At 40.2% G+C, this 72,089-nt stretch overlaps 3 protein-coding genes and 1 long non-coding RNA gene across 4 annotated transcripts; 2 read left to right on the top strand and 2 right to left on the bottom strand.

Annotated features, from left to right (window-relative positions):
- Positions 1-8,101: 8,101 nt before the first annotated feature.
- Positions 8,102-13,640, top strand: LOC146636085 (uncharacterized). Its single transcript, XM_085350699.1, has 9 exons — positions 8,102-8,190; positions 9,280-9,509; positions 9,938-10,302; positions 10,716-10,811; positions 10,897-11,000; positions 11,141-11,249; positions 11,411-11,555; positions 11,636-11,662; positions 13,096-13,640. Exons 1-9 carry the CDS (start codon positions 8,102-8,104, stop codon positions 13,638-13,640), a joined length of 1,710 nt encoding a protein of 569 aa, XP_085206825.1.
- A 4,102-nt stretch (positions 13,641-17,742) lies between these two features.
- Positions 17,743-23,057, bottom strand: LOC146636084 (uncharacterized). The gene is made up of 2 exons (XM_085350262.1): positions 21,740-23,057; positions 17,743-17,774 (listed from the first exon to the last, which is right to left on the bottom strand). The coding sequence occupies exons 1-2, from the start codon at positions 23,055-23,057 to the stop codon at positions 17,743-17,745; spliced, it is 1,350 nt and encodes a 449-aa protein (XP_085206388.1).
- Positions 23,058-28,652: 5,595 nt separating this feature from the next.
- On the top strand, positions 28,653-30,356 carry LOC146636083 (uncharacterized). The gene is made up of 3 exons (XR_014905476.1): positions 28,653-28,708; positions 29,399-29,588; positions 30,010-30,356. It is a non-coding gene; the product is annotated as an uncharacterized LOC146636083 (long non-coding RNA).
- Positions 30,357-44,540: 14,184 nt separating this feature from the next.
- Positions 44,541-66,209, bottom strand: LOC146636082 (scavenger receptor cysteine-rich domain-containing protein DMBT1-like). The gene is made up of 14 exons (XM_085350261.1): positions 66,041-66,209; positions 65,607-65,729; positions 57,469-57,489; positions 56,581-56,883; positions 56,131-56,442; positions 55,696-56,007; positions 55,246-55,551; positions 50,789-51,103; positions 50,354-50,665; positions 48,947-49,079; positions 47,990-48,225; positions 47,745-47,899; positions 46,810-47,024; positions 44,541-44,655 (listed from the first exon to the last, which is right to left on the bottom strand). The coding sequence occupies exons 1-14, from the start codon at positions 66,207-66,209 to the stop codon at positions 44,541-44,543; spliced, it is 3,027 nt and encodes a 1,008-aa protein (XP_085206387.1).
- Between the last annotated feature and the right edge of the window lie 5,880 nt (positions 66,210-72,089).

The following is a 72,089-nucleotide window of genomic DNA, read 5'->3' as shown; positions in this document are numbered from 1 at the left end:
TCACAGCAGGAAGTGGACAGTGCAAAAGTTATGACGCAAAAATTAGAATACAATAAGAATAAATACAGTACACAGCTGTACAGAATAGAATAAAATAATATACTATATACAGTAGAATAAAATAGAATAAAAATATACAATAAGATAAAAATAGAATACGAATGCTATATACAACTGAGTAAAAATACGATGCCAGAAAGGATTATTGCACTTAGTGTTATTGCACATGTGTGGATGTGTGTGTTTGTTCAGTTAAAGTCTTTGTTGTGGAGTCTGACAGCAGTGGGGAGGAAAGACCTGCGAAATCTCTCCGTCCCACACCGTGGGTGCCGCAGTCTCCCACTGGCCATGTATTAATCAGCCCTTAACACACAGAGAAAATGACCAGTAAACAATAGACAACATAACATGTACTGGCTGGTCCATTTCCCATAACTTTAACTGAAACCAGCTAACAGTTTCCTTTCACCTTACTGATGGAACAACACGGTTACAGAGATTAATGCAGGAGGCTAACATGACTTAGCTAGCGCACAAATGTTATTAGCATTACCCACAGATAACGTGAAACAACTCCCTTATTCGTTACTGGCGGCTTCCATTGTAATAACTGGCCTGCGTTACTTTTGTGAAGGATTATTTTGCCAGTTACCTGTTTGGCTGAGCCGCCACTGCCATCTACTGGCGAAACTAAATATCGCCCTAACATCACATCAGGTGGGAGCAAATGAGCTTTTCACTCTGTGTTATGATGCAAACTATTGTCACAACAAATAGCAAAAAAAGATGATGGGGGGTGGGCACGAACACATAAGGAACACATCTGAGACTTGTTCTTAATGCTCAAAATACTCAGGGCGCCACAATTTCGGTAGCTGACTCTCAATTAGCATGCACTTGCCCATCTCGAAAAGAGTACGCCACCCCCTCTCGGCTGTACCGTTCTGATGGGGTGAGTACGGGGCTGATATCTCATGCTTAATGCCATTTTTCCTTAACAGGGTTTGGAAATCTCTGCATGTGAACTCTGTCCCATTGTCTGATCTAATGCATTTTACATTGCCATATGGTGCAACAGCCGCTAGAAATTTCTCTGTTGCCTGCACTGTATCAGTTTTCGTCTTCAGGAAATATACAAACACTGAGTTTGAATAATTATCAGTGAATGACTGGACATATTTGTACCCATCAATAGATTCAGTGGCTATCGGACCTGCTAAATCTGTGTGTACCATTTGTAAAGGAGCCTTTGCTCTTGTATCCGGATCTCTGTTTCGGGTTTGTGCAAACTTTCCCTGGATACACACTTCACATTCCTTTTCAGGTCTATCGGTTCTCCCCTTAATCTGCATACCGTTAACCACACCTTGCAATCTTACTACATCTTCATAGTTACAATGACCTAATATCTCATGCCATGCCTGTATGTTGTGACAGGTGTTACACTTATCATTACCCTCAACTTCAGTCTGCAAATAGTACAACTTGCCATACACATGAATGTTAAAGTTAGTACCGTCTTTGTGGGTCAACATGTCCTGCCCTTGTTTAAAGGTGACTGTTGCTCCTAATGCAATAGCTGACTTTACAGAGAATATGTTCTGGGGGTATGATGGAATAAACAGCGCATCTTTCAGCGTTGCTTTGCGTCGCTGGCCTGTACTGTCAATCAGGAACACCTCTGCGTCCCCCCTCTGTTGGGCGACGCCTCTGCACTGGGTACCGTCTGCCAGTTCTACGCTGTGTGACTCCGGTCTGAACGCGTCGTCGAAGCTCTTGAACTTGGCGATGCTGTTAATGATGTGTGAGGTAGCCCCAGTGTCCACCAACAGGCCTTTCTCCTCAATGCTGTACGCTGACTGCTGGACTTTGATGTCTACGCCCTTAATCCTGAAGGCATAATCTGGCGTTTCTGCTTTGGATCCGTTGCCGCTCTCATCTGCGACCTTCCGCGCGCCATCTTGTTTGTCTTTATGTCTACATGTGGTATCACTGTGTGTGCTGCTTTTGCAATGACTGCACCACGTCCTCCATCTGCACACTTTTGCTCGGTGGCCTTTTAGTCCACACTTGAAACACACAATGTCCACATCGCTCTTGTATCTGCATTGTGCGCTGGATCTCGTGTGCTCACGCCCGGTGCTTCCTCCTGTTTTCATTACGTTGTCGCTACACCCCGAAGCGCTTGACTTTTCAGTGTCTTCGAAACTCCGTAGCTTTGTTTTGAACTCGGCAAATGTCATATCGTCTTTATCGTGAGTAACGTGTATTGCAAATGGCTTAAAACTTTCAGGTAGTCCTTTTAAAACCATAGCAATCAATAATCCATCACCTAAAGTCTCACCCGCATTGCGCAGTGCTGTAATGGCGGCCTCTGCTCTAATGACATAGTCTGTGACAGTCTCTTCCCTCTTTTTCTGAAGTGATGGTGTACAGGTTGATGATTCGGGGCTTCCCCTTCTCAGCGTAGTAGTCCCTTAATATTTCTAATGCTCTTCTCCCATTATCAGGGGCATCTCTCATAATCAGTGAGAGGCTTTTATCGTCCAAAAATTGGATTAACTCGGCGTAAGCGTCAGCGTTCTTCTTACCGTCTGCTGCTACTTCAGCCTCACTGTTCGGTTCCTTCAGAACAGTGTCTTTTAATCCCAACAAGTGCAAATATCCAAGCACCTTAGTTTCCCAAAGTTCATATCTGGTCTCATCTCCGTCAAACATGAGTCGAGGCAGCCTGCTTGCTCCTCGTTGATCCATGTTGCTATTTAGCCGTTAGCCCGCTATCCGTTGTGGCTCCGGATCTTCATGAGAAAAAACTCTTCTTCGAGTCGGCCCTGGGCCCATAAACTGTTGAGTATTGCAGCATCGACAGCGATCAACTCGAAGGAAAATGACGACGGAGGCAAAAATGTCCTTAATATTTTGGGAACTTTATTCCTCATCAACACGCGGCAAAACTTTTCTCATGGGTGCCATTTTCGTTGTGGTCTACTTTTTTTTTTTTTTAGGGGCGTGATGACGCAGCATCCGTGCTCTTACAATGAAACAGTGCCTCCTTGTGGTGGCAACTAAAATACTGTCTCTGTTAAACCACAGTAACCATAATGCAGTTAAACACTGTACAACATGAGTACACACAATGAATATCTTAATAACGAGTGTTGTGATATTTTGATACCATGGTAGCATTTACAGGATATTGTTTTATTGTGATATTATACAGAAAAGAGTTACTCAATAAGGCCCATTTAATAGTTGTTTTTCTCTTTCTCTCTGACCCAAGAATTGATGTGTAAGACTCACAGGCTGGTACCCCAAGGTCGAAAACACCACAGAGACGAGACCACTTCCTTACTCCCATCCTCCCTTTTTCTTTATCTCTTAGAAAAAGGCTCGTTAAAGGCCAGGTGGTTTGTTTCAGAATTCACTAATGAAAGAACTCTGTATTCTATGTCTAGGAGTGTATTTTGCTGGGATGATCATAAATTGTAGCTGAACTGATAAACTACACACAGGATACTTCTTTGCTCACAAGGCAGGAAGACGTTTCCTTATTTGGTCTGTACCGGAACTTGCTGACACACGAACCTTTTTTTCTCTATATAAGCTGTTGTATACTTAATAAACCTTTGAGTCGATTGGGAAGGCAACCTAAAGCAGTCTCTGTTTTCTTGTTCTCCCAAGCTGCTCCCGAGCTCGTACTAACACGCTGAATGGCATACCTGAGTGTTACTTTAAATAATTAGGAATCTTAGAAGGAAAGGACAGAACTCTGCTTATCGCTCGTGCCTTGGAGGGAAAACCGGGATGGACATTTTTTTCCTTCAATTAGGAACACAGAGTTTATCACGCAACGTCAAAGGTATGTGCCTTTTTTCACGTCACGCTGTGCGCCACGTTATTGTTTACATGAGATGAATTGCAGAATGGCAGATAGAGACAAAATACTGTTACTATGACTATTTGCAGGTTTTACACACTTACACACACACGCAGTTACTGTCCCTCCATTTAGAAAGGCAGAGGTGTCACGGTGTGATTATTTTACGTGCAGTTGTTTATTTCCTGTGTAATAATATTCAACATTGCTTCGTCTCTTGCTCTTGACGAAGGCAGTCGCACTTTTCTCCTCTCCTCCTCCTCCTCCTCCTCTCCCTTAGCTTCCCTGCTTAGCCTCTTATCTCCTTGTCTAGTCTCGTGTTTTTTGTATTACTTTTCCCTGGAACACTGTATCACAGTCCTCTAAAACCTAAATGAGGAATTATGGATTTGATCAACTGGTCCCTAAATCTAATCCACATGTAAAAGGAACAGTTACATTTCTTCTAAATGCACTTTCAGCTACAGTTTATTTGCAGCTATACAAAGAGAAAAATACATGAAACCTCATCATGATACCATCATAAATAAGACCATATAAACATAGTTTTCATTTTAAGCTTTTGTGAGAGATACACATATTGACGGGGTCGGGTTATGTTAAAAAGTATAAATTGTTATACTTTGTTCATTGGTTCAAAGGTACCCCACACATCTTTTTTGTTTGCTTGTTTGTTCTGGTGTATTTTTCATTTGAACTGTTATTCTGCCAGAGTACTCATATTTACAAGATGGCATTGAACGCCCCATTGGTGTGTCAGGAAAACTTTTTTGTACATATGTTCCTTGAAAGGGATTGGAGTCGTTTCTTTTTCCACCGCAGCCAAGGGCTAGGAGTTGGAGAGAAGCTGCTGTAAGTTTTTGTCATGGATCTGCTTGTGAAATAAAGCATATGCAGTGAGAAAGCAACTCCCGGAGTCATCCCTGCCTTAAAGCTGCAACACTTTGCTGTAATGATATCTGTTTTTATTTGGCTTTCATTGGTATTTGATGAAAGATTTTTAATTTTGTGATTATGCTTAGTTGTAGCTTCATTTAAAGGAAGAAGAGGTTGTGAATTGGAGCCAACACAGGAAGAGAGATTGAAGCCATATGTGTAAGAGGAATGCGGTGACATCCGGTTTTAAACAGACAGACTGGCGCTCTCCCTCTCTTTCTCTCCTTTTATGGGAATGTCTGCATTTCTATACATACCAAGTTATCTCCTGTTTCAGCTGACAAGCGAACAGTTTCTCCTTTTAAGGAAAATTATCAGTTCCATACATGCCACTCCTACTGCTGTGGAAACTTGCTTTAAGTATAAATAAAGGACATTTTGGATGCCCTGGGCGGTCTTTCCTCTCTGTCACATCTGTCCTGCACACGTTGCTGCAGGATGGATCGGGCGATGAGGGGGGGGATCGTCCATGTGTGCACATGTAAAAGATATCTTGAGTCTGAGTTCCTTTGCCTTCTACAATTTCTCCTCACAGTATTCATTGTTAGTTTTGAACTACGAAGTTGGATTTTGGTATTGTTATATGATTATAGCTGCATTTGGTAGTAGTGTTGATTTTTTACCTTTTGTTTCTACCATTTTTCATGGATCAGTCTCCTCTCCAAAGTCCTTTTGTTTTTATCACATTTTACTTTCTGCGTTAGACGTTTCCCTTTTTAGATTTTCTCTCTTTCATTTTATTAGCTATGTGTCCTTTGTGCTTTGTCTTTAGAATTGCATCCTCCCTCATTACCTTCAATTATTTTCAACTTTTATTTTTTCCAAGGTGTTTCTACTCACCCTGATTAGAGAAAGCATTCTTTTTGTTATCCCGCCTTGTTTGTTACCAGCCTGTTTTGGAAAGGCACTATTAATGTGGAAAGGTATATACAGGTTTTAGAGCATGAAGGAATTTTTATGGAGGCTTGGATGAAGCCTGAGTGATGAGGGAGAGGCAGTGACGAAGAGGAGCTGGGTTGCACGAAGGCATCTGCAAGGGAGAATGTCAGATGTCATGTGAAAGTGAGATTTAAAGTAGGCGGAGTGAAGGCTGATTGGGCTGAAGAAAGCTGGCAGAAAGATGATTGGACTAGATCGGTGATGTCACAATTAGCTTGACAGCGTTGGAAAGTGAAAGTGACTTAAAGCTTAGATTAGTTGTCAACACCTGGGAAAGCAGACAGATGTAGACTTCAGATCTTCCTCATCGAACTTACACATAAGCTACACCAGCACGACTAGAGTAGAAGTCTGAGTTCTGAACCGACATGCATGCAGTCCAGACCCTTTACCTCCTAAAAAGGTTTGGAGCATCATGAAACAATAAATGCAACAACGAAGACCGAGGACTGTGGAGCAGCTAGAATCCTATATCATATTTATATCATATTTTCTCAGTCCCACACATTTACAGACTGTTGTTAAAGGAGGATGGGATGCTACACAGTGGTAAACACGGCCCTGTCCCTACTTTTCTGAGGCTTGTTCATGTCATCAAACTTAAAATGAGCCAATATTTGTCTTGGTATGGTACATTTTCTCAGTTTAAACATTTGCTATGTTTTGTTCTATTGTGGCGTCGTAGGTTTTATTTATTTCATTTTAGTTTTAATGTGGAAGTTTTGTGTCATTCTACAATATCACAGTTCAGACTCATTTCTAACAATTACTGTTTGTTTGTTAAGTCTTACTTCACTTTACTTTGTTCAGGAACTCTACTGCTATTTCAGTGTGCATCTTAATGTCCAGTCTGTTCTCAGAGACCATTTTCACACAGTGTTACACACAGCACACTTTTGTGTTCAACGTTTAATTGGACCAGAGAATATGAACCTCCTGTCACGCTCAAAAAATAAGGAGTGTCTGCACACCAAGCCTTGCGTGTTTGATGACCTCCATCCATGTGACAAAAAGGAATTTAGCTTCAGATTCCACAGAGTGGCTGACTAAATCTGTCAGATATTTTTAGTGACCATTGAATAGCTTTGACTGGATGATCTGATATCGTCATGCTGGTGTTGTTTCTGGAACAACATAGTAAATGTTGTTTCGGGATCAACATTGCAAGTGACCAATCACATTGTTGTGACGTTATTCTTTGGCGCGCCAAGACATTCGTGCATTTATGAAATTCCAATGTTGCAAGGACAATATCAATTCTGCTTAGCGTTTATTAAAGGGTTAGGGTCAGGGTCCATTGATCGGCGGACAGAGGCGGTTTCTCGCAGCTTAAGTACAGATTCTTGTTTTACGGCGATTTTTTCCGAAGTCGCAAAATTATGACATTCTGATTGGTCACTTGCAATTTTGATCCTGGAACAACATTTACTATGTTGATCTGGGAACAACACCAACATGACGATATCAGATCGTGCGCTTTGATTGATGTCATCTAACAGGTTGCATTGGATTTGGATAAGTTTTGAATTGTGATATTTTTACTTCTTTTAAGTACAAGTAGAGTAAAATTTGAGGAAACAAAATGTATATTCACTGCTACTATTTGTATGTCACTTTTAAAAGTTTTAATAAAGATGTTCAGTTTTTTCTGTATTACAGCTTTACTTTTAATGGTGTTTCCAAAACACAGAAGTATATCAGAGAAATGTATTGTAGCTCCACCTTTGTGCATTGGTGGAAAAGTTTCGGGTTTGACTGAAATGAAACTGAAAAACTGACAATGCATTAAAAAGATGCAACAACAGGTGACAGGTCACACAGTGGAGCACCGCTGTCAGGAGCACAGGTAGGCTGCTGGGCAGATAAGTGTGTTTAAGCGTCTTTAATTTAATATTTGTTTTTTTTTTTGTTCTTTAAAAAAAAAATATATATATATATATTATATAACAAATTATAAAAACATCCAGGTTTATTTTTCCGTTAGTAAAATATAAGTGACTTAGAGATTAAAATTCAAGCATTTGACACTAGATTGAATTTAAAAAAAAAAAAAAATCTGTGATGCATCTTAACACATGAAAACTTGGAGTTTCATTTAAGACAACATTTCCTAGGATTTTAATCATTGATTCAAGTTTCACTCATAAAACAGAACAAAGAAATATCGAGTAAATCAGCAACTTTTTAATCATCACATTAATTGCTTGTTAACTCACTTTTATTCCTGCATAAACTAAAGAATTAATAATAAATAAATAAGAATTCATTTTACAATGTGAGGTAAAGACTTTGATATTCTTGAGAAAACCTCAATAATCCAGAAATTCCCCATTTGTAAGCACTACTGCAATGGTGGGAAATAAAAGCTCCCTTTCCACAGGACAAACCTCCGGCAGAACCAGTCCTCCTGGCAAGAAGTGCCTCAACCAGTTGGAGAGGTGAGGAGAAAGTGAAAGGAAAATAGAAAGAGAGCGTAAGACAGGACAAAACACAGGCTGCAAAAGAAAAGACAAGTGAATGACATGCTGCAGTGGTATATATGTGTTTAAGAATGTGTTTAAAAGAAAAATCATTGTGCCTTGGGCCTTGCTTAGATGTTATCTAAAGTCACGTAAATTAAAATACATAACTTTAGACTGCATGTCTAGTGTTTCACAAGTTGTAGAACAGCAAGTTGTTATCATTGATCCTGATCCAGGGTATAGGGTATGTGCACAGCTATGCATGAGTTATGTGTGTAGGTGTGTAGAGAAATGAACTTGGGTTGACTCAAATAAAATATAATAATATCCATTGTCGAACTCTAAAAATAGATTATGCAGACACTGTGAGTATAGTGTGTATTAGAACTGTGATGATTCAATCAGTAACTCAACTTAATTAAAAAACAAATTCTGCATATATGCTTAATAAACATCGTGTTATAACATTATATAGCTAAATGTAGTCTAAATATGCTGTTAGCTACTTCAAGTTGATTTGGATTACTATAAAACCACAAGTTATTTTGATTGTTGCTTTTAATTTTATTTTACTAGGCATTTATTAGTTTATTACTGAAAACTGTTTGAAGCTATAATGTTACAGAAACAGAACTTTCCCTATTTAAATTCCTGTTTTCATCTGGCTCTGTGTGCAAGACTGTAACATGTAATCTGTAACACTAGAGGGTGCCTAATCACTGTCCACACATCTCCAGATTGACATCAAATACTCCATGACTACAATATAAGTGATTTAGAGATTTAAATTCAGACATTTTACAATAGCTGTAATTAAAAAAAATCCTCAAAACTCAAAATTCCCCAAGACATAAAACTTTAGTTCTAGCTCTTTTTTTTTTTTATTATATGAATTTGTATTGAATCACCCTCATGGGTGGATCACAGATTACTTATTTAATTCTTCCTCCATTAAGATTGAAAAAATAATGCACAACGAAAAATAATACACTGTAAGTCAAAATCTACTGATCACATTTTCTGGACAGTGCATGTCTTTATACCTGCTTGTTTGTACCTTATCAGTCCCCTACAGATACTCAACTCATCCAACATGGAGCAACACTTCTGTCACTGCGGCCGGTCTTTCACAACTTACCATGGCCTGAGAGTTCACCAGGGAAGGATGGGCTGCACACCAAAGGGAATGAGGATCCCTGAAAGTGGGCAATCTAGTTTCCATCCTATGCCGGCCTTTATGGGATCTCTAATCAGACGAGAGCCTTCGATGGGCATGTGTATGAGTCTGGATTATAGTGAGTCTACCAATGTGTTTGTACAGTGGTCAGTTTGTGTTGCTACAGGGTCGGGGAGTGACTATCTAACTAAAACTCACTGGTTTACAGTGATAATCTATTTTCATGTTTTAGATAATTACTTTTTTTTAGAATATTTGCCCCATATTTGTCAAACTTACATCAATTAAATCTACAGTTTCATCAAACATGATTTCTTTTTTGCCATCTCCTACGATATTTAATATGTACTATGGCTTGGTTTTTACAGTTTCTGCACTGAAAAAACAAAGACAAAAACACATAGCTGATAACTGATCACTGGAGGATTGTCTGATCCTCCAGTCAGACAACCACAGTAATATGCAGAGTTAGATGTTTAAGTTAGTTCATGACAGGAACAAGACTCTGAAGAACAACATGATAACATTGATCTTCTTTTCTTACAGGGGCTCAAGAGAGACAAGACCGAGAGAGAGAACGAGCAAGACAAGAACGAGAGAGACAAGAACGAGAGAGAGAAGAGCGAGAGAGAGAAGAGCGAGACAGACAAGAACGGGAGATACAAGAACGAGAGAGAGAAGAGCGAGAGAGAGAACGAGCAAGACAAGAACGAGAGAGACAAGAACGGGAGAGACAAGAACGAGAGAGACAAGAACGAGAGAGACAAGAACGGGAGAGACAAGAACGAGAGAGAGAACGAGCAAGACAAGAACGAGAGAGACAAGAAAGAGAGAGAGAAGAACGAGAGAGAGAACTAGAGAGGGAAAGGGAGAGAGAACGGGAGAGAGAGAAGGCTAAAAGGCGACAAAAGGTACTGCAGTTTCAACACAGTGAATATACAGTCATTCATTACCAGAGTTTCATCCTCCAAAACTGAAGCACAAGGTAGTACCTCACAGACAATCCTGTCTGATAATTCCATTAGAAAAAGCACAGAGGTGGAGTTCAAATACTCAGATTACTTGAGGTAAAGCCTGAAATAAACACATTAACAGTTAGGTAATGAACTGGCTGTTTGTCTAGCTTCACCAGGACGTTAACATTTGTGACATGGCTCAGGTAACTAATGCTTTTTTATGACAAACCTGAAAAATGTGTGACTCTAGTACTGGCAAATCCAAACTACGCAGTGACTCATAGAGCTGCTGACATGACTGCTAGTATAAGACTTATAACCTGTATAAACTTTGAGTATTTTAACATTTTCCATTGTCCCTTTTCAAGGAAAGACAAGAAAAGATGAAAGCTGATTTACGGCAGAAAATTGATTCCCGAGACCACAAGATGGCCGAGGTCAAATCATCTGAAATAAACTGCAATGTAAAGACCGCAACATTTTTAAAAAAAAAGAAAATCCTTTATTTTGATATTGCTTTGACGCCGTTACTCTCTTATGGCTATTCAGGGTAGCTTGGATGCCGAATGGCTGGAGATCAACAGTTTCTTCTCAGAGGTGATGAAAATTGCGGAGGATGCTAAAGAGAAAGCATGCCAGACTGTGGACGACAGGTTGGTCCTGTGAGGCATATAGAAGTTAGTCTGTCAGCATCGTTGAAGAACATTTTAACATCGCAAGGATTCTTTGTGCTCCTTTGGTGCATTATGTTTTAATAAAATGGATTCCCACATGCCCTCTCTGTTATCTTTAGGAGACGGAAAGTGAAAAGAGAAGCACAAGATCTCACCCACAAGCTGCAAAGAGAAATTGATGTGCTCAAAAAAGCCACTGATGACCTAGACAACAACCCAGACTTGGAGGTGAACCTCAAGGATCTGAGATCCATCTACTGGAGCATAAATTCCCTTAAAAGAGGAAAAATTTCATTTACAACATCTGTGCATTTTCAGTGTTATTTCTGATTCATTCAATTTAATCATGCCTGCTGTAAGCTAACTTTTACCTTTGCACACATGCACAGCTTTCTCCTGTAACAGGCCTGAAAGAATCTGCTAACTGGAAAACTTTATGTGACAACACTTCACTCTTCTTCGGGACACTGCGAGGTACGACTTCAGCCATGATGAAGCAAATTGGCCAGGAAATAGAAAAACTCGCATCCAAAGGTAAGTCTTTTGGTCTCTCGTGACTTGTATTAATTTAACTTTAGACATACTGCAGCTTACTCAAATGTGTGTTTCCACAGACCTCGAGAGGATTTCTACATTTGCAGGTGTGTATTTAAAAAAAAAAATTACAGCAGTATAAAAACAATGTTAACAGTGAGTAAAAACAGGGAACAGGTGTGCATGTCACAGTTTGCTGGGCAAGCCGTGCGTAAATTATTAAAGGACCCTTTAGGCAGGCAGCTCAGATGCAAGTGAGTTTGTGATACAAACAGATATGACAAGGGTGACCATGGAAACTAAGCAAAACCTAAACTTGGAAATCTAACAGAAACAAACCAGAAGTGGAGATGCAGGGAGATTCAGGGAAACGACTTGGGAAATACAAAGACGAACCAGCTACGCACACCAGAAAACACAGGAGTTATATACACAAAGAGGCAATCAGGAAATGAGAAACGGGAGGAGACACAGCTGGGGAAAATTGGAGCTGACGAGACTGAGAGATATGAAAACAGAATACAATAACCTGAGACACTGACCTTCAAAATAAAACAGGAACTCACACATATAAAGAAACACAGACTTTACACAGAGGGAAACACACAGGTAGGGATGACTAACACTAAACTGAAGAAGAACCAAACCAAAACCAATGAGCTAGAAACCACAACCAGAATATATTATAATAATAGAAAACAAAAAACACTTGGTCAAATGACCCAGGACCATGACAGTGCACCAGATTTTCAACATAAAAGCCCTGTTTTATTTTAAATTTTCCTTTTAAAGGAAAACCAATATGCTTATAAAATAATAATGACATGTTCAAAATTAGACATCAGTTTGATACAGTAAGTCAGTTTTCAGAATAAAAGCCTTTGATTTCAGTTTTAAACATGTTTTTAATTTCTAGAGTTGAATTTGTTCTTTTGCTAAAGTTAAGTAATTTCTAAGCACAATTTAGTATGCACTTCCCCAATCTGGATATTATTTTCTCATGTAATTTTCTGCGTTTGTTTAGAAAATAATGGCAAAGATCAGTTTAATATTATCCAGAATTTATTTATTATTTTTCACTTGTTATCCTGTTGATACCGAGAGCTGGTGATATAGAGAAACCATATAACACAAGTATGTTGTTTCTGAACTGGGTGGGCAACCCATCCATCTTTTTCTTAAAATTCAACAAAATGAATTTGTTGCATTTGAATAATGTGAGAATTGAAATCTAGCACAGATATTAGACAAATAACATTAAAAAACATTAACAATAAAACAAATTAAAGCCCTAGCTGGCTAAGCAACCTGCTTTATTTAGTAAGTCTTCTCTGTTACGGTGAGGTCTGGAAAGGTCAGTCTGATTGGACTCCATCAATACTTAGTGCCATATTTTGGTGTGATGGAGCCCTTTAACAAAAATGTTGATTAAAAAAAGGAATAAAGAGTGATTTTTATGTGTTGACCTATGTGTGATGTTTATAGATCTACTTACCACATGGTTCAGTTTTTTTAATTAAGTGTATTCTTTTGACTGTAGTGGACGTGAAGCTGGACCCGACTTCTGCACACTCAAGTCTTGTAATTTCTGATAATGGGAAAGAAGTGAGAAAAGGTGGAAAAACAGCAAAAGATCCTAATTCTCCCCAGAGGTCTGATATATTTGGAAGTGTCCTGGGGCTCAACAGGCTGAAATCAGGGAAATCATACTGGGAGGTGGAGGTCAGCAACAAGACTGGGTGGGATGTGGGTGTGGCCAGATGTGATGCTTACCGCAAGGGGAAATTTTTAGTGACCCCTGACAAAGGTTACTGGGTTATTGTCTTTTATGGAGACAAAAAATATGCAGCCCGGACAACACCGCCCGTGCACCTTCCATTTAAAGGGAAACCTCGGAAAGTCGGGGTGTATGTAGATTATGAAGAAGGTCTCGTGTCCTTTTATGATGTGATGTCTCAGTCTCACATCTACTCATTTACTGAGTGTTCGTTTGGTGGTGAGATCCTCCCATACTTCAGTCTCCATCTGAAACCAGATGAGAAAAACAGCGATCCTTTGATTATATCTGCTATGGAAAAGCAGTAGTAATCACATGCACTGGTTTTGGAGCAGTGAATGCATCAGTTATAGGCATTATATATATTAAAGTGGGAATTTGATTGCCTGGGTTTCCATGTTCTTTTCTTATAATGATAACATGAATCAATGAAGGTACAATAAAGGCATGGTTTTAGAGTTTTCTTTTATGCACTATATAGCAATGCTAGCAATGCAAATGTATACATATTATGGGGATGCACTCTAAATACTGTTAATTATGATTATGTGCAAAGGGATGATTTACTAAGGATTCTTCTCTTGTTATTGGTTGTGTTCATACAAACCAGTGTTTCCCAACCTTTTGGAACCACAGCACATATTTCACATTAGAAAAATCACAAGATCCACCACTATTGACACCCTGCCATATCTAGGTGTGTGTCAACATGTTAAGGTTGGCACGTTAAGCATGTTGTTTCCAGAGCTGCACCTTTCAACCAAATCCCGTATATTTTACTTGTGAGCAATTTGTTATTTCAGCCTTATATTTGTGTGTTCAGGTCAATCAAATGTTCAAATATATCTGCCAGATACAGCAGTCTTGTACACCACTGGTCCCTTGAGAGTAACTTGACGTCCTTCTGATTTGTGAAAAACACTTTAAGTTCTTGATTCTTGCAGTCTTGGCAACAAGTACTTCCCGGTGCAGAATATAATGCATTGTAATGACATCTAGATGTTGCTCTTTCACTCCGTTTACAAATCCTTTAGTGTGCCCGAGCATGGCAGCTGCTCCATCGGTGCAAACATGTATGCATTTTTGCAATTCAGCAACTTGTTAGCTTTAAGTGCTTTATTGCTCTTATTGGTGGTTTTCCTCATTAAAGCTGCCTGCGTCTCAGTCTGTACACGCTTGAAGTGATGGGTGTTTTGTCTGGAGATGGTGTTTAAGTTTGCTTGGAACCAGGCGTAGCAGAATGGGCTCAGTTGGTTCTCCAGTGTATGAGAATCCAAAGGCAAGATAATGTTAACTGTATTGTCATGATTTTACTTTTTCTTTTGCTTTCTTCCACTATTATTGCTAGGGCCATCTGGGTTGGAATTCTCTCTAGGACCCAGGCCAGATTGACGGTTTTTGTTTTCAGTTATTTAGTAATCACTATTCCCTGCAGTTTTGTCTCACTCGCAGCTCGACTTTGTACTTTTGTATTTCTTCTTCATCTTCATCTTGCTGGTGGTAAGGGCAGTACAATTAAGTGGATCTGGTGGATGAGAATGTGTTGTGTCCTGTAATGATCGTACCATATTGCACCACTAGAGGGTGGTGTCATGAAATAAGAGTAAAGTGGAGTTGGTAAAGTTTTAGAGTTAGAGTATAGTTAGACGGCTAACTGTTAACTTGTTGTGTCTTCCTGTTACCTCTACGATGTAAAGTCTGTGCTGAATTCATTAAAGAGCACTGTTCCTTTATGAGGACTGGTTTATTACCGGCCGCTACTACAGAATGTAATTGTTCTGCCTGTCACAACACGCCACTTGCTAAGAGTACCAATCAGGTGAAATTGGATAATCTTCCACGGCACACTTGATGATTTCTAATGGCATACTTATGTTCCGTGGTTGGGAAAAGCTGATTTTAACCACTACCTCAAGCATTTAGTCTACAAGATGCTTAATTCTACAGACCCTCCTTGTTACTCCACACATCTGTTGAACAATTTGTCTCACTGGGCAGTTTAGATCCTGTAGACTGTAGTCTACATGAGTCACTTTAAATAATCCATTTACAGCATATAAGCAATATGTTTTACACAGATATACACAAGAAACAAACAAACTTCTATCTAGGGAATATTTTTTAATATTTTAACTGTGTTTGTAATGATAAAAGAATGAAATATGTTTAAGATTTTAGTTTTATTTATTTTGTAATTTGAATAAATCCAAACCTTAATGAAACCAGCTGTATATTGTCTCCTTTACTCTTCCTTCAGCCCTAGGAGTGCAGGGATTTTAGAGAAGCAAGTTTGCAGCTGACATTAGTAAAAAAAAAAAATACATTTTACATTAGCTAGATTTTTAAGTGCAATAAAAGTTAATAAGCTACAGCACACTGTGGTTTAGCTATGTCTGAATTCAAAAGGCTTTAAAGGCCACCTGATTTTTCAGATTTTTTTTTTGAGCTTGACTCTTTCTTAGAATAACAGTGAGGAACCCTACAATCTGTTTCATTTCTTCATTTCACCCATGCAAGCAAAGTTTAGAAAACACTTCCTGTGAAAGTGAATTGGCCAGACACTTTTTAGCACTCACTAATGTTAAGAGAGAATTTTAGACTAGTAACATTAATGCTATATTTTTCTGTGAAGCTCTGCCTTACAGTGACATTAGCTCCACGTTCTTAGTCACTGTAGTGCTGTGAGATACAGAAGGTGCTGCTGAGCTCTGTGTTATTATAATCATTTTGCCTCAGATGTGTGCAACATCAGCATCCACTATATTGAAATTAAAATAAAAAGTTTTAGCAGGTCTGCTGTGTGTCCTGCTCATGCCTGGGTAACTGACCCCTCCAAACTCTCCTCTTTCAGCATGGCAGTTGAGCGCTCCTCTTACACATTTTCAAAGCAGAAATTGGGTTAATGACAGGGCCAGTATGATTAAAAAAGCTGACCTAAACCACATAAATCATGAAGCATAACAGTTGTTGGCACCTCAGATTTAGAGATCAGAATCCACAGTTATACTTTTTATACCAGCAGGAAGAAACTGATGTTTCAGTCGGTGGCTTTCCTCAGTGTTTCGGAGACATTTGTGATTTGACCACAGAATCAATAGATCACAAGGTTTGTTTGTTTGTTTTAACTACACCTCAGAGTGCACCGTATGCTTAGTGTTAGAAGTGGTTATGTAAGCATATCTTACATTATCAGCAAAGACTCATTACATTAATAATTATTATAAAAACTGTTATTAGTGAAGGATATGCCTGAAGGGAAACTTTGAAGTATCTCCTTAAAAATGGCAAGACAACCAGAAAACCACCAGTAACAAGAGGTGGATTTGCATTTGGAGCCTTTAGGTCATTTCTATTTACACTAGTAGTTTTTATTTAATGACCAGTGAGTGAAAGGACACTAAGATAGAGTCTTAACTCAAGGTGAGCTTTGAATGTTGACTGGAAATCCAAAAATCTGAAGACATCACAAAAGTCCACAAGAGCAACGGGAGCAGAGTGTAGACATAATATAATTGTATTGTATAAATGTAATATATTTAAACGTAAAGGCGAGGCATTTGCACACACCGAGACTAATGAGAGGAAGTGGAGGCAGCTGGTTGAGAGGCAACAGGTGGCAAAGCGAGACAAAGGAAGCAAAACTAAGGACTACCAAAATAACACAAAAAGTGACTAAGCAAAGAGACAAAGCATATAACATGCAAACATGTGCAAACTCAGTTGGAAAGAGAATACAGTCATGTGTCAGAATATAAAAGAGACCAAGAATAACTTTTGCAGGTGTTAGGCAAGAAGATGAAGCAACACCAACAAAGAAGAAGAGAGAGAGAGAATAAGATGAGGTTTAGATGTAATTTCCCTTTCCCAAATAAATATTGTTTCATTTTTTTGTATCTGAGCACACATTTACTTTGTAGTCTTACACTTACACCTACACTTCAGGTGAAAATACTGAGTTTTACTATAGAACGATTTGTGTTGCACTTACATGTAGTACTGCAAATGCTATGCAGGTAAACAACTCTACACTAAACGGAGAAATGGGATATTTGCACACACTGGAATTTGTGACATGGAATCAGTTTTGAGATGAGAAAATGAGATTTTGAGTGTTGTTGAGTGTTTTTTGTGCTTTTTTTGATAAAGTGGTTTACTCTTTTCAGTTGTGTTTTGTAGAGTTTTGAAAAACTGAACCACAGTTTCTTGAAATGTGTTTACATATTTCGTGTAAAAGGGACCAGCCAGCTGATTTGTCATTTAATGCTTGTAAATGTTTATAGTCCTCAGAAAGTTTGGATTATTTTTTACACTCTTTTTGTGCATTTTTTAATAAAGATAAACATGAATTATTATTATTCTTAGTCAGTTTGGTTAAATATGTCAGCACTGGTATGTCTACAATACTATTAGTTAGTCTCCTCGAGGTCTGGTGCAGTAGTAATCTGAGAAAAATCAAACAGGTTCAGGTTCATTTATTCATAACCTGAAATCACTCCATCTGCACTGCACTTCTTTTTGATGATGCACTTTTTTTATGCTTCCTTTTTCTTTGCCTTTGACTGTTTTGATTCCTGTTATTTGGAGAAAGATGATTGGTTATAACTAAAAGATAAAAAGAGGAAGCAAGTAAAGGATGTTGCAGTGCTTCTAACCCACCAGAGCACCAGGTGATATCAGTCCTCCACAGCAACAAGGAAAGGTAAGATGACTTTTCTGTCTCCTGGCTCGTATTTTCCTATACAGTTAATGATATTGAAATTTCATTTATCAGATGAAATTGTGTAATTTTGCAATCTTGTGTACTCACGTTTTTTCTTGATATAAGAGTCGTATTGAGATGTTAAAGGAATAACACAGATTAGTGGCACTCTGCACATGATCCTACTCTAGAGTAATATAAGAGTTACCAAACAGTAATATACAATATTGCAATGTGATGTTAAAATGTATATGATATGTTGATTTTGTTTCTGGATGCTGTTTTTTATTTTTTATTTGAATGCACAGCATATTCATTATTTTAAATGATTTGTTGAGTGTATCCTTTTTAAAATATGTTAGCTAATCAGTATTGCCTTCTCTGTCTGTGTAGGTTCGGAGTCATCCAGGTCAGTGCAGCGGAAGTACCTTCAATTAAAGGCAACTGGACTTCTTTAAGTTTCTTGAAGTCAAAGTCAAATGTATTTATAAAGCACATACCGGTATATAAAAAAACAACTGTTTACAGGTGCAATACATTTAAAATAATCAAAAAAGTTGAAAGCATAGGAGGGTTAAACTAGTGCTATCATAGCAGAAAATAATTGTAATATTAAATAAAATGCAAATATTAAGTCATGTTAAAAATAAAAACTATACTGTATTTTTTCAAATTTATTTTACAGTGCATTTTGGGAAACTTGTAACTGAAGAAGCCTCTGAGGGTGACATATCTTCCAAGTCCAAGTCCCGTTGCCTTCTTTTCAACCTCATAAGATTGTTGCCTTCTCTCCTTTTAACTGCAGATAAAATGAGATTCATTGTCTTGATCACCATCATCGTCACTGTAGCCCTTATTGATGGGGGCAGCAGCATGACCGCGGGGCCTTCATCACCGTGTCAGGACAAAAGTCCCAAAAGTCATTATGAAGAATTTGTAAGCAGACACATCCTTCAAGAGGAATTTGACAGAAATTCCATAGATGCTTGGAAAAGGTAAATTAAAAGTACATCATTCAAAAAAGTTTAGTTTTATTGTGTGCAGTAGGAAACAAACTTTAAAGTAACAGCTTACAGGCTCCAGAGGGTTACGTGCTGCTACACCACATGGTGCTGCTTTATGAGCATCTTCATGTGATGTCATTAAACTCAGCATTTTATGTGTGTGGAATTGTTTTACAAATAAGAAAACAGACAATAATATTATTATTATATTATTATCTCTATGTACTGAAATATTGATCTATTAATGCAGGTATTTGAAAAAAGAACACCTCTGGTGCAGAACTACAGTGCAATCGTTCCTCAATAAAAGTGATCTGGAGACCGTGAACAGAATCTGCAGCAAAGACGGGCGACGCTTAAGCAAGACAGATAACTATGCAGGGAACTTGTGCATCAGCAACTCAGAAATGCTGATATATGACGTCACATCCAGGAAAAGGAACAAGGATTGTAAAATTAAAATTGGTACAAGGAAAAGGGTTGTGATTGTGGCATGCGACAAGGTTGGAAACCAATGTCTCCCTGTTCATTTTCAGAAATATGAACAGCAGAGAGCAAGCAATATACCCTGCAGTCCTGCAAGGAATTTCAGTATTGTGGTAGAATAGCTTTCCACTGATTAATTTCTAAATTCAGCAACTTTGCATCGTGTTAGTGCTTTAACCCTTTATTTCCCAAGTAGTAACTTATTTGGTAATTTTGTCTGTAAAGGGGTCTTAAATCATACTATATGTGAATGCTTTTGCCATTCTTTTTTTTCCGAATAACCTCAACTTTCAATATCTGGCAGCCATTCTACATCACTGTATTGTTATGGCAATGCAACAACAGTTTACGTGGGGAAAAAAAAATTAAAAAAGGATCAGATTTCGAGTTAAGTGATATTCAACACGAACAAAATGTAACACAACATCAAGTTTAAATATGAACTGTACTAAATATAATGTATAAAAAAGTGTTTACACCTAGATCACTTCTCTCAAGCTCAAAGAATTGATGAGTTACAGTAGTACGAAGCTCACGTGATAAATTCTAGGCAGAGTTGAGTTTTCTTTCTGTGTTCAGATAGCATTAGCATTAGCATCAGCTTTTCTTTTTTTGAAACCATTCACATTTTTTCCCTAGCATAAACGATGACACAGTTACAGTCATTTAAATAGGGCTTGGAAAATGGGCCCGTCAGCTGGCTAATGGTGAATAAAGGGTTAATGAATTTTCTTTAGTTTTCTTTTGATCCATTATTGAAAAAAGAATCATAGAGAGTTTGATAACAAATGCAGCATCCAAATTTCTAGTATTTAATCTGTGTAAGAAACATCTGTTTAATGAGTATTTCTAACTAGCTGTATAATATTTGGATTTTAGAACTACTTAGTTTGTAGTTGTGTTTTTGATAGTAAGACCACTCCCACTTGTATCATTCAAAATAAAAACTGATGTTGTTTTTTTTTTTATTTGTATCCACAAAAACAGAATGGTGTAACTTTGTTCCTGTTTATTAGATAAAGTAGTGTAGCACAGCAACACAGTCTTGATTTTGGTTTGCTTAATTAAACTTAATTTACATCCATATTTGTTTATAATCACAAAACTCTGCTTTAGTGGCAATAAGTACTTGAAAAAAACATAGTTACAATCTTCTCTTGTATGTTTAAGTCATAAAAGTTATAAAGTGTTTTATGTTATTGGGCATTTATGTGGACTACTTCATGGTAAGCAAAGACTAGCTGATGTCTGCTGTGCTTCCTATTTTTCTGCATTATGCTTCAGCCACAGTGACCCAGATTTTAAATGTCACACACATATAGTACACATATAGTGTCACGGTCTGGCTGGCAGACCGTGGGGATGTGTGGGGAAGGAGGACCCAGGCGCGGTGCTCTATGTATAAACAGTGTATTTATTTACAGTGTGCAACAAAGTAACAATAAATCCCCGTGTTTTCCCAGACTCCCGTGTTGTGTCTCTCTGTGAATAGTCCGTGTCTTTGTGCTCTCCGCTCCCGTGTCAGCACCCCACGGTGCTCGCTGCTCTCGTGTCTTCCACGCTCCTCCTGCGGGAAACAATAGACGCAGCCGTCAGGACACATACAACTGCGGGCATACACGCACACTAACTTAACTGAACAGAAGACTAACGTGGAGTCTCATGCAATGATCCCGCGTCGGTGGGAGCTCCAAGACTCTCTTAAGTAGCTCCCCCGACGAGGCCTGATCAGCAGCAGGTGTGTGGCTTCGGGTGTGGCCAGTCCCCTTGCAGGGCCACACCCTCCAGGCCTGACGCCGCCTATAAACAAGTGCTCAGCCACCCACACACACATATACACAAGCACAGGGAAGGGGGAGCAACACCAAAATACACAACAATAATAATAATAATAATATAATACATAACTGCTCAGGGACCCTGGGCCACTCAGTCCCAGGACCCTGACAGTACCCCCCCTCTAAGGGTCGGCTCCCGACGACCCAAAACACAAACCAAAAACAAAACAGCACAACCAACCCAGGGCGGGCGGCGGGAGGTCCAGGACGGAGGGCCAGAACCAAAACAAGCAAAGAAAAACACCAAAGAAAACAACCCCCCCAAGGTCACAGTCCCAGAGTCCGACCGCGCATCCCGCAGCGGAGCAACAAAAAGAAAAAACGCCACAAAACAGACTCAGGTGGCCCATCAACACAACACAAGAGTTCAGGGGGCCTACCTCGAGTCCAATGGCGGCGACATCGCAGCTCCGGCGGACGGCCACGGGTCCGGCAACAGCAGAAAAACAGTTCCGGGGACCTGCCACTGCTCCAGTGGCGGCGGCACTGCTGCCCCTCCGGTGGCGAGCCCCGGGCCCAGTAACGGCGGCGCTGCTCCCCAGGCGGCCTGCCCCGGATCCAGTGGCTGCGGCGGCGCTGCTCCGGCGGGCGGCCACAGATCCGGTGGTGGCGGCATCGCAGCTCCGGTGGGCGGCCACGGGTCCGGTGGCGGCGGCATCGCAGCACCCGCTTCAGCACAACCCACGATTCCCGACGTGGCGGCCGGGCTGCTGGACGTGGCGGCCCCTCCGGCACGCCGACCTCCAGCTCTGGCTCAGCGGATCCCTCCGGACCTCCGAGCTCCTCCGGTGGCAGCGCGGGCTTACCAGGCTCGCCGAGCTCCTCTGCTGGCAACGCCGGTCCCTCCGGCTCGTTGAGGTCCGCCAGCAGCGGTGCGGGCTTCTCAGTGGGTGGCTCGCTGAGCTGCTCCAGCTCACAGTGCTCCTCCGGCTTGCTGAGCTCCTCCGGCTCGCTGAGCTCCTCCGGTGGCGGTGCGGGCTCCTCCGGCTCGCAGAGCTCCTCAGCTGGCGGTGCGGGCTCCTCCGGCTCGCAGAGCTCCCCAGCTAGCGGTGCGGGCTCCTCCGGCTCGCAGAGCTCCTCAGCTGGCGGTGCGGGCTCCTCCGGCTCGCTGAGTTCCTCCGGCTCGCTGAGCTCCTCCGGTGGCGGTGCGGGCTCCTCCGGCTCGCGGAGCTCCTCCGGTGGCGGTGCGGGCTCCTCCGGCTCGCTGAGCTCCCCAGCTGGCGGTGCGGGCTCCTCCGTCTCGCAGAGCTCCTCAGCTGGCGGTGCGGGCTCCTCCGGCTCGCAGAGCTCCCCAGCTGGCGGTGCGGGCTCCTCCGGCTCGCAGAGCTCCTCAGCTGGCGGTGCGGGCTCCTCCGGCTCGCTGAGCTCCTCCGGCTCGCTGAGCTCCTCCGGCTCGCTGAGCTCCTCCAGCTCGCTGAGCTCCTCCGGCTCGCTGAGCTCCTCCAGCTCGCTGAGCTCCTCCGGCTCGCTGAGCCCCTGCCCGGGCTCGCAGAGCTCCCGCTCGCCGAGCCGCTGCTGCTGGACAAAGTCTGCGGTTTCCCGAGCTTGCACTACCCCCAGGGCTTTACGCAGGGTGCAAAGGAAGGCGGAAACTCCCTTAAGCTGGCCAAGGTAGGGATTTCCCTCCAGGATTGCCTCGATGGCATTTAACCCCTCCACTCTTGCCCTTGCGTCGGTGGTGTGAGTTACCCAGTCCATCAGACGTTGGACGCATGTGAGGTCGCTCTCTCTGGACAAGGCGGCTGGAGTGGGTAGTAGAACGGAGGCTGCTGCCGGTGGAGAAGATGGCTGAGGGGTGACTGCATGCGGATGAGATGACGACGGTGTTAAAGAAGGTGACTGCTGATCGGCCAACTGAGCTGCAGGTGGCTGCTGATCAGCTGACTGAACTGAAGGTGGCTGCTGGTTAGCTGACTGAACAAACATAGCCCCAGAATAAAGAGTTCCAGACGAAACAGTCCTAACTCCTGGGTCCGAAGGAACATCAGGAACACAGTCTCTTGAACCAGGGGGAAAATACTCGTTCTCAAAACTGATACTGTTATTTTCCCAAACAGGAGAAACACGAGCTGGCGTTCGCAGCTTTGGGGGAAACAGTCTGTCTATCCCTGGACAAAAAAGGCGAATGAAGGGAGACTCTGTCACTCACCCTAGGCTGTTGTTTAAACTGAATCCCAGGCTCCTGCTGGAGCTGTGAGTGCTGGTTGCGTGTTCGCTGCCTCCCTGTTGAAGAGGGAGTGTCGCTGGCGGAATGTGACGAGGGCGGATTCTGATGTGGCTGCTCCTGCTGTGATGTGGAAATGCTGGGTGAGTCAGGTGGCACGATAATAATCCCTAACATTTTGTAAAAAGCTTGTGCAGGTGTAAGCTGATTGCTTGCAGGCTCGTAGTAATCCTCCCGGGACCGGCTGGAGCGTTTTCTGCGAGACCGAGGCGTCCGCGGGGAGGAAGCAGATGAGTGGGCCGACGGGTAGACTGCCAGCGAGGAACGGCAGCACGGAGGCCCTCCAAGCGCTAGCCGGGTCCCGTCAAAACGGGAGCTGCGCTTCCACGGTGAGTCCGCTGGATCCATTACGGGCGGGATCATTCTGTCACGGTCTGGCTGGCAGACCGTGGGGATGTGTGGGGAAGGAGGACCCAGGCGCGGTGCTCTATGTATAAACAGTGTATTTATTTACAGTGTGCAACAAAGTAACAATAAATCCCCGTGTTTTCCCAGACTCCCGTGTTGTGTCTCTCCGTGAATAGTCCATGTCTTTGTGCTCTCCGCTCCCGTGTCAGCACCCCCCGGTGCTCGCTGCTCTCGTGTCTTCCACGCTCCTCCTGTGGGAAACAATAGACGCAGCCGTCAGGACACATACAACTGCGGGCATACACGCACACTAACTTAACAGAAGACTAACGTGGAGTCTCATGCAATGATCCCGCGTCGGTGGGAGCTCCAAGACTCTCTTAAGTAGCTCCCCCGATGAGGCCTGATCAGCAGCAGGTGTGTGGCTTCGGGTGTGGCCAGTCCCCTTGCAGGGCCACACCCTCCGGGCCTGACGCCGCCTATAAACAAGTGCTCAGCCACCCACACACACATATACACAAGCACAGGGAAGGGGGAGCAACACCAAAATACACAACAATAATAATAATAATAATAATATAATACATAACTGCTCAGGGACCCTGGGCCACTCAGTCCCAGGACCCTGACATATAGTACAAGAGTGTACTTCTTCAAATACACAAATAACACTTGGGATGTTGGCCGCAGTCAACTTGTGTTAGGAAATGGTCATGTTTCCCTTCACACTAATTTACTGGTAATGAATGAATAAGAAAGTTGAGAGTTGCCCTCTCGAGGCTGTTACTGTTACTGTACTGAAAACTCCCTGAAAAGCCTTCAATCCCCTCCTGAGTTGCCTGGTGGTTTGCCAGAATCTCTTCAAGGCAGAATCTCTTTGAGGCTGGGTACTCTGAACTGCCACTAAGCGCATAAGCGCAGACGACGGTCAGGACCCGTTCCCTGATCCAGAGAAACCCTAACATACAGGCAGCAAGCCAAGGGGATACCAGAATACCCAGCCCGCCACCTCAACTCCAGACTGAGACAGAGTCCAGCCCCTCTCCAGGAGACTGTTTCAAGAGCCCAAGGCGTGCGTTGAGGTGAGCCTGACTATACCTAGCCGGTACCTCTCAACCTCACGCATTAACTCAGGCTCCTTCCCCACCAGAGAGGTGACATTCCATGTCACAATTGCCAGCCTTGGTAGCTGGGGATCGGTCTGCCAGGACCTCCGCACCTGGCCGCCGCCCAGCTCGCAATGCACTGGACCCCTAAGGTGCCTCCTCCGTGTGGAGGGCTTGCAGGAAGATGGCCCCATGTCCCTATTTCAGGCTGTGCCCAGCTGGGTCCCATGGACTAAGGCCCGCCCACCAGACGCTCGCTCTCGGGCACCCTCCCTGGGCCTGGCTCCAGGGCGGAGCCCTGGTAACCCTATCCCAGACAAAAGCCCCCAGACAACATTGCTTCTAGAATCCCTGGGACATACAGTGGACAGCAAAAGTATTCGCCCCCCTTGAACTTTTCCACATTTTGTCACATTACAGCCACAAACATGAATCAATTTTATTGGAATTCCACTTGAAAGACCAATACAAAGTGGTGTACACGTGAGAAGTGGAACGAAAATCATACATGGTCCCAAACATTTTTTACAAATAAATAACTGCAAAGTTCGGTGTGCGTATTTATTCAACCCCCTGAGTCAATACTTTGTAGAATCACCTTTTGCTGCAATTACAGCTGCCAATCTTTTAGGGTATGTCTCTACCAGCTTTGCACATCTAGAGACTGAAATTCCTGCCCATTCTTCTTTGCAAAACAGCTCCAGCTCAGTCAGATTAGATGGACAGCGTTTGTGAACAGCAGTTTTCAGATCTTGCCACAGATTCTCGATTGGATTTAGATCTGGACTTTGACTGGGCCATTCTAACACATGGATATGTTTTGTTTTAAACCATTCCATTGTTGCCCCGGCTTTATGTTTAGGGTCATTGTCCTGCTGGAAGGTGAACCTCCGCCCCAGTCTCAAGTCTTTTGCAGACTCCAAGAGGTTTTCTTCCAGGATTGCCCTGTATTTGGCTCCATCCATCTTCCCATCAACTCTGACCAGCTTCCATGTCCCTGCTGAAGAGAAGCACCCCCAGAGCATGATGCTGCCACCACCATATTTGACAGTGGGGATGGTGTGTTCAGAGTGATGTGCAGTCTTAGTTTTTCCGCCACACGTAGCGTTTTGCATTTTGGCCAAAAAGTTCCATTTTGGTCTCATCTGACCAGAACACATTCTTCCACATGTTTGCTGTGTCCCCCACGTGGCTTGTGGCAAACTGCAAACGGGACTTCTTATGGTTTTCTGTTAACAATGGCTTTCTTCTTTCCACTCTTCCACAAAGGCCAACTTTGTGCAGCGCACGACTAATAGTTGTCCTATGGACAGATTCCCCCACCTGAGCTGTAGATCTCTGCAGCTCGTCCAGAGTCACCATGGGCCTGCATTTCTGATCAGCGTTCTCCTTGTTCGGCCTGTGAGTTTAGGTGGACGGCCTTGTCTTGGTAGGTTTACAGTTGTGCCATACATAGTTAGGTTTTTTTTTGTTTGTTTGTTTGTTTTTGTCAATTTATGTTGTAATTTATGTTAGGTCAGTCTGTCTTGTCTCTGCTAGCCAGCTAACTAGGCCTCTTATTTAGCTAGTTTAGTGTTTTCTGTTAATTTATGTTGTAAATTTATGTTGCATGTAGCACCTTGGTTCCTGGAGGAACGTTGTTTCGCCTCACTGTGTACTGTTAAACTGTATATGGTTGAAGTGACAATAAAGCCAACTTGACTTGACTTGACTTGACTACTCCTTCCATTTCTGAATGATCACTTGAACAGTGCTCCATGGGATGTTCAAGGCTTGGGAAATCTTCTTGTAGCCTAAGCCTGCTTTAAATTTCTCAATAACTTTATCCCTGACCTGTCTGCTGTGTCCTTTGGACTTCATGGTGTTGTTGCTCCCAGTATTCTCTTAGACAACCTCTGAGGCTGTCACAGAGCAGCTGTATTTGTACTGACATTAGATTACACACAGGTGCACTCTATTTAGTCATTAGCACTCATCAGGCAATATCTATGGGCAACTGACTGCACTCAGACCAAAAGGGCCTGAATACTTACGCACACCGAACTTTGCAGTTATTTATTTGTAAAAAATGTTTGGGACCATGTATGATTTTCGTTCCACTTCTCCCGTGTACACCACTTTGTGTTGGTCTTTCAAGTGGAATTCCAATAAATTGATTCATGTTTGTGGCTGTAATGTGACAAAATGTGGAAAAGTTCAAGGGGGCCGAATACTTTTGCAAACCATTGTACAAACCCCTCCATCAAGATAACATATTGATTTGTGAAGAGGTTTTGTTATGTCTGAAAAATTGTTCCAAAATGACAGTTGTCCCAAGCATGAGATGTGACCTCGATGTCAGCTTGATATTTCTCTTGAAGTCACCTTGACGTCTTTGTTAGACTTGTTACACCCCAGCCCAGGGAAAACTGGCGTGCAACATAAGGAAAATAAAAATAAGGAAAAATGCCCCCCCACTCCCTGCTCTTAGTGAGGACGAACCAACAAAAAACAGCTACCACGGATTTCACAACAGCCAGTCAGTTTATTGAGTCCCAAAAGGCATCAGGCATCAGGGTGAGCATGGCCAAAACAACAAACAAAAACTCTAGAAATGAAATGCAGCTGGCTTACCTTCACAGAAAACCCCAAACGAAAATTATAGGTGTCTTACCTGCCTCCCTAACCAAAAACAGGAGAAAAGGTTCCCAAAGAAAAATGGCTTCTCACCCCTACAGCTACCGAGTAAAAACAGTATCGACAACTATTTACATAGTGTTTAGCAAAACAAGCCTTATGTTAAGAAATGACTTATATTATCTTTATATCAATCACTACAATATGAAATACAAAATTTTCAATCGAACGAATACCAAGAAAAAAAGTCAAAATCATCACCTTCTCCTCTGAATCCCACTTTTCATTCTACCAACTACACACCCAAGCCCTTGCCTCACAGTGTTGGTAATGCTGTGCTCTGTGACCAGACTTCCATACCTCAGGAATGTGCACCGTGATAACATGATCATTGTTGACCCAGAAAATCTTGCCTTGATTTTGGACTAGCTTTATTGTGTTTTTTCATCTGGGAGAAGATTATTAGTCTTAATTAAAATACTAACTGAGGAAGACAGAAAATCTTAGTGCAGAAATTCTAACAGACTAAAGCACCTGTACCTGTTCATCGGTCTCTGTCTCTCTAACTCCCTGTTCATTTTCAAAAATATGAGAACCAAACCCCAAGCAATATACCCTACAGTCCTGCAAATATTTTCAGTATTGTGGTAGAATAGCTTTCCACAGCCAGACTAATGATATGTTTCAGAGTTTTGATAAACCAGCAGAACCAGCATGAAGAGACATCGCATCCCAGTACTGGTGAACTACATATGTACACCTACATTGGTATGCCTATAATACAGTTAGTTAGTCTCCTCGAGGTCTGGTACAGTAGTAATGTGAGAAAATTAAACAGGTTCAGTTTCATATACTCATAACCTGAAATCACTCCATTTGCACTGCAGTACTTTTTGATGATGCGCTGTTTTTGCTTCCTTTTCTTTGCCTTTCGACTATTTTGATTCCTGTTGACTAAAAGATAAAAAGAGGAAGTGGGTAAAAACGTCTGCAGTAATTCTAACACAGTAGAGCAACAGGATTACCAGTTCTCCACAGCACAACAACAAAGAAAGGTAAGATGACTAATGTCTCCTAGCTCATACTTTCTTGATACTTTTTTCTTGATTTGGTTGTGATTTGGTTGGTTGTGAAGCTGTCTAATGTTAAGGAAGTCATGATTTGAACGCGAAGTTTGTTCCACAGTTTAGGAGCAGTCACAGAAAAGGCTTCTTCACTCCTTTCTTCACTAATCTGGACCTCGGGAAAGCTAGGAGCATTTGGTCCACAGACCTCATTGATCTTGCAGGACTGTACCAGTTCAAAAAGTATGAGTGTGCTAATATAATAATAATAATAATAATAATAATAATAATAATAATATCATAAAATCATAAAGTTAATGCGAAAACTGACTGGCAGTCAGTGTAAGGATGTTAGTATGGAGCATATGTAGTCTCACTTGCATGTGTTCAGTTAGTAACCATGCTGCAGTGTTTTGGACCAGCTGCAGTCAGCTAACCGATGACAGACTGACACCTAAATAAAGACTATTACAAAAGTAAAGGGGTGTGCATTTCAGAGGGTTGTTGACCCACTTTTAATCATGTGCATCACTAAATGAGCCACTGTGAGACCTTGTCTCACCCTATCATGGAACAAACATGTAACTAAAGAAGCCTCTTCAGTGAGGTGAAACATCTTCCAAGTCCCGTTGCCTTCTTTTCAGCCTCATAAGACTGTTGCCTTCTCTCTTTTTACTGCAGATAAAATGAGATTCATTGTCTTGATCACCATCCTCGTCACTGTAGCCCTTATTGGTGGAGGCAGCAGTATGATTGCAGAGCCTTCATCACCGTGTCAGGACAAAAGCCCCAAAAGTCATTATAAAGAATTTCTCAGCAGACACATCCTTCAAGAGGAATTTGACAGAAATTCCCTAGATGCTTGGAAAAGGTAAATTAAAAGTACATCATTCAAAAAAGTTTAGTTTTATTGTGTGCAGTAGGAAACAAACTTTAAAGTAACAGCTTACAGGCTCCAGAGGGTTACGTGCTGCTACACCACACGGTGCTGCTTTATGAGCATCTTCATGTGATGTCATTAAACTCAGCATTTTATGTGTGTAGAAACTAGAAGGTTTAAAGTAATAATGTTGTGGAGGAATTGTGTTACAAATAAGCGAACAGATTTCTGTATCCTGCTCCACATCGAGGCTTAATGTTTATGAGTGCATATTGTTACCTATTAGAGGAATTGTAACACTGGGAACATTAGAAAATATTGAAAACTAAGCAGAAGTTGTTTAGCAAGCTGAAAACTGGCGTACTATCCATGATGTGATAATATGTACTGAATTATTGATCTATTAACGCAGGTATTTGAAAAAAGAACACCTCTGGTGCAGAACTACAGTGCAATCGTTCCTCAATAAAAATGATCTGGAGAACGTGATCAGAATCTGCAGCAGAGACGGTCGACGCTTAAGCAAGACGGATAACTATGCAGGGAACTTGTGCATCAGCAACTCAGAAATGCTGATATATGAAGTCATATCCACAAAAAGCAACAAGGATTGTAAAATTACAGTTGGTGCAAAGAAAAGGGTTGTGATTGTGGCATGCAACAAGGTTGGAAACCAATGTCTCCCTGTTCATTTTCAGAAATATGAACAGCAGAGAGCAAGCAATATACCCTGCAGTCCTGCAAGGAATTTCAGTATTGTGGTAGAATAGCTTTCCACAGTCAGACCAATGATTCTGTGACAAACTTTGCTTGTTGCTATACTGATTATTAAAATTTCATGATGAGTTAAGATACATTTCTAAATTCAGTGACTTTGGATGGTGTTAGTGCTAATTATGAATTTAGTTTTCTTTTTGGTCCATTATTGAAATAATAATCACACAGATTTCAATAACAAATGCTGATTCCACATTTCTAATATTTAATCTATGAAAGAAACATCTGATTGATGAGCACTTCTAACTAGCTGTCTAATATTTGGATTTTGGAGCTACTTGGTTTGTACTTGTGTTTTTGACTGTATGACCACTCCCACTTCTAAGAAAAACTGAGGGATTTTTTTTTTTTGTATCCTCGAAACAGAATTGTGTAACTTTGAGTTCCCTTTCTTCCTGTTTATTAAAGAAAGAAGTGTAACAGGAAACGGTATATTTGCTGTTAGACGTACGCATGCAAATGTTTGTGGTCACTATGTCCTCAGCCAATTTATTTTTAATTTGTACACTGTTGATTTTGGTTTGTGAAAATTGAAACATATACATGAGGTGTATTTAAGTTTCAGCGTTTGTCAGTTAAATAAGTTAGCACAACCAGACGAGACCAGGCCTTGGCTCATATGTTTTGAGGCTGGGGATTTGACATTACTGTGAATCAGTTTCTGTTTTAAAGGCTGTTTCTTGCTATAGCTACTCTGACCGTCCTCTGAACTTCCTTTTTTTTTTTTAATTAAACTTTAGGCACGTATTCTTCTCTTGGTAAAATGTTCATCAGCTCTTCTGACTCTCCAGCTTTTATTTCAATTAAATATAAAACCCTCATTACCATTACATTACCAGGAACTTCTGATATCCTTACAGTTCCACAAATAAACATATCAGAAACTTGTGTAATCTGGTGTGGTGCAGTGATGTTTTTTCTGTCCACTAATGCTCATTAAAAGCTATGGTTATCTTTGAATGCAAAAAGGAAGGAAAATGCAGTTAAAATGTTTGTCGTATTTTTGCACAAGACACAGTAGCAGTGAGATGAGATCAGTATCATATTCTTAACTGGCTGACTAAACATAAAATACAGAAGTATATTCAACACATAGAGGAAGTGTTACTTTTAAGTTAACCCTACCATCTTACATTTTTACAAGGGAAATGGTTGATGAAACATACACACACAAAAGCTTTAAAACCTTAAAACCACATTAAAAAACCTTCCAGTCAAGCAAACAAGCAACCGGTCAAGCTGTAACTTACAGCCATATTTGCCCATAATCACAAAACCCTGCTTTAGTGTCAATAAGTACTTGACAAAAAGCTTTGAGTCAAAAAAGTCACAAGTGTTTTATGTTATTGAACATTTGTGTGAACTATCAAAGTCAGAATCACAATCAGAATACTTTAATCATGTGGGTTACAGTTGCTCCAAGGAATAACAGCATAGCTGGACTGGCCATCGGGCATACCGGGCATTTGCCCGGTGGGCCGCTGGCGATTTTTTGTTTTTATGGGCCGATGGATTTTTTTTTTTTTTTTTTTTTTTTTTTTAGGAAGGGTGTATATAATGACAGGTGTTGGATTGGCCAATTGGTCATGATCGACTCTGGGCTGGACCAATTACAGCCGAGGAGGCTGGATGCACCCTCCCCCTTGTTTAGCAATCACGTGATTTTCGCGCATTGCATGCCGGGAACTCGTGGCAAAACAATCCAAGTACCGCATCAAATGCAAGCATTTGCAGCACCGCAAAACGTTCATTCTCCGGTTCCAATACCACCTTGTTTTTTCTTTGCCGCACAAAAAAGGAATGTACAAAACAAAAGGAGAACAATGCCGGTCCGTACAAAGACAGACTCGACGAAAAGACAAAGAAAAATACGAGGAAAAAATCAAACCAGTGAAAGGGTCAGACCCATACGAGCACACAGAGTGGACAAAAGACGTCAGCGTGCTGCCCAACTTTCACCACGCTCATATTTATAATTATACGGTTCTTGGAGTGAGTGCATACACTCATGAAGTTTAGTAACTTCAGGTCACTGCAATAAGCCCAGGTACAGTTTACCGACGGATGGGTGCAGGACCTTGAAATGCACCGTGTAGAACGAAAGACCATCGTACGGACAAAGGTAAGTTTACCAGTCTCACAAATCGTCGTCATAGATACACATTCGTTAACCGTTTATTAATATAACCTTTGAGCTCAACGGTAATTAATTAGTAGTGGAAATAATTTCTGGTAGCATTACAGAAATGTAGCAATGACAATAATATTGTATGTTGTAATCGCACTGGACAATTAGTGATACAAAACAACTGTTTTACCCTGTGAATAAAAGTATATGTTTTTGTCAATGTACCATGGCAATAACAGAAGCGAAACGCAATATTGTGTCAGGACAATTCACTATTTATGCACAATAAACACAATAAATTAAGGAGCATAGCGCGACAATTTCTGTTCAGCGCCAGACTTGCTTGTAACCTATATCACCAATTATGTTAAGAAAAATGACGTATTAACTACTACAAAACTCTGACGTTTGTGGGAATGCTTGGAGCAGACTAACCTGTGAGCTGGAGTGTTCTGAGACGTTATATTTGGTATATCCAGACCATCTGTCGGCTCTTACTTCGGAAACATGGCTTAAAAAATTTCTCTTCAACAACGTAATCCGATAAAAAAACAAAAAACGATCTCTTTACCCGTCGGCTTCCCGTGGCTGTCATGCGACCAGCTATTGCAGTTAATAATACAACAGCTTCTTGGCATTTTTTGGGTTTCTTTTTATCGCTAGTACCTCTTGCCACAAGTTCCCAGAATCCTTTGCGGTTTTACCCCTGAATGACGTCACATTTTCAATCTTTATCCTGGTGGGCCGGTCTCTAGTCAAAATGCCCGGGCCGATTTTTTGTCCCAGTCCAGCCCTGAATAACAGTAACACACTAAACTTAAGCTTAAGATTGCAAACTTGTAAAGTGCATGATTAAAGATATTCTTCTGTTTCTATACTCCTCCCCTACATATCAGATGGTGGGGGAGGTTATAGCTATAGTGTTTACTGCAGGCACATTCCATGTGAAGACTCTGGTTTCCTTATTTGATAAGGAATGTTTACTTCCAGCCATTTAGGGGCATGCCTATGCTTTTATACGGTGTACCATTAAAGTGAAGCCATATACGGGTGAGCTGTAGAGTTAAAGAAGGGGCATACCATAACAGCAGATTTATGATTAAGGCCACCTTCCTGTGAGGAGGATGTGAGGAAGTGTTATGTCTCTTAGCTTGTTAAGCTTGTAACCCTCCATGCCTTTTATGAACAAATATCATCATGACAAATATCAACACGTGTAGTATCCACAGAAATCTCAGCTAAATACTAAGAGATAAGATAAGATAAGATAAAACTTTATTAATCCCTCGGGTGGGTTCCTCTGGGAAATTTGGTATAAATTCGGTGGTTGTAGATAAACCATATCTACAACCACCAAACACAACAAAAACAAGTGATGATTAAATGTGCAAAATTACAAAAATGCAGACTACACTCTTAAGTACTGTTACGTTCTAAGTCTAGGCAAGGATTGAACGAAACAAGAAAATGGCCCTCACTCATGCACCACCCAAGAAAGAGCAAAACAGGGGAGTTTTGACAGCAGGAGTAACTGAAACAAGCTGCCTGCTTGTTGACACATGCGCACAAGCAACTACCTCATGATAAGCAAAGGCTAGCTGCTTCCTATTTTTCTGTGTTATGCTTCACCCACAGTGACCCAGATAGCAAATTTCACACGTACACTACAAGATTGCACTTCTTCATATACACAAATAGCACTGATCATTTTCCGACACCCAATTTGTATCAGGAAATGGCCCCATGTTTCCCTGCACGCTAATTTACTGGTAATGAAAAATAAGAAAGATCTGAAATAATTAGTCTGGGGTTTTTTTTCTTTTGTTTTTTTGGTTTTCTTGTCACCTTATCGGGACTGTTGTGTCTGTTTGCTTTTCCAAGCCAGTGATATTACAGTTTACATCGAGTTGTAATATGTTGTTTGTCCAGAAACAACATATTACAAGAAAACTGTATCGGCATTATGGCTTTTTAGTCATTTGTATAAAATAAAGCTATAATAACTATATGTGTGGATAACATGCATGATAACAACTAATTTCACGCTTACAATGTGTTCTCACTAGACTGAACTCTTTTTTTTACACAAATAGCATTCCCGCTATTGGGTGCTGTCAGTTTTGGTCAAGACGTAGTCACGTGTTGGCCTACTTCACACTAATTTACTGATAATGATCATCACCACATGCTATATACTGAGTGGTAAGATTGCAGAACTGTGAGTGGCTGCTTGCTCTTGTGATGACTGGTTGTGTGCTAGCATAGATAAGACGAGAGCAGGTTTAAAAAGCAGAAGCATTTCTGAACTTTTGTCAGAAAGTAAAACTTCATATCTCCTCGTACTACAACAGTTACGCTGACAATAAATAGCATCTATCTGATTGAACAGGTAAGAAAACAATTTTAATTATTACGCAAATGTTTGCAATTTTACCAGTTTACGGCCTTTTGTCATCTTTCTGTTAGTTTATTTATAAAGCAGAAGTGTTTCATATAAAATACATGAAAAACACAAATGCAAAAGCTGATAGGTGGATCTGCATAAATGGTTTGCTAGGTTTACTATTAAGAAACACAATGCCAGCATAAAGAATAAGACTGGAGATGAGGCCTGGATAAGTGAGAGAAAATGGATTGATGGATGGATAAACTTGCAAAATCATGTAGCTTACTAAATCGGCCTCGGCAGACAGTATGGGTGAAGTTAGCATAGACAGTGGTTCTAAACATAAGCCTCCAGCATACAGTAAACCCACATCTAATTGTTTTTTCTCCATTATTGGCTTCTCCTCAATGGCTCCCTGTTAAATCCAGGATCAAATTTAAAATCCTTTTTTAGGTTGCTTGAAGACGTTTCACCTCTCATCTGAGAAGCTTCTTCAGTTATACAGCCACTGGTGGAGAGTCCCAGACTTTAAGCCCTATGGGAGTGTTCCCAAGAGGGACATGGGCCCCCTATTGATCTTCTACCAAATCACCGGCGCCAAGGTGTGAAAATAGGTGTAGAACACAATCAGCCAAGGTTTTGGGTGAACCCACTGTGAAACCTAGTTCTACCCTATCATGCAATTTACTGAGGTCAAATCGCGCAGGATGGCAGTTGGCATCAAGGCGTCTGGGAAGGGACCTTCAAACTGGATCGTAGATGGCAGACATTTGGTGTATTAAGCCACCGCCTCTGTTCAAAGTTGGTTGTTCAGAGTGGACATAGATGGCTTCTTCCACTCCTCTTTCAAACCATCTGTTTTTTTTAGCAAATGAAAGCTTATGTTTGACAATGACTTATATTATCCTTATAATCAACAAAATGAAATAAAAGACTTTTATCCATCCTCTTCCACTTATCCTTGTCATTGTCACGAGTGGGGGGGGGGGGGGGGGGGGGGAGGTAACGTGTCTAGCTTTTAAAGGCTAACTTCTCGTCTGTAACACAAGACAGCAAACATTTTGATACTGAATGGCTGTCGGTTAAAATGTTTACTGAACGTCTATTCATGTTTGAAAAACTGTTCCAAAGTGAAAGTGAAAATCTGGGTCAGATAAACCAAGTTTAGTTTATTTTCGTTGTGCTGACTTTTTACAGTTAGTCACAATAACTCATACTGTGTACTAGCTAGCATGACGGAGTTTCTATACAGCTGGGTGGGTGCTATGATGTTACTGATAGTGAAATTTATTAATAAGGTTAGTTAGTAGAGTTGCCAACCGTCCCGTAAAAAACAGAATCGTCCGGCATTCAGAGAAAATATTACGCGTTTTGTATTGAGCTGAAATGGAACAGTTTGTCGCGGACCTCAGCTAGGATGAAAAAGACACAAAGCTGCGGTTATTCTGTTTCTTTACGCTGTCAACTGCCTCTTATTCTCTCATTCTCTCCCCCCTCTCTCTCCTGTTGCTACTTCAATCATGAAACTGATCAGTGATCAGCTGATCGGCTTTTCTCTCTTGTTTATTTATCGCCCACTTTGCGCCAGATAGAGGAAACCAGCGGATGTCGCGCTAAACAACAGCAGAGCATTTAAGTTTGATCAGCTGTTGTTAGAATTTATTTAATATTAATTTCTAGTATCAGCTGATGTTTGCTGGAGCCACAGCTGTAAACCTGCTGGTCATGATGTCGGTTTGTATATGTGGTGAGAGGGAAAAAATGAAGATGAAACCAGGAGATGTCCTTAATGAATCATCAGAGCTGTGATGGAGAAACAGGTTTACCTTTTAGGTGACATGAATGAGTTGAAGGGAAGTTATGAACTGTTTCTGAGAGACAAATAACACCAGGATCCTTTTTTATGTAGCTGACAGCTGGTAACTGTGCAGGGGCGGGTCTAGCAAAGTTTTGCCAGGGGCCAGGTAGGGCATTAACAGGGAAAGGGGGGCACAAAGAAATACTTTTCTTTCTTATTAAAATGTCTAGCTTTTATTAAATAATTATCTGAATCTTACAACCAAAGTTTTTTATCTGATGTAAAATGTATAGAAATCATACATACATCACACAATGAAAACAAATGCTGTCACAACAGCGTTTGTTTTCATTCAAAGGCTTTATGGCTTTTCCTATAGTACCTGGTGGGCCGGTCTCTAGGCAAAATGCCCGGGCCGATATTTTGTCCCAGTCCAGCCCTGCCAACTACACATCCAAGTCCTTGCCTCACAGTATTGATAATGCTGTGCTCTGTGACTAGGCCTCCATATGCATTGGTTCAGCAGTGTGCATTGTGATAACATGATCATTGTTGACCCTGGAAATTTTGCTTTGACTTAATGTGGCACATTACAATGCTAATATTACAATGTGATCTTAAAATGCTACAAAGATTTTTAAAAATACCACTCTTATGTAACTATCTGTGTTTTGGGTGCTTTCTTTCTTTCAGTACAAGTAAAATGAGCATAAACATTTTGACTGCCATCATCTTCACTGCATCCTTTTTCCCCTGGGCCATCAACATGACTGAATATCCAACATTCCCCTGTTACAACAAAAGCTCAGAATACAAATACAACAAATTTGTCAAAAATCACATCCTCCATGACAGCTTTGACAGAAATTCTCTAGATGCTTGGAAAAGGTAAGTTAAACACAAAAAAGCCTGAAACTGTGTGAAGTTCATTTGATTCTTCTATTTCTCTACACTTTGTTTGCTTACTCTGACTTACTCTCTACTATGTAATAATAATAATAATAATAACTATAATAGTAATGATGATGATGATGATGATGATTATTATAATTATTATTATTATTGTGCAATGGAATCTTGATTTATTCCACAGGTATTTGAAAAAGGAAGGCCTCTGGTGCCGAACTCCAGTGCAGTCCTTCATCAGTGACAGTGAGTGGAATGTCGACAGGATCTGCAGCAGTGATGGTCGTCGCTTGGCTGACTCAGTTACCTACGCAGGCAACTTGTGTATCAGCAACTCAGAAATGCTGATTTATGAGGTCACAATTAAGAAAACCAACAAGGGTCGTAAAATTAATGTTACTCGAGCCCAGAGGCCTGTTATTGTTGCGTGCGATAAGGTTGGAAACAAGTGCCTCCCAGTTCATTTTCAGAAATATGAGCACCAAACCCCAAGCAATATACCCTGCAATCCTGCAAGAATTGTCAGTATTGCAGTAGAATAGGTTTTCATTATCAAACGAATTAATCTGTTGCAAAAGTTTCAACTCATCATCTTTGAAGGGTGTTATGCTATAATCACTATGTCCCTTGTTTGTTACATTCTAAAAATAACCCACGATAGGTGAAATCTGTGAAGTAGTCACCTTTATTTTATTTTTACAAATATTATAGATGTTTTAAGGCTGTAAAACCCCTCACTATACTTTATACACTTTTCTCAGACAGGCATGAACATTTCTCTCCTTTTTAAACCTACATGTATAGTGAGTTCATTAGAACAAATTGAAGACTCTCTAGCACAATTCATAATTTATTCAAAGTCAAAAGTCAAAGTCAAAGTCATTCATTGCTGAAATAAAGATTAACACATCTTCCACGTTACCTTCAGAGTAAAAAAATGCATTGCTTAAATATCTTATGTCTTGCCTTCTATCAGTGTCTGTAAAATAAATATTTTATTATTTATTAAGAATGATTATTCATTAATAGCTCTCGACATTGAGGATACTTCAATTTATAGTTGTGAGTAAAGGAACCAGTCTTAATTTTTGCCTGCGATTGAGTTCTTATTCTATTAATTTTTCATTGTTTTCACACTCATTCACACATGTTCCAATTAAGAATGAACTATGAAAATGTTTCTGTGCTCAGCAAGCAGCTTCACACTGTATTTATTATGTTAAACAGATTTATCATTTCGGTAGTACTTTATATTATAGCTCGATGATAAAGTGTTAATCAAAGATTAACAAGGCAGAAGAACGTTTTGTATTATATTGTAAGCTTGTAATGTATTACCACTCAATTACCAAAGTAATAGCCAGGGGGCGTTATACTGCAGTTTTTTGTTTGCTCTCAATTTTGACACGCCCTATTAAAGACTAATGTCAGTTTGTACATGCTTTTTTCAAATTCTTCAACCCTTTAAGACCTACCATAGAACCAAGTCCGCCAGAGCTTATCTTTATATTTTTACATGCTGTAGTGCCATTTTTGGGAGCATTTCAAGTTGCTATACATCAATACAACCATTATAGCCCAAACTTTAATTATATATATGCATTAAGTGTATAATAAATTGCAAAAATAAATAAATAAATAAACAACAAAAAAATTGAAAATCGTTTTTGGTTTTTTACATATATTTCTGGTTTAATTTAATTTCAGAGGTTTATTCCTCAAAACTGTAAATAGAAAAAAGTTGCACAAAATAGTTTCCAACGACAGGAAATTTATTTTGAGTGTTTTCATAGCTTTATTTTTGAGATACACCAATTTTTATATATTGCAGGAAAAACGAAGAAAAAAAGTATTATAATGCAAATTTGCAAAGAAACAGCATGTGCATCAAAATAAACAATTTCCAGCAGTGCAATTTGAGTTCTAAGCATAAACTATAAATAAAAGCATAAAATCAAACATGACTTTTAAAAACACCACAGATTTCTGCAAAAATGGCGACACTTCCGGTTTCGGGCAGGTAATGGCGGACATGCGATTCGCGCTGACGTCTGTTTCAGCTGTGCTGGCGTTTTTGCACTGATCATCACCTGCATTCATGTATATATCAATCTGCTTTTTAAATTTTATGTTTAGTTTTTTTTTAAGTGTTTGTCTTAAAGTGTGTTTTACAGTTTAAAGTTTAAGTACAGCAGCGATTTCCTAATATTGTAAATCTGCTCAACCTTTAAAAATAGAAACTTTTCTGATTCTGATTCTGATAAGACATTAGTAAGGGTTTTCTCTTAGGCAGCAGTCCTCCTTCTCTCCTGGATCACCATCATTCTTTGGGTGCCTTGCAGTTTTGAAAATATCCAGCTGGAATAATCACACTTACTCAGGGCCGTATTGATGTGATGTTCTTCTGCTTCTCTGGCTGGGTCTGTGGGGATGGTGTTCGCTCTGTGTTGTAGCATCCTGATGATATCTCGTTTGTAGCATGGTTATTTTGTTGGCTTCAATCTAGTGGAAATTTTTCCAACTGGACATTTTCCAACTTGAAAATGTTCTACACAGTGTTGAGAATGTGTTTATAAAATACCAGTTAGGGAAAAACATGATAATAGCGGGAGTTTAAGACAAGCAAGGGAAGAACACTACTGTCAATAGGATTTCACAAGGAGGAGGTTGAACAAAATGTGCTCATTTGCAAAACATGCCGTAAAATTGTTGCCCCCAAACTATTGACGCAAAAGGTAGCAGTACAACAATTTTTTTCCACTGCAAAATGAGGCTGTTTTTAAACTCCACATGCGAACATCTTCCCACACACACCAAATTAAACATTAAATAAACCAGCTGTGATTCCTGTGACTGTTCTTTGTCAGTCGTTTTTATAGTCACTATCTAGAATTTTGTTTTAATTTTTTTTGTAATTTAAGGTCATCAAATTTTTATTTTACTATTTTTATATGTTATATGCACAAAAGAGCACAGTTTTAATGTCAGGTTGTTATTTTGTCTTACTAATTATTGCTTGATGTTCTTTGTTATTACAGTGATCTTTTGTTTGTTTAAGGTCTGGATCTAGTTCTAGAATTTCAATTCAGTTTGATTTTTTGTATTCTGGACTCAAACTGAGAGGGAAGGATTCATGGCAGCTAACTAAAACTATTTGTTTATTTGCAATCTCTTGTTGAAGACCATGAAAATAATATATTACTTTTAGTCAATTTTTTTTTCTGTAATTGTACTTATATTTAATATTGTGGCATACTGGTTCTCATGGGTTGACAGAGCTGGTTCATTGCTATTTAATTTGATACATTTTGATATTTTTTTTATAAAACAATTTCCTTTCAAAAACTGACAGTAGGGTGAAAACACAATAAAATGTCTTTGTTCAGCAGGTCAATCAGCTAAATATAAACTGATATTTAGGGGCACTTAATTAAACGGAGTTATGACTTTCATTCAACCTTTATTACATTTGATATTTTTAGAATGTTTTTTACAGTTTTTTGTCACATTTACCATGAAGAAATATTTGTCATTGAAGATGTTTGCCACATTTAATCAGATTTGATTGATTAATTGACAAATCAACAACATTAATATCCACTTCATGCATTCACCTGAAACGAAGCTCCATTAGTGTTTAGCCCATCTTCTCAGTTCAAAAAGCTAAAAAATGCAAAAAGGTCTGATAAGTTACCTCAGTGCAGGGCTCTAGCCTAACTTTTTGCCACAGTTGCACTGGTGCGCCTAACTTTTTTTCTTAGCTGCACCAGCACAAAAGTTAGCTGCACCCAAATTTTTCAACCCCATCGCTTAACACCGCAGCTGTACATGTTTACTTTAAAAAATGCTGTCCATACAGACAATATTGATTTATAAATGATTAACTAACAATCTTGTCAACACAAAGTTCTTTATTTGGAGCACATTTATAAAAGAAAGATACCTTACCATATTATTTGGACCATAAGGAGCACGCGATTATAAGGCGAATTAAGCAAAACCAAACAGTTGGGTTAAAATCAGGTGTTAGCCATTCAAGAATATTCCACTTCTTTGCTTTAATAATGTCCTTGGTTGCTTTGGTTGTATGTTTTGGGTCATTGTCAAGAAAGTGTTAAGAGAAAATGAGCAGTGTAATTAAATCTTTAAAGACGATGAAGAAAAGGATCATTCATAACACAGCCAGCCTTTTTTCATCCTGCCTTATGAGCAGCGTCACAAGTTGAACAAGTCTGTAAGTCATTTCTAGTAATCAAAACAACGTGTGGGTTTATTTATATAGGAGTGTTTCCGGAAACCTTCTGTACAGCATAAACTTAGGCATTATAATTCTTAAAACATCCTCATTCAGTTCACAGGAAAAGAAAAACACTTTGTAAAAGCTCTGTGACTTTGAGTGGATCTGGATGAAAATTTCTACTGCAAGACACCAACAAAAGAAAAACTAAACAAAAAGAAAGAAATACTTTATCTTAAAATGGTCACCTGCAATGGATACTGGAAGAATTTATTTAAAACACACACATTGAAAAATCCTTTCCTATTCCTCTGATCTTCAGCTGGACCCTATCATCTGAGCAAACTTAAGCACATTGTATTCCAATCATTGTTTTCTTGTACTCACACGTACCATTGATTCAAATCCACGCTCATGTGTCCAGATTGATTTCTGTACTAGAAATGGATAAGTGACATTTTCATTGGGAAACTACCAGGCTTTGTGACCTTCACTTCACCGGGCACTGACAGCGATTCAAACATCACCTGCAGAGGTGAAAATTTCACTCATTTTACCGTGTGTTTTTGGAAATTGAGTAATGTAAGTGCTGACAAAAATAGCACACACACACAGAGATCTTTGTAGTTGAATATATTTATTTGTATTTAAACATTGTTCTTTTTTATGCATGAAACAGCATTTCAGACATCATAACAAATTTCAAACACTGACACAGGAGAAATATTTTGTAAAATACAATTTATACATCCAGGAGACTATAGACTATATTGAAACGATGAAAACAGCTCTAAAAATCATCCATTCAATTTTAATTTTGGTGTCATTATTTTTTAATTATTTAATTGGATCAAAAGTAAAACCTGCCTAAGTTGACTATTGTGGAGCGACGGGACTTCTGGTAATTGTTTTTGGACGGATCCAAAATGGAAAACTGCTGTTAGAACCCCCTTTGTTAGATTAGATCAGAATTTAGACTGTTTTCTCATACAAAGATTTGTTGTTTCATAACTCAACTCTCCCTCTCTCTGTGAGAAAGGTGCCCAAACATGTGTGTTTTAATTGATTGATTCTGGCTGGGTTGCAGAGGATCAAATACTTATTTTACTCAATTAAATGCAAACTGATTTGTAACTTTTGCATAATGAGTCTTTTTTTTCTTTATCTATTAAAATGAAACCGCCATACTTATTAAATACAGTTCATTTCTTTGTAAGTAGAAACACACACACCCTTGTAAATTAGTATGCGGTGCTGTGAAGAACTGTTTTCTGTCTTCCTGGTTTCTTTTTTTATTCTTTTTTATTCTTTTTTTTGCATATCTGTCACACTTACATGTTCCAGATCATCAAATAAATTACAATACTAAACAAATAATATTAATCTGACTGAAAACAAATAGCATTTTTTAGCAATTATATGTCATGAACTAACCTCCAGATTTTTCTCTTGGTCTTCAGTTGCTGATGCAACAATACCCCTGAAGATAGACACACATTTTTACATGTAGTTCCATAAATGCTGAGACAGAGAGAACTTATTTTCAAATTTTGGCTTTGTAAACAGTTATTTTTTAAATGAAACGATTCAGATTCAGTTGAAGGACAGATTCTCAGCTTTGATTCAGTGGATTTAAAATCAAGAATAAAAATGTGAGGAACTAAAGCACTTTTTAACACGATTCATTCACTCCAGGGGTTCAAAAGTAATTTGACAAATTCAATAATTTAAAATAAAATGTTCATTTTCAATGAAAGCCTGAAGCCTTAAAATCATGGACATCACCAGAGGCTGGGTTTCCTTCTTTGTAATACTCTGCCACGTCTTTACAGCAATGGCTTTCAGTTGCTGTTTGTTTTCTTTTCTTTTCTATGTTCATCGTGAAGGAAATGTCAAGAGAAAATGAGTCATGTCATGTCATCTTTAACAATGAGGAAATGATCATTCATAACTCGACAGACTTTTTTCTTCCTGCCTTATGAGCAGTGTCACAGGTTGAACAAGCCTAGTAATTCATTTCTAGTAAGTCATTTCTAGTAATCGAAACAATGTGTGGGTTTATTTTTATGGGAGTATTTCCAGAAACCTTGTGTACAGTATAAACTTAGGCATTATAATTCTTAAAACATCCTCATTCAGTTCACAGAAAAAGAAAAACACTTTGTTAAAGTTCTGAGACTTGTAGATGAAAATTTCTGCTGCAAGACAACAACAAAAGAAAAACTAAACTAAACAAAAAGAAAGAAATACTTGATCTAATAAATAATATGTTTTTAATTTATTAAATTAAGAGCTTAAAAGATTAATCAGTGTAATTAAAACCTTACACTGATCAAATATGCATGCCAAATATCCTTGAGCAAGAGCATGTGATGGAAGCAGTTACATAGAAAATGTATAGCATGCTGGTAGGGTAACTATGGCATAGTGGCAAGTTGCTTTGAGTGCTATGAGGAGAAAAGTGCCATATAAAAACAAACCCATTTACCCATCACTGTAATTTGAGAAACTCGAAACGGCAAAATATTTTCCATTTTCAAATTTAGATCATTTAGTTTCAAAATGTTGAATCATTGTCTCATAAATATATTGGAGAGAAAGATGCAATTCCCCTCAAATATAAAAAATGACGTAAAAGGAAAGTACTAAATTACTATTGAAGTAAAAGTATTTAAAGTGTGTATTCAGGTACAAGACTTAAGTAAATGTGTTTAGTTATATTCAACCAGTCCAACGAATACATGGAGCAACACAAGAAGAACACAGAGAGAGGTGAAGTGAGTGAAGTGGACCAGGTTTTCACCACTATCAATTTTACTGTTACCTGTGGTGGAGGTAGTGGCGGGGACAGCAGTGGGGACAGTGGTGGGGACAGCTGTAGGGAAAATGGTGGGTGTAGTAGGAAGGGCAGTGTTGGGCACAGTCGGATGGACAGTGGTGGGGAAAGCAGTAGAAGAAGCAGCAGTGGGTACAGCGGTGGGGACAGTAGGAATAGCAGTGGTGGGGTTACTAGAAGGGACAGTGGTAGGGACAATTGTTGAAACCGTGGAAGGGACAATGGGGGAAACAGCAGTAAGGGCAGTAGTGGGAACAGTAGGAAGTGCAGTGGTGGAAACAGTGGTGGGGACAGTTGAAGGGACAATAGGGGAAACAGCAGTAGGGTCAGTCCTGGGTAGAGAAGTAGAAGAAGCAGCAGGAATAGTAGAAGGGACATTGGTGGGGACAGTGATTGGGATAGGACTAGGGGAGGTGGTGTGGCTAGGAGTAGTAACAGTGGTGGGGACAGTGGTTGGGATAGGAGTAGGGGAGGTGGTGTGGCTAGGAGTAGTAACAGTGGTGGGGACAGTGGTTGGGATAGGAGTAGTGGAGGTGGTGTGGCTAGGAGTAGTGACAGTGGTGGGGACAGTGGTTGGGATAGGAGTAGGGGAGGTGGTGTGGCTAGGAGTAGTAACAGTGGTGGGGACAGTGGTTGGGATAGGAGTAGGGGAGGTGGTGTGGCTAGGAGTAGTAACAGTGGTGGGGACAGTGGTTGGGATAGGAGTAGGGGAGGTGGTGTGGCTAGGAGTAGTAACAGTGGTGGGGACAGTGGTTGGGATAGGAGTAGTGGAGGTGGTGTGGCTAGGAGTAGTAACAGTGGTGGGGACAGTGGTTGGGATAGGAGTAGTGGAGGTGGTGTGGCTAGGAGTAGTGACAGTAGGTAGGGCAGTGGTGGACACAGTCGGATGGACAGTGGCGGGGAAAGCAGTAGGGAGAATGGTGGGAACAGTAGTGGGGAAAGTGGAGGAGAGAATGGGGGGGAAAGCAGTAGGGACAGTGGTGGGCACAGCAGTGTGGACAGCAGTGGGGGCAGTAGTTGGGACAGTGGTGGGCACAGTAGAAGGGGAAGTTGTAAGGACAGCAGTAGGAACAACTGTGGGAACTGTGGTGGAGACAGTGGAAAGGACAATTGTGGAAACAGCAGTAGGGAATGTCGTGGGGCCCGTAGAAGGGACTGTGCTGGGGGCTGGAGTAGGGAGAATGGTGGGAACAGTGGTGGGGACAGTAGAGGAGACAATAGGGGAAACAGCAGTAGGGTCGGTCGTGGGGACAGAAATAGAAGAAGCACTGGGGATAGTAGAAGGGACAGTAGGAGGGACAGTGCTGATGGCAGGAGTAGGGACAGTTGTGGGGACAGTAGCAGGGACAGTGGTGGGGAAAGCAGTAGGGAGAATGGTCGGAATAGTAGGAAGGGCAGTGGTGGGGACTGTGGTGGACACAGTCAGATCGACAGTGGCGGGGAAAGCAGTAGGGAGAATGGTGAGAACAGTGGTGTGATCAGTGGAGGAGACAATAGGGGAAACAGCAGTAGGGTTGGTCATGGGGACAGAAGTAGAAGAAACAGTGGGGATAGTAGAAGGGACAGTAGAAGGGACAGCAGGAGGGACAGTGGTGGGGAAAGTGGTTGGGATAGGAGTAGTGGAGATGGTGGGGCTAGTTGGGATAGGACTAGGGGAGATGGTGGGGTCAGTGCTGGGGGCTGGAGTAGGGACAGTGGTGAGAACAGCAGTAGGGACAATAGTGGAAATAGTAGGAAGGGCAGTGGTGGGGACAGCAGTAGGGACAGTAGGAAAATCAGTGGTGGGGTTACTAGAAGGGACAGCGGTGGGGACAGTACAAGGTGCAGTTGTAAGGACAGCTGTAGGGACAATTGTGGGGATTGTGGTGGAGACAGTGGAAGGGACACTGGGGGAAACGGCAGTAGGGACAGTGCTGGGGGCAGGAGTAGGGATAGTGGTGGGGAAGGTGGAAGGGACAGTGTTGGGGACAGCAGTAGAATAAGCAGCAGTAGGGTCAGTTGTGGGGATACTAGAAGGGACAGCAGTGGGGACACTAGAATGGACAGTAGTGTGGGCAGTAGTTGGGACAGTGGTGGGGACAGGAGTAGAGACAGCGGTGGGGACAGCAGTAGAGACAGTGGTGGGGACAGGAAGAGTTGATGATGTTGGACAGGTGAAATAAAAGTCACTGTCAGGGCCCAACGAGGTGAAGGTAACAAAGTTTGGTTGAGTGCCAGTGACGGTGTCCTTGATCCAATTTTGGTACTCTGACACACGAGTGAAGACTGCAGGTCTTGCACAGTCATCATTAAAAGTCACAACTCCACTCTGGAGCCATTCAAAGCCTCTCTTTGTCATTAGTTGTCCCCCTAAGTTACCCTGTGAGAAAAGAAAGATCAAAGTTCTGAAGGCAGAGAAATACCTTTTAGTTACACCTGTTTCTGTGTTGATCCTGCTAAAGCATGAATATTATGAACGCTAACCTAAAATGCAGTTTGCTTACCTCAATCTAAGCTATTATTTTATTTATGAGTCTGTAATTAACTTTAACAGTCACAAAGACAGTAACAAAATGAAACAGTCAGCCCATCTAAAAATGAAAGGAGAGTCTCTAAGTAAGTGTGAACGATTTCTACAAGCTGCAACTGGATAGCTATCAAACAATCACAAATATATTTTTGATTCGCTTATATGTTAAGAGGAGGCTTCTTCAAGGACAGAAAAAGCTAAACAGACACTGAAGCGCCTTACTAGTCCCCACTGAGAATTAATTTTAAAGCTTGTTTTTGTGGGGGGGTTTGTGGGTTTTTTTGTGTTTTTGTGGTTGACCTGTTGCACTTAGGCACTCAAGTGCATTTACGACTATGATGTCACTGATAAAAAATTTCCCAGAAGTTTTGATAAGATATTTTTTGCATATCCAACTGTGCTGAAACTCGATTGAGTAATAAATCATCTTGGTTGAGTCGTGAAAGCTAACAGCCTATAATATCAGTAAGGTCGATACAATAACAGAAAAAACAATCCAATATGAAAGTAACACATAATTCTCACAGCACTAATCAAGGAGTGACATTATACATGAATCTTTGGGATCACCTGACATGAATCCTTCTCTCCAGCGCTGAGCCCAGCACAGATCATGTTCTCCATGATCACTTTGTCACCTTCATAGTAGCACTGACACTCATTGTTTCCCACTACTGGTACATTTACTTCACGCAGGATGTTCAGGAAGGAATCGTTACCGAATTGTAAAAAGAAATAGAAGAGCTTTAAAAAAAACCCTGTACATTCCTAGAAAATTAAAAAATATTTTATATACTTACCATTTTCACATATATCAGTAATCCAGCTGCTTGTCCCACTGTGGAAAGTGCTTTTTGATGAGGCTAAGCAGACTGGCTGAATGTAGTCTGTGAAAGTCACAGGAACTGACAGCTTCAGAAGACAAATGTCGTTCTCATGTGTGTTGTTGTTGAATTCAGGATGGCAGATGATGTCTTCTAATGTTCGAGACATTTTGCTGGAGCTTAAATCTGACTGGTTGTGGCAGCCGAGATGGACCTCTGTCAGGTTACTAAATTTAAAAATTGTGAAAAAGAATGGTTTGTTGTTTTTTTTCTTTTCTATTAGCTTGATTTGGTCAAGATCACATTTCAAACCAGGTACTGTTCATGTGATCTTGAAAATGGACACATCAGTGATTTATTGTGCAAAAATGGAATCATTACTTTCAAAGCTCTTTTTTCTCCTTGTGTGTGTGTTACTGTGTTTGGGGTTAATTATTGGCAGGGATAATGATTTAAAGATATCTGTGAAATTATTATTATTATTATTATTATTATTATTATTATTATTATTATTATTAACAAACAGCTAGGCTAGCCTTTCCCCATTGTATGTCTTTATGCTAAACATTTTGGACAGCAGTTACATCTCAGATTTGGACAACCTCCAGAAGCGATCTGCTTGATCCCATCACAATAGTGAACTCACGTGGTCTGCCACGTCACACTGAGGGTCCAACGATTCTTGTTGCCCTAAAAAATTGTTTCTGGAAATGTATTTCTGTAGAATAAATTTTTTAAGATATTAAAAACTCCTGACCTTCAGAAAATAAGTAGAATGATAACCTGTAAATCTTAACCTCTTAAGCCCCAAGCCTACCTGATCTCCTGCCTTTTGCCCCAGTATCAGGGGGCGTTGGAGCTTAAGAGGTTAAGCTAGTTGTAAACTGAGGAGTAATGGTCATTTGCAACATCATCACACAGAAATTTAAATTGGCAACAGTGACTTACTGTGATATGCAGGAAGCAGCTGTCAGCACCCACTGGTTGGTGATTAAGGACCCCCCACACCGAAACTCTCCATTGTGGCTTATAGTGACCTGCCAGGGCCAACTTTCTGTGCTTTCCACAGCCCTGCCGCATGCTGGCAAAACAAAAGATCACAGCTAACTGTAAAAACTACTTTTCCATGTCACAAGGAGTCGCCACAGTGGGTAGCTCGTCATGTTTTGTTTAGCTGAGTTTTATGCTGAATGTCCCTCCTGATGAAAACCCAAAGGGGATAAACCATAGATAACTGTAATAGGCCCATTTCACTCTAGTCATTGGTCATATTGTACACAAACACTGACATCACCACCAGTGTTGGGGAGTAACGGAATACATGTACCGCCCTTACGTATTTAAAATACAAAATATGAGTAACTGTATTCCGTTACAGTTACCGTTTAAAAAGGTGGTATTCAGAATACAGTTACTTTGTTGAAATAAATGGATTACACTGCGGTACTTTCCTGTTTCATTTTGTCGCGGGTCAGGACTGTTTGGGTTTTGTTTGACAGCTACGTTCTGTTGTTCCAGGCGGCAGCGTTACGGTTGCCGTGGTTACAGGGCGACGCTCTCTCTCTCTCTCTGTGACTGTGTGTTTCCTGGGTGAGAGAGCGCCTTTTCGTTGTTGTTGTTGTTGTGCTAAGCTAACAGGCAGAATGCTACAAGCATAGCTCTAAAGAATGTAGCATCATGGGCAGTGTAGTCCGTGTCGCGGACCTTCAGTAATAGTAATAAATCACACAGCAATAGTACATTCACGTTGTTGTAAAAAGCATGATAATATATTAAGTAATCCAAAGTATTCAGAATACGTTACTGTCATTGAGTAACGTAACGGAATATGTTACAGAATACATTTTGGAGCATGTATTCTGTATTCTGTAATGGAATACATTTTAAAAGTAACCTTCCCAACACTGATCACCACAGCTCCCTTCTAATGATAGAAGCAATGAGGGTGTGTCCCTGCAGCAACGTGGGCTGAATGAGGAGCCTCTAGCGCTGTCCCACAGTTTAAATATCTGCATCATTTAAGTTCCAGCTGTCATCAAAGACTGTTCCCCAGATGTTATTGTGATAAATTTCTACTCTGCATCAAGTTAATCCAGCTAATCTGATTGGACCTTTTAAGCATAAGTCACAAGACAAACTACTTTTTTAATATATGTAACTTATATTAAATATACACATACATATAACTTCAAGCACTAGGTGCAGTGACTCCCAAGCTTTGCAAGTGGCTCCAGCTGATCCCAGAAACAACATCGGAGATCTATGTGGCTCTATGTGAAGGATAGACCTTCCACATATATGTATGACACTAAAGACACCATGAGGAAATTGTTCTCTATCTATAAGTTGTCTCACCTGAACAAATGACACTAACATCGTAGTGATGTTCACTGTAGTAGTTTCCCCATCCAGAGTGTTGACATTCAGTTAGAGAACTTTCATTTCCTGAACAGGTCACATCACCAAGCCAAATCGGTCCCAATCCTTCACCAAAATAAGCAAGTCGTGGAACCTCTAGTGCTGACCCACAGTTTATCTGTCTGCAAACCACATCAGCATCGTTTAGGTCCCAGTTAAAATCAGAGACTGTTCCCCAGATGTTATTGTGATAAACTTCTACTCTGCCAGAGCATCGAGTTGATCCAAAGCCAGCTAATCTGATCAGATCTATCAGACAAAGGACATAACAAAATTTTGATATGTTAATTTTATTATATATAAAAGATTTCTCATATGACACACAAGAATAGGCTGATCTATAATGTCTTGAATATTTAACAGTTTTCTCACCTGAACAGATCACACCAGCATCCTGACCATGTCCACAGCTGTGTGATCCAAATCCACTGTGTCGACACTTAGTGAGAGAGGTTTCAGTACCTGAACAGCCCACATTATCAAGCCAAATCTGTCCAGTTCCTGCACCAAAGTGAGCTGAATGAGGAGCTTCCAGTGCCGTCCCACAGTTTAACTGTCTGCAAACCACCTCTGCATCATTTAAGTCCCAGCCATTATCACAAACCGTTCCCCGTATGTTATTGTGATAAATTTCTACTCTCCCAGAGCATCGACTCGATCCAGATCCAGTTAAGATCATTGGTACAGCTGAAAACAAAACACAAAGATAAGGTTGGGATAGTTCATGCAATACTTTTAATGTCCAAGCACAGTGTAAAGTCTAATTGTTGAATGTTGTCATTGTGCTTCTTAAATTTTTAAGGTCTGAGTTCAATCTATAGGATCAAGACATTCCTTTGTCTCGGACCACTGGCTGGAGAGGCTTTTATTGCAGATATGTTCTCTGGATCTGGAAGATCTGTTTCTTGTGATGTTGCTTCCTGCTTTTATGATTATTTTGGTGAGCAGGAAGTCATGCATACAGAGACACACACATTCTCACACACTCACTCAAACACACACGCACACATTCTCACACACGCACACACACACACACACACACACTCTCACATGCATACAGATGTTTACACATACACACACATAGTGCCTTGTCTTAGAACCATGTGGGAGGTGCTTTGCTGTGATGTGTATTGTGTGAACTGTTTTCCCAACAAAAGGCAGCAAGCGGAGGCCGTCGTTGGGAAAACAGGATTCAGAGTGCTTTCTGAGACACCGGCTGGGGCCTCCCTTGTTAGCAAGTAAAAGATGTTCATCTTGTTTTTGTCGTTAACGAGAATAAGTCTCTAGACTAGTGGGGCTTGTGGAAACACAGACCCAACATACAGTTACCCCAGTTTACAATATTATTTCGAATGAGATAACACTGACGGTTAAAACAGGTGGATTAACGAGCTCCATGTATTTGCTGGGCTCAGTGTCTTTCCTCTGGGTTAGACCACATGTTAGCTCTCTGCCAGGCTGCTCTCTGCTCTGTTCCGGATCTTCAGGGTATATTGGGCACTTCAGACCATTAGGAAGACAGATTAGCTGGTGTCTACTTCCCTGAGGTGTTGGGCAGAGCCTTGTCTCTAGTATCATCCCATTTCTTCCATGTCACTTTACTCAGATTTGTCTGAATTTTCTTGTTTGTTTGTTTGTTTGTTTTTCAACTCCAGCGCACCTCTTGTGTGGCAGCCTGTTACAGAAGCTCTATTCATTTCTGTGTCCTTCCTAAAACTTCCCCTTCTTAATCGCAAGCAGAGAGTGTTTGTTAGCGCCATCTGTAGAAAACACAGTTTTTACCGTTCTTCCCGCTGTAAACACCACTGTTTTGTTCAGAAAAAAAACAATGCGTGTATTTTTTATCATAACTCTGGTTTTATGTCGCCCATCGACACAATTCAAAAACTGGTATATAGTTTGAAGTCCGCACTTTCGACCCAAGTTGAAATGGAGACTCAGAGTCGCTACATCTTGTAGCTGTGTTGTCTGAAATTGGTCATGTGATTTTTAGGCGCCGGTGCGTCCCTCGACCCCAGAGGGTTAAGAACTGTTTTGAGTCCACTGTTTGGGAGATGCTCTGTGACAACCACTGGGAGGACATTGACAGCCTTGCGACCTGCATTATGGATTACATTAACTTATGCATGGATAACACCGTACCCACCGTGCAGTGTTTTTCCAAACACAAACCTTTGATCACCCGAGAAATAAAAGCCGTTCTGAAGCAGAAGAGGAGAGCCTTCACTTCTGAAGACAAGGAACAACGGAAAAAGGAATAGAGAGAGCTAAAAGGACTGATCAGGAATGGGAAGGACAGCTACAGGCAGAAGATGGAGAACCAGATTCAGTAGAACGATGTTAGCAAATTCTGGAGAGGCCTTAGAACCATCTTGCGCCACAAAGAATAGAACTCTGCCTGGGGGGGGGGCGCTGCCACAGTAGCCAATACACATCCAGCACACGGCTCCAGCTTGTCTCTCTCAACCATCCAGGTTACGAGAGAACTGAGCAGGATTAAAGCCAATACCCTAATGAGCTCATCACTGGACCCACTTCAGTTTGCCTATCAGCTTGGAATTGGAGTAGATGATGCCATCATTCACCTCCTACATCATTCCCTTTCTCACCTGGAGACCGCTAGGACCACTGTGAGAATCCTGTTCTCCAATTTCTCCAGTGCCTTCAACACCATTCTTCCCACAGTCATGAAGGAGAATCTGGAGAACACAGGAGTGGACCATCACCTCGCATACTAGACTACCTCACTGACCGACCACAGTATGTTAGAACTCAGGACTGGGTCATCAGCAGTACGGGGGGCCCCACGGGAAATGGTTCTGGCTCTGTTCCTCTTTACCATCTACACTGTAGACTTCTCTCACAACTTCACCCAGTGCTTCCTGCAGAAGTTCTCTGATGACTTTGCAATAGTCGGCCTCATCACTGATGGGCAAGACAAGGATTACAGAGAACTGACCCAAGGCTTTGTGGACTGGTGCCAGCAGAACAACCTCCAGATCAACACTGAAAAAAACCAAGGAGCTGGTGGTAGACTTCTGCAGGCACAAACATCCTCCACTATACTAAACACAAAAGGTATGGACATTGAGGCTCTGGACAGCTACAGGTACCTTGGGTTCATCTGAACAATGAACTGGACTGGACTCATGATTCAGATGCTCTCTACAGGAAAGGGCAGAGCAGGCTGTACCTGCTGCAGAGACTCAGGTCTTTAGGAGTGAAGGACCCGCTGCTGAAGACCTTCTATGACTCTGTGTTGGCCTTGGCCATGTTTTAACATGTGGTCTGCTGGGACGGCACCATCTCAGCTGGAGACAGGAAGAGACTGAACAGGCTGATCTGGAGGGCCAGCTCTGTTCTAGGATGCCCTCTGGACCAAGTGGAGGTGGTGAGTGAGAGGAGAATGGTGGCTAAGCTGTCATCCCTGTTGGACAACATCTCCCACCCCATGCAGGAGACTCTGACAGCACTGAGCAGCTCCTTCAGGGTCAGGCTGCGGCACCCACGGTGTGGGACAGAGAGACTCCGCAGGTCTTTCCTTCCTACTGCTGTCGGACTCCATAACAAGAGACTTTACAGATTACCACATATGCACAGACAGACATACACGTGCAATACCACTGAGTGCAATTTTTCTGACAACATAGTATTCTGTTGTATATAGTATTTTATTCTATTGTATTGTCAAGGTGAGTAACAGGCAGGAGGTGTAGGACTCAGACCCAAATGTAGGACTCAGAAATTGAGTGATTAACTAAAGGAGGCAGCTTTATTGCTGGAGAACATACAAACATGAAATACCCGGGAACTAAACTAAAAACATGAATATCCAACTTAAAAACTGAGAAACTAGAAAAGAAACCAAGAGACAGAAAGCTAGAACATTACTAGAAACACGGAGGCAAAACACAGCACGGTGAGGGAATGACATGACACAGTGCAAGGAAAACACAGGGCTTAAATAAACACTAGTAATCAGGGAATGGGAGACAGGAGGGAAACACAGCTGGGAGAAATCAGACTTAATGAGACAAGGGAAGTAAAACCAGAAACACTGACATAAGACACAGACTTCCAAAGTAAAACAGGAAACACACAACAGGCACAGAGGCATGAACTTGACACTGAGCAAAGGGAACACGGAAACAAAACCTGGGAACAAAGAACAAAGGACTAGAGCTAGAAATACAAAACAGAAAGCAAAACACTTTTAGTCAAAACATGAGGAAATAAAAGTACAATACTCAAAAAAATGGGTCACCAACCTAGGACCATGAGATTTATATAGTAAGTTATTATTTTTATCTTATTATAGTATATGGTTTTTCCTCATTTTTACTGCTGCAACTTTGCACTGTCCATTTTCTGGTGTAACACAACAAATTTCCCATGTGTGGGACTAATAAAAGTGTATCTCTTATCTATCTTTTCCATCTCCTTCTCAGGCTTGGCCTTCACATTGGGCAGAACCCTGATCTGTTGCCTAGGGTATAGTGCCATCGACTCTAGGGGTGTCTAAAAGTGTTATACTGTACATAACTGAGTGAAGAGAGAGCCTCGATGTGAAAGCAAATGTATGGTTTCTTTAATTTTTTTAAGCCCCTAAATTAATCTATGTCTCTCTGAATCGCAACTGCATTTACAGAGAATGATGGAACACTTCATTACCGAAATCCTACAGAGTATGGTTACTGTACAGCTCAATTTGACTCCTCACAATGAACGTAATCTAAAACACACCAATGAATGGATGAAAAAGCTCTAAAACAGAAAAGTTACATTTACATGGCATTACTAGACATTGAGAAGATCCAAATGTATCTCACCTGAACAGATCACACCAGCATCTTCACCGTGTTTACAGGTATTTACTCCAAATCCACCGTGTTGACACTCAGTTAAAGAACCTTCTTTTCCTGAACAGGCCACATCATCAAGCCAAATCTGTCCAGTTCCTGCACCAAAGTGAGCTGATCGAGGAGCCTCTAGTGCCATCCCACAGTTTAACTCTCTGCAGACAACTTCAGCATCATTTAGGTCCCAGCCATTATCACAGACTGTTCCCCAGATTTTATTGTGAAAAATTTCTACTCTGCCAGAACATCGAGTCGATCCAGCTAATCTGATTGGACCTTTTGAGCATAAGTCACAAAAGAAACCATCATTTTGATATATGTGCCTTACATGTGCCTTGTTTTTTTGTTTTTTTAATGTATGACACTGAACAGACTATGAAGCAAATTGTTACATATCTAAAAGTGTTCTCATTTTGTCACCTGAACAGATTACACCAACATCGTAGTAATGTCCAGAGTAGTAGTTTCCCCATCCAGAGTGTTCACATTCAGTTAAAGAACTTTCATTTCCCGAACAGGTCACATCACTGAGCCAAATCTGTCCAGTTCCTTCACCAAAGTATGCAAGTTGAAGAGCATCTACTGCCGATCCACAGTTTATCTGTCTGCAAACCACATCAGCATCATTTAGGTCCCAGTTATAATCAGAGACTGTTCCCCAGATATATTTATGATAAATTTCTACTCTGCCAGAGCATCGAGTCGATCCAGAGCCAGCCAATCTGATCAGATCTATTAAACATAGGGCATAAAAATGTTTTGATATGTTCTTTACATTATATAGGAATGATTTTATATATGACACACAAGAACAGAATGACTTATGATGTTATCAATATCTAACAGTTTTATTACCTGAACAGATGACACCAGCATCCTGACCTTGTCCACAGCTGTGTGATCCAAATCCACTGTGTTTACATTCAGTTAGAGAACTTTCAGTACCTGAACAGCCCACATTATCAAGCCAAATCCGTCCAGTTCCTGCACCAAAGTGAGCTGAATGAGGAACTTCCAGTGCCGTCCCACAGTTTAATTGTCCGCAAACCACCTCTGCATCATTTAAGTCCCAGCCACCATCAGAGACTCTTCCCCAGATGTTATTGTGATAAATTTCTACTCTGCCAGAGCATCGAGTTGATCCAGACCCAGCTAACCTGATAAGATCTATCAGACAAAGGGCATAACCATTATTGTATATGTTCATTACATTTTATAGGAGAGATTTCATTTGTGGCACACAAGAACAGAATGACTTATAATGTCTTCATTATCTAAATGTTTTCTCGCCTGAACAAATCACACCAGCACTCCGATCATATCCACATTTGTGTCTTCCAAATTCACTGTGTTGACACTCATTTAGAGAACTTTCGTTTCCTGAACAGTTGACATTATCAAGCCAAATCTTTTCAGTTTCTGCACGAAAGTGAGCTGATCGAGGAGCTTCTAGTGCCGTCCCACAGTTTAATTGTCTGCAAACCACCTCTGCATCATTTAAGTCCCAGTTATAATCAGAAACTGACACCCAGTTATTATTGTGATAAATTTCTACTCTTCCAGAGCATCGAGTCGATCCAGATCCAGTTAAAATGATTTTGGCTCCATCTAAAAAAACAAGAACAAAGAACATAAAAGAAATGTGGTGGATACAACATACCATGCTTTTCATACTGAAGCATAGTTGCCCACACAGAAGTAAGAACCATAAGACACAAAACATAAAAAGAACAAAGAAAGCTTTCTCAAAGAAATGTTATTACACATTATTGATAAGCGTATACATTGTTGCATTATTTTTATGAAAAATATTGTACTGCTGATGGGAGAGCTGGATTAGAGAAGAAAAAAAAGTAAAAAATAATGCTTGAAAATTACTCACAACTTAAAATTATTTACAGTAGGCTATAACACTACTAAAAATTTCTGCTCAAAAACTTATACTTTTTTTTTTGTTAAAACTCATTGCCTCTTAGTGCTTAGTGTTAAAATTGCATGCTAATCTCAGGAAAATTACATAACACATGCATTGTAAATTTAGGAGTTATTGCATACTAAGTCACTGGCTCTATTATAGAATGCAACCGATTATGGTATTTAGTATTTTTCTCTTGTTGCTGTAGAGCTGACATCTGGAAACGTGTTCCAAAAAAACCATGAAAGTTAACAAAGACAGAGCTTTTGTTTGCTCACCGGGCAGCTTTGAAGCACAACCTGAAAAGCAGAAATGAAAGACAAAAAAAAGTTTAGTTCAGATAAAGACATATCTTCATATCACACATGGTTATTTGGGCAGGACCTCTTAAAGTTGTATTGTTATGCATTGTGTACCCCAAGCATCTATTTAAAAGGGGTTAATACATTAACATACACACCCCACTTTTCAGTTATTTATTTGTAGAAAAAATGTTTGGAATCATGTATGATTTTCGTTCCACTTCTCCCGTGTACACCACTTTGTGTTGGTCTTTCACTTGGGATTCCAATAAAATTGATTCATGTTTGTGGCTGTAATGTGACAAAATGTGGAAAATTTCAAGGGGGGCGAATCCTTTTGCAAGCCACTGTAATAACTTTTGATGTTACAAAGCAGTATTTATAAAGAGAAAAAGCTCTCTTTATTTTAAAAAGGTAATTTCAAAAGAACTTGCATCACCACCTCCAGGTTCACTGTTCTAACACATATGCCACAACTATCACATCCTTGTTTTCGCTTCAGCCACTGCCCCAGTTGTGTTCTGCATGGCCTGTCGGTACCTATCAATTGCTTCTGTAGTCCCACAAGCTAATCAAGCCCCATAGGACTCCTTCTTCAGTCTAGTTACTCCTTTCACCTCTGGTGTTCACCATTTGGTTCGGGTATAACCACCACAACAGGCACCAACCACCTTGTGGTTGCAGCTCAGTGCTGCAACTTCGACAATGGAGGTGCTAAACATTGAGTCCATTCTCATTTTTTTTTCTCATCACCTTGAGGCTGAGTGTACCACACCCTCTACTTTGAGGCAATTGCAAAATGATCACTGCATTATTTGACATCTTGATTCACCACAGTAATTTTGAAGGTGTCAACTGATCTCAGGTGGTCACAAGCTTGGTCTCAGTCATTGAAACAGATATATAGATGACAAACAATTTGCAAGCTCATTGGACATGGTCATGGTAATTTTGGTTGTTCTGTGATGTTTTCCCTAGCACAAGTTATTGCAGTGTATTAGGGCAGCATTAATGCTGATTAATAATGCTGACAGCCCTAATACACTACATAAAGAGCATCAGTCTATTTTTCTTGGTGACACATAGTTTGGGTTTTTTTCTGGTCAGGTTACCAAGAGGCCATTTTCAATTGCAGGGTGCACTTCTACAAACAGATTGCATAGTCTAGTATGAGTTATTATGATGTTTTAGCGATAGATGCAAGCCAATACTAACCAGTTTAGGTCACTTGGTTTTGAGCTTGTGGTTTAAAATGTTATTTTAAGGCTCTTCCTTGTTACATTTAAATAAATATGTTCCTGTTGCTATAGTTCCTTATGACTCTTACATTTAAAAACATATTTGTTTTTTACATAGCTGTGACGTCGTAAGATTCTTTCTGAGGAACATTATGGAATGTTTTTCAAGAGACGCACTTTAAACAGATGACTCATAAACTACAATATTAGTTTTAAAAATACAGTTCATTGTTCATTGTTAGTTTTGAATAAAGCTATTATTTTAGCTTATTGCTCGGATTGAAAAGAAAATGTATAGTACATACAGTGAGATCAACCTTAACTTAGTTTTATTTATTGAACACTAAATTGTTTGTGTGTATGTGTTTATATATGTATATACAGTAATTAGTTAGAAATTAAAATATACTTAGCATAAAATAATCTTGTCAATCTAACAAATGGTAGTCAAATACAATTAGCATTAAAAAAAACCTTTACATTTTACATAACCATTTAATTTCCAATAAACAGATGGTTTCTATAGATATTTGACAGGAGTAAAAGGCATAAGAACAACATAAAAAATCATGTTCATGTTACGAAAAAATTGTGAGCAGTAATAACATAAGACACTAAGGTTGACGATATACAAATTAATTGCATGTAACTGATATACATATCTTTGCAATGTTCATCTAGCAGGTTTTTTTTTTTCAGTGTATTTGCTCAAGTAGTACTGAGAGTGATCATTGTCAACATGAACACTGCAAAAAATAACCTACACAGCTAGTCCGTTTTAAACTGAAATTTTAACCTTGTATATAAAACCTTTAAGGAAAGAAAGACTGGCTGAACAGAGTCAAACACAATGATACTTACAGAAGTCTCCAGGCTTGTGAAATGCAGATTTTAATCAGTGATTGAGTTTAATTAATTTGGTTTGTTAATATTATAACATTGGATACTTATGAGAATAATACAGTATCGGAATAAATATTATACTATATAATATACTTTACTATACAGTGTAGTTTACATTTGTGCCTCTAATTATTCTTTTACATCTGCTCCAGAAACAAACTATGTAATGAGAAAAACCAATCTTTTTTTCTCACCTTTGAAAAAGAGTACGATCATCACACTGAACCAGCACACAAGCTGTTGGAGCTCCATTGCTAACAACTACAGTCATTGTCTTAGACTTTAAAAGACAAAAGAATATGCTCAGCTTCTGTGATCACGTTTTACCGTAATCAACGCCTACACTTTGTGTAGTTGATGAGGTATTTAATAAAAGATAAAACCAGAAGAACCAGATGTCATACTTTGTCTAAATGCAGTGAAGGAATGCATTTACATGTCTAGACAACTGAGACACAGTTGGAAGGTAACCTGGTAAGCTATGATTGAGATTAAGAAGTCTTAAGAATAAGATTTAATTAACTTTTTATTACTATCTTTGTTCTGGTTGGCTATGGTAGTGGTTTTTGTTGTTATCATTCAGGTCTGCTTCTTATTCATTGGTAACTTTAAAGTCAATGAATAGTTAAGTTTCCAGGACTTCCGTGAGTTTCCCCCTACATCTAAATTTAGCCTCTTGCTTCCAATCTACTGGTGTATTTGTGGGCTGGCTGTTCCCGCCCCGCCTCCAGGCAGAGCTTCTGTTTTCTTAAGGCTGTAGCTGTCACACTTCTTTCCTGAGCTACAAACAACCTTCAGGTTGAAGCTTAAATCAGTTTTTTGGCAAAGTGACTTTTATTATATATCCTTTATTAATCTTTTATAAAAAGCATCATTGACATTAATTTTTTAAGAGAGCTCTGACAATGAGGGGATCAGAAATTGCAACAAATTTAAATTATCTGTGAAGGTTCTCAGTCATCCAAGTCATTGTAATCTAAGGAGATCGGAAAGAAAAGCGTCTGGATTTCTTTAAGTTGCTTGAAGACGTTTCACCTCTCATCTGAGAAGCTTCTTCAGTTCTAAGGTCAAATGGTGGAGAGTCCAAGATTTAAGCCCTATGGGAGTGTCCCCCAAGAGGGACATGGGCCCCCTAATGATCCCCTACTTAATCACATGAGCCAAGGTGTGAAAACGGCTGTAGGTCACAATCAGTCAAATTTTTGGTTGAACTCATAGTGATGTAATTCCTGTCATGTAATTTCCAGAGATCAAATTGCTCAGGAAGTGAGTGGGCGTTAAATGGCTTCTTTTACTCCTCTTTCAAACCATCTGTCTTCTCTGTCCAAAATGTGAATATTTTAATCCTCAAAAGATTGACCTTTGTCCTTGCAGATGGACAGCTGAGTCTTGTCTCATGGAAGTGGCTCTTCTATGTTGTGCCTTGCGTTTATGAAGTGGTTGTTTGATCTTTCCATTATAGAGGACTTAGCATTCCTACAGCATTGTTAAGTTTGTGTTTAGGAGTTCTGTGACTGAACTAAACACGCCTAAATAAATTTAACGACAACGTATGTCCTTCCATTTTTTATTGCAATTTACACATATGCACTCCTTTGTTACTTTACAGTATTAATACTGTGTACATACTTTTTCCAAACATATCTCACATATTCTTAATATGTGTTCTGTTATCAGATAGAAAAAGAGAATTAACACATTCCACTCTCATAGACAATAGCCTTGTCTGATAGCCAATTTTCTTGTGAAACTTGCTTCAAAATGAATTCTAAAAGCATAAATCTCAAATGTTCCAAAAGAATGGTGTAATCAGCACCAAATTGATATGTGCACTGAATTTAAGTAAACACTTTTTGGCTAAAATCACGCGACTGAAACTACGTAGAAACACAAAATAACACAGACGAACTGACAAGGAACACAGGCAGGCACACAGTATAAATACAAACAAGGTAACAAGGGAATGACACACTAGAGGGGAACACAGCTGGACCTAATTAGACACGACGAGACACAGAACTTCAAAGTAAAACAGGAAGCTCACAAACTGTTTTACAAACACAAACTCAGAGACACAGACAGAGCACAGGAGAACACCGGTAGGAATAATAGAAACTAGAAGAAACTAGAAAATCATGACAATAAACTCAGAAACGCTGGGTCAGCGACCCAGGACCATGACAGTCTCATCCATCCCACTAGGGGGCGGGGTTCGAACTGCCACTCCAGCTTGACTAACATCTGATTCATTACTGTGCAAAGTAAGTCAAGACAGGTCGATCCTAGATAATTGATTGCTATGAACTGGTGAACTATGAACTATTTGTGTGCAAATAAGTATAACTACATATATAGTAAACAAACAGCTTCACTCTGCCATTGTCATGTTAAATCTATTAATTGTTTCTCTTACATCAGTGAGAACCATTTCATATCTGTGGTTTCCTTTGACTTCTCTATCATGAAGCAAAACTCTAAGTTAACCATTACTTTAATAACATCAGTGTGGATGTGAGTTGCTAACCCTTCATGACCTATTTAGTATTTGATTAAACAGGTGGTTTCATGAAGGACCCTGGTCTACTGCTTCCAGTAAAGTGGTACCTCCCAGCCTCATAGTAGATGCACCTGTGGTATGAATTTCAAAATCCTATGTTGTGTCGTTCTAAAGTTATTGCATTCACAAATGTGTGTGTCCACACACCCAATGGGTTGCCTACAATACTCCAGCCAAGTCAAACACACAAGCAAAAAACGTATATATATATATATATATATATATATATATATATATATATATATATATATATAAAAATTAAAAAAAACACCCAGCACGCCCCTGCGGGCGGTTTATCCTTCAAGCTCGGGTCCTCTACCAGAGGCCTGGGAGCTTGAGGGTCCTGCGCAGTATCTTAGCTGTTCCCAGGACTGCGCTCTTCTGGACAGAGATCTCCGATGTTATTCCCGGGATCTGCTGGAGCCACTCGCCTAGCTTGGGAGTCACCGCACCTAGTGCTCCGATTACCACGGGGACCACCTTTACCTTCACCCTCCACATCCTCTCGAGCTCTTCTCTGAGCCCTTGGTATTTCTCGAGCTTCTCGTGTTCCTTCTTCCTGATGTTGCTGTCATTCGGAACCGCTACATCGATCACTACGGCCGTCTTCTTCTGTTTGTCTACCACCACTATGTCCGGTTGGTTAGCCACCACCATTTTGTCCGTCTGTATCTGGAAGTCCCACAGGATCTTAGCTCGGTCATTCTCCACCACCCTTGGGGGCATCTCCCATTTTGACCTCGGGACTTCCAGGTTATACTCGGCACAGATGTTCCTGTACACTATGCCGGCCACTTGGTTATGGCGTTCCATGTATGCCTTGCCTGCTAGCATCTTGCACCCTGCTGTTATGTGCTGGATTGTCTCTGGGGCATCTTTACGCAGCCTGCACCTGGGGTCTTGCCTGGTGTGATAGACCCCAGCCTCTATGGATCTTGTGCTCAGAGCTTGTTCTTGTGCTGCCATGATTAGTGCCTCTGTGCTGTCTTTCAGTCCAGCTTTGTCCAGCCACTGGTAGGATTTCTGGATATCAGCCACCTCCTCTATCTGCCGGTGGTACATACCGTGCAGGGGCCTGTCCTTCCATGATGGTTCCTCGTCTCCCTCCTCTTTCTTGGGTTTCTGCTGCCTGAGGTATTCACTGAGCACTCGGTCAGTTGGGGCCATCTTCCCAATGTATTCTTGGATGTTCGTTGTCTCATCCTGGACTGTGGTGCTGACACTCACCAGTCCCCGGCCCCCTTCCTTCCGCTTAGCGTACAGCCTCAGGGTGCTGGACTTGGGGTGAAACCCTCCATGCATGGTAAGGAGCTTTCTTGTCTTTATGTCAGTGGCTTCTATCTCCTCCTTTGGCCAGCCTATTACCCCAGCAGGGTACCTGATCACGGGTAGGGCGTACGTGTTGATGGCCCGGATCTTGTTCTTACCATTCAGCTGACTCCTCAGGACTTGCCTGACCCTCTGCAGGTACTTGGTGGTTGCAGCCTTTCTAGCGGCCTCCTCATGGTTCCCATTTGCCTGCGGGATCCCCAGGTACTTGTAACTGTCCTCTATGTCTGCAATGTTGCCTTCTGGTAGTTCAATCCCCTCAGTTCTGACTACCTTCCCTCTCTTTGTTACCATCCGACTACATATATATACATATATATATATATATATATATATATATATATATATATATATATTTACTTCCGTCTCACTGGATTCACATGAAACTATGAAAGCATAATTTTCACTGTTGCTGTTGTGTTATCAGTTTCTTTGGAGGCTGCATGGACATAATGTCTATTATGACATCTTCTATCTATTCACGGGCACGCTACAAGATAAAATTTCTATTGCAGGTCTGTTTTTAATTGTAGCTGTGGGTGAAATGCTCACATTTACAAGGCGACATGGTGAAATATAGAGCAGTGACTTAAACAAAGTATTGAAACAAAGGTTGTTTTTTTTTTTATAATCAGGCTATTCTAATAACTCAAATCATTCCAGCCTATTACCCTAATTAGTAGTGCAATCGCTTGTGGCCAGGGGGTGGCTGGATTTCTCCTTTAATACATAACAAGCACCTTCAAAGATACTGCTTTGTGGCTGTGTAATACACATATATTAGTCACATGTTTGTAGATTTTAGAGCATGTTGTTTCTGAGTGGAAATCTCAGTGGTTGGAGTTTTAAATACTAGTGGATGAATCGTTCCCTCTACTGGAAGAAGGGCACTTTGCATGACACACATGAACCATTAATCTTTTCTTGAGATCAGTCAGTTGTTGTTTTAGGAACCTCTGCGCTTGAATGCCCAAGAACCCAACAGCACCGACTTAAAATACAAAATAAATTAGAATCATGAAGGCTCTTATGTTTTGATTTCTTAGGTAAATGACTATGTGATAACAGATGTTTTTCTGTGAAAACCAAGTGTGTTTGTTTTGTTTTGTTTTAAACCCTTTGTGATCTGAAACAATTAAGAATTAATCACATATTTATTAATGTCAGATAGACTATTATTCTTAATTGAGCTGTTAAAATTTTATTTTTGCTCCTAGTCAAAATGGACACAAAACACACCATCCTGCCTCCACATTGTAGCGTTTCATTGTGGAGCAGCATAAATCATGCTACTGGCGTTAATGCAATGCTCTCCATATTGCTGAAAGATGCACTACAGGCAGCAGCAGGTATACTGAACCAGTCTGTCAACCATCTTTATTACTAAAGATGGCACGATACCACTTTTTTATGTCCGATACCGATATCATAAATTTGGATATCGGCCAATACCGATATGAATCCGATATATATTTAATGGATCGGATTACATTTTTTATTTCTCTCCGATATCCGATTGGATCGGTCCATCTCTATTTACTACTGCTCTTTTTTTACAATAATCTTGGAGTTACCATTTTCTGGCAACTCTAATAGGTCAACAGCCACTTTTGTAGGTGTAATCCAAGCATGATTGCATCTCGTTACTTTGAGTTATTACTGGTTTTCCTCTGAGATAGAGACACACCAAATCATGTTTCAGTTTTATCCTGGTTTCAGAGATAGGAAAAATGAATTTATGAATCTTTCCCGTGAACTGTTTCCAGACATAATGCTGTTCTTCCACTAACTACAAATAAATTAGAGAGTAAGTTTGTACTTGTACACATTTAAACAGTCTTTTAATATTTTGACCAGCATTAAATCGTTTACCAACACAAAAGTGAAGTAAACACCACCGTAGGTATGATTTAAATGTGTTTTATTGGAGCACACACAAGAAACACTGCAGCTAAATACAATTTCAAAGTCATGTGCATCTATTTTTAATTGGTTTTTTTTTTTGACCAAAAATCCACTGAAATTTGTTAATGTGCTGGATCTATAGACGTGTGTATTTGCCTTTAAGCGCACATAGACTCTATCACCTTGCTGCAGCTGCAGGAACACTGCATTTCCTCCATTATCAGCCGTGTCAGCTGACTGGTGATCATGGATGTGCAGTATCACCTCATTGTTCTTGTACAAATGCAGCGATGTTTTACGGACACCTCCAGAATGACAGAAATAGGTAAAAAAGTACACACCAGAAACAAGTGCTGTGAAGATACCTGGTGAAAAAAAATGAGTAAACTCCTTTAATTTTTTGTCATTTTCTGAAGAAGCAGGTTTTACACGTGCAGATTCAGGAAACACCTCAGTTAAACATTTATAATATCTTTAAATCTGTTTTCTTTTTCAGAATCTGCAAATGTGAAACTAAATTTCTTATTACTGACCACAAACATGCAAAACCACACAATGCATTTTTCTTTTTTGTCTTTATTTACTTCACTTACACAAACATCAAGAAGAATCTTACCTGTGAGTTCGTTGTAGGCATTTCCAGTGTTTACAAACACTCTATCGTAGATTATAGTTTGGTCTGTGTTAAAGGGACCCAATGGTGAACCTCCCCCAATTCCAGCACTTAGCCCTTTAAGACCTACCATAGAACCAAGTCCGCCAGAGCGGACATGGTGTGGTGCCATTTTTGGGAGCATTTCAAGTCGCTATACATCAATACAACCATTACAGCCTAAATTTTAATAATATGTATGCATTAGGTGCATGGTAATTACATAAATTGCAAAAAGTGCAATAAACTACAAAAAAAATGAAAATCATTTTTGTTTTTATAACATATATTTCTAGTTAGAGAAATTTAAGAGGTTTATCCCTCAAAACTGTAAATACAAAAAAGTTGCACAAAATAGTTTCCCACCACAGGAAATTTATTTTGAATGTCTTCATAGTTTTATTTCTGAAATACACCAATTTTTATATACTGTAAGAAAAACGAAAATAAATATAATAATGCAAATTTGCAAAAAAAAGCAGCATATGCATCAAAATAAACAATTTCCAGCAGTGCAATTTAAGTTCTAAGCATCCCAGAAACGACACAGAAACTCATAAAGATACCTTTTAAAAACACCAGTATAGACTCATGAGGCCCCGATGGTAAAAAACTACATTTCCACGAAAATTACGTCACTTTCAGCTTCGGACAGGTAATGGCTGACATGCAAAAATTCGCGCTGACGTCTATTCCAAAGTAGGAAGTGTTATGAACAGCTGATCGGATCGGCAAAGAGTGTTTCTGGACTATTATGTTTTTGTTGCTGCAAGTGCTTTTTATGCAGTTTTTGCAAAGCTATATGTGGAAGGAAACCGTGACCTAGGACAAGCTGATGGCATAAGATGTAAGTACAACTTCTCCGGTTTCATATGCAAAAATAATTATTGCGCTAGCTTACATGGTTGCAGTGGTACCAGGATTTAAAAGTAGTTGCGCAAAACGGAGCGTGCCCGCTCCGACCGGCTTTAAAGGGTTAATATGACAATGTTTCTCTCTAGGGAAAAAAAGAAAAGCTTATTTCAGACTAAAAGTGTAAAAATGTTAAAGTATGACTCTTCACACCATTTTTTTTCTAAAAAAAAAAAGTGTAACATCACAAAAATACACTTCTGCTTGAGTTTTGTTCTTTACCCTTTTGTTCCAGCTGCAGAATGAGACTTCCGTAGCCTGTCAGCCTGTTTTCAATGTTCATCACCTTGATTTCCAAAGAATGTATTTTTTCTCTCATTGCACCAAACTCGTTGGCGTTATTACATGTGTGAACGCATGAATGTGATTGTGTTTCGATAGTATCCTGGGCCAAAATCAGACCACAAAACAACAAAATCAACAATAAACTGCTGAGATTCATCGTCCAAATGATCCAATTTCACCACTCGACACAATTCTGACGAATGATCTGCATTGGTTTTTATATGTCATCTCATGATCAGCTATTAATTATTAACATCTAGACGTGTACTTTTTAAAAAAAACATTTTTCTAAGTATTTGTTATTTAACTATGTCAACTAAGATCAATGAAAGAAATCTATGAAGAAAGAGTGACATGTTTACTAATAAAAGCATGGACTATTATAATTATAACATGAACCATTGCTGTTACTTTAAATAGACATACACTTTCTTTTAAGTATCATCAGCTTTATTTCACATTGACCTCTGCTACACTGTAACCTACACTGTTCTTTACTTTAAATCCAACACAGCACAGCAGTGCTCTCATTAAACCTTTACATGACACGGTTGGTTTGCCTTAGTTTGTTTTGCAGCACATTTCATAATATGAAAAAACATGTGAAATGTACTGTCCCAAGGTCTGATTTTAAAACTTGTAAGACGACACACAGCCTGGACTTCTTCTTCCACAAATAGGCCAAAGATCATCAGACATTCTGACCACTGAAGACAAATCATATGTAGTCTGTACATATGTGTGTGTGTGTGTGTGTGTGTGTGTGTGTGTGTGTGTGTGTGTGTGTGTGTACATATTGTCTTGCACTGAGTTCATAGTTAAAACATCGTAGCTCTGAGACACAACAGTCTGGTTCTTCTGATCTCTGTATTTCAGGTCACAGAAGTGAGAAATAAACAATAAAATGGCAAAATTGAACTTTGTAAACTTGATTTTGTGTTACTCACTGCCCTCATCCGTTATTATTAATAATTCACATGGCTGCATTTATGTTATTCATGATCAACTGTTAATTATCAATATCCCTTTCAACTTATGAAACTACATTATGTGCAGCAGAGCAGAATTTTGAACCATTTCAACATAACACCATACAATTACACAAAGCCAAAAATGAAAGCATATGGATTTCTGCAGACAAGAATCAAATCAGTTATTGCATAAATGTAATTTGGGTTGCCATGTTGTCAAGAGTGAACTAACTAACTAAATTATGTCTTACAACAACTGAGTAAAACTTTAGATTTAATAATTAAAAATATAATTGGTACCCTTCAGTCATATAAATTATCTCCCTTCTGCAGAAATTCAGTTTCTGTGTCAGAGTCTTCTATCATGATCAGTGACCATGAACTTTAAGTTATATCAACAAACTTTTACTATAACAAAGAGCAAGCAAAGTATTTTAGCAGCCAAAACAAACAGCTGAAATGTAAACCATCTACTAGACACGATTCCAGTGGGTTATACTGGTGGTGAAACAGCTTAAACAGAGACCATTTTTTTCTACTTAGAGAAAAATGTTCTGTTTGTTGTTTAGGGTTGTTATAATACAAGTAGTTATTTACAATTTTTGTTACTTAATACCATTTGTCATCTTATGTTCTTTTTTAGATTAACTATTGATAATGTGGTGTAATCATTTTTTTTTTTTAAACAGGATGCCAATAAAGAAGTGTCTAAAGATAAAATTATATATATTAATATATATATAGGGCAGCACGGTGGCACGGTGGTTAGCACTGTTGCCGCACAGCAAGAAGGTCCTGAGTTCAATTCCACCATCAGGGCCCTGTTTCAGGAAGCCGGTTTGGAAAACTCAGAGTGAAAAACGACACTCACGGTTGAGTAACCCCGAACTGTCCAACTCGGAATATTCCGTTTCAGAAAGGCTGATAACAATTAGTTCAGTCAACGCGGAGTTGCTTTAACCCCAAGTGAAGCGCGCGGACGAGGATACATAAAGCCCTGATAAGCGGAGCACAGATTAAGCGAGTCACCATGGAGACGGAGGGAAAGAAGGCGCGGTCAATGTATTTCACAGCGCTTGAGGCCGAAATTCTGATGGCAGCATATGCCGATAACATGCAAATTCCGCGGAAAAAAGTAACACAGCTGCAAAAGCATGCATGGCAAAACATAGCCGACAGAGTCAATGCGTGAGTGTTAATTTAAACATTGATCGAGGGATTTCCACCCATTTAACACGTTATTTTATCATATGTTATTTTATTTGTTATTTTATACATTTTATTTTGTGATGTGATGTGAGCGCAGGTGCAACCCAACAGGCCCCAAACGTGCCTGGCAGCAAGTAAAAATGAAATATAAAAATATAGTCCAAACAGGTAAGGTGTAATTGTATTATGAGCCATAGTGCTTGGTCTGTTTGTCCCATGTAAATCAATTGCAGTTAGAGGCTACATTAATTTTCTTTCTGTAAGCACTTATTGAAATTATCTGAGCACATTACAAGTACATATTTGCTTACTCTGTATGCTCAAATGTGGCCCGTTATAGCCAACAGAAAAAAGCGGAGGCCCGAAAAACAGGTGGGGGTCCTCCACCACCACCACTCACAGAGGCTGAGCAGTTGGCCCTCAGCCAAAACAGTGGGCGCCCTGTGGCTGAAGGCATCTCTGCGGGGACATCCTCTGAGGCAATAACCCCGCAAGACACAAGTGCCTACATAAGGGGTAAATTCAAAATAATACATGATGTGCATACATCCTTTCTTCACAGTCACCTTTGCAGTGCTACTCATTCATCTGATAAACTCTTTACCATAATGGATTATTTTGTAGTGAAGTTATTTTCCGACTGATTTTGCCTTCCCTCAGCCTTGGTTGTCTTTGAGAGCATAATGACAATGAAGTGTAAGGTGCTTGGTATGTTTGTTAATTGCCATTTGGTCCCTTGTAAGTTATAAGTGACCTTTATAAACCTCATATTCTATCAGTTGATGGTGATGGTGTACTGCATCTGGTGCAGCCTCCTGTTGAGCCAGACCAACATGCAGTTGTGAGTAATACTCCACAGATTATATGAGTTTACAGTAGAACAGCAATGTTGTCTATTTCTTTACTACAGGAAAATAATGAAGAAACATTGACAGCTGTTACAGAGGAGGAAGCAACAGAGACACTTTATGAGGTTTACATCTTTTAATACTTTGTGTACAGGAAATACAGGCGACCAATAAAGCCAGTTGAACAAAAAATCTGTTTATTCTTCTTTCAACATGTTGAGGTGATGGGTCAAAAGAAATGATTGTGACATATGGTGTCTCTGACTGCTCTTCCATCTTGTATGTCCGTGGGAGGGTCAGGATGTTCATGGTTTGGATCACTGCTGATGTTTGGTTCAGAAGGACAGTGTTCTCCTCTAATTGTGGCAATGTTGTGAAGAATCACACATGCCACAATAATGTCACATGCCCTTTCTGGGGTGACCCTGAGTCTTTGCAGGCACTGGAACCGGGCCTTAAGCATTCCGATAGTCATTTCAATTCTGGCTCTTGTCCTGCAATTAGCCAGATTATATCGCTGCTGTGGGCCCGGTTCAGGGTCAGGGTAAGGGGTAAGCAAATAGGGTAAACATGGATACCCCCTATCACCAAGCAAGTAGCCAGTGAACTCTCCTAAGACAGAAGGATACACTTCAGTTCAAATGTCCCTGAAGCAATTGGTCTTTATATATTTTAAAGTATTCTCAACTCACCATGTCCAAATTTTGTGCTCAGTGTACATTCACGGAATATTTGTGAGTCATGGACAGAGCCTGGCCACTTGGCTTCCACATTTGTGATAATGTTGGCAGCATCACATATGATCTTCACGGTGCAGAGAACACAAATTAGCATCCATTACTATAATGAAATAATTTGTTAGTTTGACATGCTACAGGGAACTATGTACCTGTACATTAATGCTGTGGAAAGACTTCCTGTTCACATAGTCTCCTTCATTTACTGAAGGAGCAATGATTGGAATGTGAGTGCCATCTATACAGCCAATCACGCCTGGGAACCCTGAAAATAAATGTGCAATTTAAGTAGTAGTCCAAGTATCACCACATCATACATTAAGTTTTGGTCATCCTGATACCTGCAATTTTGTGGCATCCCTCTTTGATAAATCTTGTGGGTCTGTGACCGGGGAACACCACAGACGAGTACAGGAGACGTTTCAGTGCAACTGTAACATTTCTGATTGCCCGACAGACGGTAGCCTTGGAAATGTGCTCAGCGTCACCAATATTATACAGAAAGCTCCCGTTTGCAAAAAACCGAAGTGCAATACAAATAATATGCAATGAACTGAGAGCATGTCCGCGATGTGTCACATGCGTAATATATGGCCTGAGGATGTTATCCAAATAAATTATAGATTGTGCTGAGAAACGGTAACGTTCGCACAGAAAATCATCAGGAAATGATAAAATGTCCAAACGCGCTCTGATCACTCTCTCCCGGCGGAGAGCTCTGCGGAGAATTTGGGCTTCACGATCTACTGGCTCTTCAAGGAAGTGGCACGCCATGTCCGACACTTCCTACTGTCAGGTTTCCGACAAAGGGGCGGAGACAGTCAGGGTTAGTTGTAGTAAACCTGCTAGGGGGCAGGTTAGCTTCACGGAGTGTGTCGTCATAGTGACTCACTCAGGCTGCAGCTGAACTCGCTTTGTGAAACCGAAAACCCAGAGTTTTCGTTAACTCAGGGTATACTTACTCAGTTTTTCCACTAAACCGGCTTCCTGAAACAGGGCCCAGGCCAGGGTCTTTCTGTGTGGAGTTTGCATGTTCTCCCCGTGTTTGCGT

Source organism: Diplotaxodon limnothrissa, linkage group LG3 (genome assembly GCF_057381915.1).
Source record: "Diplotaxodon limnothrissa isolate DT_005_m linkage group LG3, D_limnothrissa_male_GT1.1, whole genome shotgun sequence".
NCBI classification, from domain to species: domain Eukaryota; kingdom Metazoa; phylum Chordata; class Actinopteri; order Cichliformes; family Cichlidae; genus Diplotaxodon; species Diplotaxodon limnothrissa.
The sequence above is the reverse complement of the archived record's forward strand: the minus strand, read 5'-3'. Positions and strand labels throughout refer to the sequence as shown.

What these genes read in the sequence shown, in the direction of transcription:
- LOC146636085 (XM_085350699.1), top strand. Translation starts at nt 8,102, where the DNA reads ATGGTGGGAAATAAAAGCTCCCTTTCCACAGGACAAACCTCCGGCAGA. An exon ending in TGCCAGACTGTGGACGACAG is followed by an intron (nt 11,001 to 11,140) that starts GTTGGTCCTGTG and finishes TGTTATCTTTAG; the next exon opens with GAGACGGAAAGTGAAAAGAG. An exon ending in GAGGATTTCTACATTTGCAG is followed by an intron (nt 11,663 to 13,095) that starts GTGTGTATTTAA and finishes TTTTGACTGTAG; the next exon opens with TGGACGTGAAGCTGGACCCG.
- LOC146636084 (XM_085350262.1), bottom strand. Translation starts at nt 23,057, where the DNA reads ATGGACTGGGTAACTCACACCACCGACGCAAGGGCAAGAGTGGAGGGG. An exon ending in TCGCCGCCATTGGACTCGAG is followed by an intron (nt 17,775 to 21,739) that starts GTAGGCCCCCTG and finishes GATTTTTCTCAG; the next exon opens with ATTACTACTGCACCAGACCT.
- LOC146636082 (XM_085350261.1), bottom strand. Translation starts at nt 66,209, where the DNA reads ATGGCACCACACCATGTCCGCTCTGGCGGACTTGGTTCTATGGTAGGT. An exon ending in GTTCCTGCAGCTGCAGCAAG is followed by an intron (nt 57,490 to 65,606) that starts GTGATAGAGTCT and finishes TCTGCTTTTCAG; the next exon opens with GTTGTGCTTCAAAGCTGCCC. An exon ending in TGGATATGATCGGAGTGCTG is followed by an intron (nt 56,443 to 56,580) that starts GTGTGATTTGTT and finishes TTTGTCTGATAG; the next exon opens with ATCTTATCAGGTTAGCTGGG.